Source organism: Pristis pectinata, chromosome 26 (genome assembly GCF_009764475.1).
Source record: "Pristis pectinata isolate sPriPec2 chromosome 26, sPriPec2.1.pri, whole genome shotgun sequence".
In the NCBI taxonomy this organism is placed as follows: domain Eukaryota; kingdom Metazoa; phylum Chordata; class Chondrichthyes; order Rhinopristiformes; family Pristidae; genus Pristis; species Pristis pectinata.
The window spans coordinates 5,850,189-5,922,277 of NC_067430.1; the positions used below are offsets into that span (position 1 = coordinate 5,850,189).

At 43.5% G+C, this 72,089-nt stretch overlaps 2 protein-coding genes across 4 annotated transcripts; one reads left to right on the forward strand and one right to left on the reverse strand.

Annotated features, from left to right (window-relative positions):
- Nucleotides 1–14,353: 14,353 nt before the first annotated feature.
- On the reverse strand, nucleotides 14,354–51,707 carry LOC127583448 (uncharacterized). Of its 3 annotated transcripts, none has more exons than XR_007958257.1 (5): nucleotides 51,438–51,707; nucleotides 26,553–26,698; nucleotides 23,236–23,343; nucleotides 18,129–18,232; nucleotides 14,354–14,674 (listed from the first exon to the last, which is right to left on the reverse strand). XR_007958257.1 is itself a non-coding variant. In XM_052039465.1 (5 exons), exons 1-5 carry the CDS (start codon nucleotides 31,553–31,555, stop codon nucleotides 14,502–14,504), a joined length of 678 nt encoding a protein of 225 aa, XP_051895425.1. In that variant the 5' UTR covers nucleotides 31,556–31,599; the 3' UTR covers nucleotides 14,354–14,501. The 3 variants fall into 3 exon arrangements, 1 of the variants encoding a protein (XP_051895425.1); XR_007958256.1 differs by lacking the exon at nucleotides 51,438–51,707 and adding an exon at nucleotides 33,027–33,310; XM_052039465.1 differs by lacking the exon at nucleotides 51,438–51,707 and adding an exon at nucleotides 31,409–31,599.
- LOC127583449 (somatostatin-1B-like) lies at nucleotides 44,411–50,758 on the forward strand. The gene is made up of 2 exons (XM_052039466.1): nucleotides 44,411–44,540; nucleotides 50,423–50,758. Exons 1-2 carry the CDS (start codon nucleotides 44,436–44,438, stop codon nucleotides 50,636–50,638), a joined length of 321 nt encoding a protein of 106 aa, XP_051895426.1. The 5' UTR covers nucleotides 44,411–44,435; the 3' UTR covers nucleotides 50,639–50,758.
- Nucleotides 51,708–72,089: the final 20,382 nt, after the last annotated feature.

The following is a 72,089-nucleotide window of genomic DNA, read 5'->3' on the forward strand; positions in this document are numbered from 1 at the left end:
CAACCTTCCCTTTGATCATACCACCTCACATCCTGTTTGTCCAATATGGGAACGTTTGATGTCCAACCATTTACCACAACAAAGGTGCATTAATGGAGAAGTTTTTTGAGTTTAGAACTTGATATCAAATGTTTCCCCTAATATTCTGCAAACACTCTTTGAAGGCAGATCTTGACACACCACTGTCATCCAGCTATTTATGTGAATGGCTTGCTACTTTGGCAATGTCACACAGATATGGGCCAGGATTAAAGCTTTTCCTTTAAATAAATAAATCTATCAGGGTTCTCCGTCAGAAAGGTTCAGCTCTGACACTGGCCCTCACAGCACCTTGCAATAGGAATTTCAGTCAAATTTTTGTTCAGTTTTTGGTCTACCCTGAGTTATAGAACAGTACAGGCCCTTCAGCCCACAATGTTGTGCCAACGTTTTATCCTGCTCTAAGATCTATCTAACCCTTCCCTCCCACATAGCCCTCCATTTTTCTATCATTCATGTGTCTATCTAAGAGTCTCTTAAATGTCCCTAATGTATCTGCCCCCACAACCTCTGCCGGCAGTGCGTTCCACGCACCCACCACTCTCTGTGTAAAAAACCTACCTCTGACATCCCCTTTATACCTTCCTCCAATCACCTTAAAATTATGTCCCCTTGTGTTAGCCATTGTTGCCCTGGGAAAAAGTCTCTGACTGTCCACTCGATCTATGCCTCTTATCATCTTGTATTCTTACTGCAGGGATCTGAGTACAACGTGCTGTGGGATTGCTGGTCCATCTGGTAGACAAGGGTCTGGGGTCCTTCTTGCATTTATGTTTGGGCATAGATCCAACATATTACTGAGATTTGAGAACTGCAAGTCTGAATGTAATTTCATGCAATACTGTCAAATACATAAAACCACAAATTATAATCTGTTGCATATAAAATAAGGGGACAATGATTGCCTTATTGTTGTTAGGTAGCATTCGGATACTCAGGTGTTTGTAAATTCCAGCATTATTAAAAATGTGGTGGAATATCAACAACTGATTAAATATGGTTTAAAATGTAACACCTTTTGTACAGAGGTCCTCAAAAGTAACTTGGAGTGTCAATCCAGTTCTCCTCGTCAAACATTGGGCAATATTTTTCTCGCCACTGAGCCTAGAACCAAGGGCACAGTGTCAGGACAGGGGGGTGTCCGGTTGGGACAGAGTTAAGAAGAAATTTCACTCCAGGGAATTTTTGGGAATTCTCTCCCTCAGAAGGCTGTGGATGCTCAGTCATCCTGTGTGTTATGGATATATTGAGGGAGTATGGAGGGGGTGGGAAAGTGGGCTAATGTTGGAACAAACAAGGCCTAATCTCAGCTCTGCTCCTCCCATCTTCATAACTTCCAGTTGTATCCCAGCTGCTGTTGCCTGAGGTTTGCCTGCACTTCTCCAGCCAACCTCTGGGTGACAGTGCAGTATTAAAAATCCATAGGGGGAATGGGCCAACACACAATCTGCTGGAGGAACTCAGCAGGTCAAGCAGCATCTGTGGGAAGGAATTGTCGACGCTTCAGGACAAGACCCTGCATCAGGGCTCATGGGAGGGAATCTGTAGAGGTAATGGTTGGCGGTTTCAGACTGCGACAGGGTGTTGGGCACCACTGGAGAGAAGTAACGCAGGTAACAGCCACCACATCGCAGGCACATCACGATTAAGATGGAGACAAGCGCAGACTAGGCCATCGCTTCGCCAAGCACCTGTGCTCTGTCCGCAATAGCCACCCGGCTGCAGCTATTTTAACTCCCCTCCCCATTCCCACACTGACATGTCTGTCCTCAGCCTCCATCACTGCCAGGGTGAAGCTAAACGCAAACGATTCTGGCTGTGGAGTCTACAACCCGACGGCGTGGACATTCTCCAACTTCAGGTAACCTGCTCCCACTCTGTGCCTCCCCCCCTCCATCTGATCACCCCAGGTCCTCACACACATTTGGAGTCCATTTATTCAATATTTTCATATGACATAGATCCCTTTTCAATAACCTTTGAATTTAGAGGAGCAGAGTTGACGACATAATATTGCTTTTTTATCATTGAGAAATATCAGTCCAGTTTTTTTCCCTTTTGAATTTTTTTTAGTTTGTTTTGATTTATTACTTATAATTCTTTTTGATTTGGGTTTTTTTTTAATTATACAATAAATCTTTCTCTTTCCCTTTTTGTTTTTTTTGTATTATATTCACTTACTAAGAGACCTTGAGGTCTAGATTATATTTTTTATTCTTTATGATTATATATGTCATGATTGTCCTCCTGATCTCTTTGTATCACATGTATAATCATTGATGTTATAGATATTAATCTGCATTAATTTGAAAATTAATAAAAAGATTGAAAGAGGTCCTCACACGCACCCCGTTCTGTCCACAACTGCCCCCCACCCCCAGTGCCCCATCACCCAGACTCTTTCCCCTCCCCTACCCCCCTACCCACTCCATCTGCCCGTCACCCACACACTCCTCCCACTGGGTCTCCCCCCCCCCCCCCATCTCCGATACTTGGTTCCATGCTCCACCAATCAGATTCCACCATCTGCAGCCCTCCACCTCTCACCTCCCAGCCTGGGTCGCTATCTCCTTCCCGCCCCCACATGACTCCATCCGCCAATCAACCCCTCCTCACGTGGATCCACCTATCGCTTGCCGGCTCTTGCCCACCTCGTCATACTGGCTAACTCCCCTTCAATCAGTGATTGAAGATCAAATTCCGAGCTCCCTCTTCCACCTTTCACTGTGTCCCACTGATTGACCTGCTAAACTCTCTCGTCGCCTTCAGTTTCAACACCCTCAGTCTCCACCAATCAGTCACCTCCTTTCCTTGCTCTTCTCCCAATCCCGACCTCCGGTGCTGCCTGCGTGGAGTTTTTGTGTTCTCCCTGCGACCGCGAGGGTTTCCTCCGGGTGCTCCAGTTTCCTGCCCCATCCCAAAGACATGCAGGTTGGAGGGTTAGTTAGCCACTGTAATTTGCCACTAGTGCGTAGGTGAGGGGTTGAATCCGGGGCAGCTTAGGAGAAACTGGAGAGAAGAAAATGGGAATAAGGTGGATGGATAGTTGATGGCTAGTACAGATCCTGTGGGCTGAAGGGCCTGCATCTGACTAATTTCAGATGGCCCTAACCAGCTGGAAACAAAGTGAGCACTGAGCTGAAGCTGGCTTCTGGTTGCAGTTTGTGACATTGATTATTCAGCTCCATGAGACTGCCCTTGCATTGACATCATCTCCAGAAACGGTTCCCTACCTTTGAACTGTTGCCTTAAGAATCGCCCACCATCCGGTCCTTGACCACTTTATTCCAGTTGTTCAGCCACACTCACTACCACCATCCCTCCATACCCTACCACTCTGTACCATCGTACTACAACCATCGCATGTGCTGGTGACAGGGACTCCAACTCCTACTGCTTCTCCAAACCACCTGAGCACTGGTAAATGGCATAATCAGAGACCCCACCCACCCAGGTCATTCTCTCTTCTCTCCTCTTCCATCAGGTAGAAGATACAGGAGCCTGAGGGCATGTATCACCAGGCTTTAAGGACAGCTTCTATCCCACTGTGATAAGACTATTGAATGGTTCCCTTATACGATGAGATGGACTCTTGACCTCATGATCTACCTTGTTGTGACCTTGCACCTTATTGCACTGCACTTTCTCTGTAGCTGTGACACTTTACTCTGTACTGTTATTGTTTTTACCTGTACTACCTCAATGCACTCTGTATGGACTCAATGTAACTACGCTGTGTAATGAATTGACCTGTACAATCGGTATGCAAGACAAGTTTTTCACTGTACCTTGGTACAAGTGACAATAATAAACCAATACCAATACCAAATTGGATTAGTATAGATGTGCATTCGATGGCGTGACATCAACATGGAGGGCCGAAGGGCCTGTTTCTCTGTACTTGATGACTCTGACTCATTACATACCAATTGCACAACCTCCCTTTGGACATGGCCGCGCCAGAGCTTTCTCCAACAGTGACATCATTTTTCTTTTGGCTCTGCTATGAAGTGGCATCACAGGTAGACAGGGTGGTGAAGGTGGCATTTGGCACGCTGGCCTTCAACTGTCAGGGCACTGAGTACAGGAGTTGGGAGGTCATGGTGCAGTTGTACAGGATGCTGGTGAGGCTGCACTTGGAGTAGTGTGTTCAGATTTGGTCGCCTTGCTACAGGAAAGATGTTATTAAGCTGGAAAGAGCACAGAAAAGATTTTCAAGGATGTGGCCAAGACATGAAGGACTGAGCTATAGCGAGAGGTTTGGCAGACTGGGACATTATTCACTGGCTTGTAAGAGACTGAGGGGTGACCTTATAGAGGTGTATAAAATCATGAGGGACATAGATAGGGAGAATTCACTCAGTCTGCTTCCCAGGGAAAGGGAAGCAAAAACTAGAGGGCATAGGTTTAAGGTGAGAGGGGAAAGATTTGAAAGGGACCTGAGGGAGAAGTTTTTTCATACAGAGGGTGGTCAGTATTTGGAACGAGCTGCCAGAGGAAGTGGCTAAGGCAGGTACAATAACAACATTTAAAAGACATTTGGACAGGTACATGGATAGGAAAGGTTTAGAGGGATATGGGCCAAATGTGGGCAAATGGGACTAGCTTAGATGGTCGACATGGACGAGTTGGGCCGAAGGGCCTGTTTCCGTGCTGTGCACGTAATAACAAATAGTTAAGAAGGCAAACATGGCCTTTGTGAGAAGGGGTTGGAGAGTTTAAAAATAGGGAGGTTTACAGTTGTACAGCGTGTTGGTGAAGCCACACTTGGGACACTGTGCACAGTTTTGGTCCCTTTATCTAAAAATCATTACAAGAGCATTGGAAACAGTCCAAAGGAGATTCACCCAGCTAATCCCTGGGATGAGAGGGTTGTCCTACCAAGGGAAGCCAGATAGTTTGGGACTGTATTCCTTTAAGTTTAAAAGAATGATTGGTAACCTTATTCAAACATATAAGGGAGCCTGGCAAGGCATGTTTTGAAATGTTTTTTACCAGAGGGAAAGTCACAAACAAGGGGTTACAAAGTGAGGGGCTGGTCATTTAAAACTGAGGTGCACAGAAATGTCTTCCTGCAGAGGGTGGTAAATCTGTAGAATTCTCTGTCCCCGAGGGTGGTAGAGGCCAGATCGTGAAATATATTGAAGGTGGAGATAGATAAGTTATTTGAAAGATCGAGGAAGTAAGGGTGATGGGGAACTGGCACTGAGGAGGAGTTGAATCCGACAGAGATCAGCCGTGGTCATATTGAATGGTGGGGCAGGCTTGAGGGGTGTAGCGGCCCCCCTCCTGCTCCTATGTTCTTCAATTCAAAGATATATTTGGGGATAAATTTATAGACTACTCAGTTTTGTTTCATGGAACTGTGCATTGTGGAACTATTATTGAGCCATTTTAGATTTGGCCATTATAATGAGTTAAAATAACCTATTGGTCTCGAAGTATCCTCTGGGAAAAAGTGATCATAACGTGATAGAATTTCACATTCAGTCTGAGAGTGAGAAACTTGGGTACAAAATCATTGTTGTATGACTAAGTAAGGGTAACTACAAAGGAATGAAGCCAGTGTTGGCTGAATTGGATTGGGAAAATAGATTAACAGGTGAGGTATTAGATAAACAGTGGCAGATATTTAACAGATTTCATAATTTTCAACAAAGGTATTCCAATAAGAACTAAAGACCTTATGAGAAAGTAAATCAGAATCAGATTTAACATCACTGACTTCAGTGACATGAAATGTGTTGTTTTGCAGCAGCAGTACAGTGGCTAACTAAGGAAGTTATGGATGATATCAGACTAAGACAAAATACATACAATGGTGCAAAGATCAGTGGGAGTCCAATGGGACAGAACAGTGGTGCAACTAGCAGGGCTGCTGCCTCACAGCTCCAGTGGCCTTGGTTCATTCCTGACCTCCAGTGCTGTCTCTGTGGAATTTGCCTGTTCTCCTTGTGACCACATGGAATTCCTCTTTGGTTCTCCAGTTTCCTCCCACATCCCAAAGACGGGATGATCGTCAGGTTAATGAGCCACTGTAACTTGTCCCCAGTGTAGGGTGTAGAGCTGATTGGAATGTGAGAAAAATAGGTTGCAGGGAAAATTCTAGGGGAATGGGATTGCTCTGAGAGTCAGTCTAGACTCAATGGGCCGAACGTCTTCTTGTCAAAACAATATATGGAAAAGGAGAGTAAAGTTCCAGATGGATTCAGACAGTTTAAGGGATTGGACAAAATTGCGGAAAATGAGAGTTCAGTGGTGAAGAGGCATGAAGATTGAAAAACATAGTGTTCTGCAAAGTTAAAGACTCGGTAGTGTTGTTGAGCAGGCTGATTCAGGCATCCATGAATCCTTTAGTGTATGTGCAAAGGAAAAACAATAGGGCTTACCTCAAGGTGGTCAAATAGCAAAGGGACAAAGTTATGATTCAATTGTACAGAAAAATGATTTTCATTTTAATGGACCTTTCAAGATAATGAATGCCTTGAAATTATCATTGAATTCTGGGATTGCAGTTGATCCTCAGCATTGAACCTCAAGGAAGATACACTGGTCTGTGGCACAGATAAAATCAGAAACGTCAATGCATGTAATGTTCACGTTGGCTCCTCAAAGAGCATTCCTGCCAGTCTATTCCCTTTACCTCACGGCTATCAGATACCTTTTTGAAGGTCCTGATGGATTCTGTTTCCACCACGTACAGGTTGCATAGATGATAATCACTCTGCATTAAAAGTTTTTCTTCACACCTCTCCTGTACCTTTAGCCTATCACTTTGAATTTGATTTTCACTTTGAATTTGAATTTGATTTGAATCTACATCTCTTCCAGTACAGGATTGGTTAGAACATCATTTGACGCAAGATATGGATTGCAAACTCGGTATGAAGCACCCTATCTTATTTGGTGGGGTCCAAAGGAAATTATTATACCATCTGCAAGACTCATTCACAATGTAAAAAGCAATTTTCATCAAGTGAATCAAATTGTTGCAAGGAGCTATGCACAAAAAGTGCTGGAGAAACTCAGCAGGTCAGGCAACATCCATGGAGGGAAATAAACAGTTGATGTTTCGGGCTGAGACCTTTCATCAGGACTTCCTTTCAGGTAAATGCCAATACTGCATTGGTTAGAGAACTTTATCGCAACGTGAAATTAGCAATTAAAGTTCATTGCAATTCTAGTCTGAACCACTTTGTTTTATTTGGTGCAGTCTAAAGGAATCCTATACTGGCCTCATAAATTGTTCATTGTCAATGTATGATCTAATTTGCACAAGTGAATCGCTTTGTCTACTTTGTACTAGTCTACTTCAGTTAACTGGTAATACTGCATTGGTTAGAGCACTCAGTGAAAGTTGTGGTTGAGTTTAGTTCATTGCCAGTCCAGTATGAAGTGTTCCAGCTTATCTGGTGGAATCTATAGAATCTCAATGTGTGAAGAATGTCCACAGAGTCTTATCGGAAGGCTTCTAACCAAGTTTTCTTCAAGTAAAGAGCAAGATTTCATTGTTGGTGCCACATCATTTCTATGTAGTATGTGGTTCTTATGGTTTCATTGAGAATTGAGTACGAAGCATTCTATCTTATTTGGTGTGTTCCAAGGGAGACAAAACCACCACCGGCAAAACTCGTTCTCAAAGTGTGCAGTGATTAATATGTCTGTTAGAAGATTTCCATCCTTTTTATGTAAAGAGCAAAGCTGCATTGAATATGTTAGGGAGAAGCAGCCATAATCAGAAAGTATAAAGTGGACGATCCAGTAGCCATTAACTCAAACAAGAACCAGTCTTCAAACTGTTCAAATGTAACAAGCAGTAATTGGTCTTGAAATGACGAAGACAGCTGCATCAACTAACACACATCTGAAGAGAGCAGGTTACCAGCTCACAGCAAAAGCAGGCTTAAGAGATATGGTTTGGAAACTGATGTGACCATGGGACATTCTTGTGTGCATTGGTCAAACATTCAAACAGTGGGGCTGCGTTAATTGGCCTACGCCAAACCAGGTATCAGAAATCTTGACCTAAGATATTTTTGCACCAGTCTGGAAGGTTCCAGACTGGCTATTTTGCCACTTGCATATCAGATAGAGTCATAGGCACATTTGCTTTGTCAATTAATAACTGGGGTGCTTGCATGCCCAAAAAGGCAGCCCTTACAGCATGGTGATAACACAAGGGTACTCTGAGTGTCTGGGGGCAGGGGTGGATTGACCTCAAAAACTTTCAGACCATCGATATGAACTGCTTTGTCCCAACAAAGGTATCTGAACATTCACTTCTCAGTTCAGATGTAAGTGAAGTTCTCTCGTGCCATTTGTCTCCGGCCAAAATATTGAAACAAATGATGCAATTGTAACAATTGAAATTGTACTTCATTGTCTGCTGTTATTTTTGTTGTTAGGAGTATAAAAACCTCGATGTACTTTGTGTTCAGAGAGATTCAAGCAAGAGATTCCAACACCAGGTTTCTCCCTGTGTGTCCTCTTATGTCAAATAAAGATCTGTTACATCTACAACTCCAGTCTCTGGCTCATTTCTCAACAGGCTGCAGCAGTTTAGCTCAATGAATGACTAAGTTCTATTTATTACAAATCTGGTATGAAGGTCTCTATTTTATTTGGTATTGTCCAAAGGACTTCCATCCAATTATTCTATTTTTTGATTATGGGGCAGCATAGTGGTTCACCAGGTGGAGTTCCAGCAACCCAGGTTTGATCCTGACTTCAGGTGCTGCCTGTGCAGAGTTTGCATATTCTCCCTGTGACTGCAAGGACTTCCTCTGGGTGCTCCAGTCTCCTCCACATACCAAAGACTTGAAGCTGGTAGGTTAATTGGCTGCTCTTAATTGCCCCCAGTGTGCAGGTGACTGGGTAAATCGGGGGAGGGCGTGGTGGTGGGAAGCAGATAGGAACATGGGGCAAATGAAATGGGATTAGTGTGGTGTTGTGGTTGATGGTTGGCAAGTCCTTCTGAGGTCGAAGAGCCTGTTTCTGTGCTGCATCTCGCTATGACTCTATAAGAGCAACACTGTTCATGTAAAAACATTTTATCTCTATGTAACACTTATCCATGCTTAAAGCATTGTTAAAGTAGCAAGAAGCAGTCTACCAGCTATTGGTAAAGCTGACTCTCAATATCTAAAGTAACTTCCATCAGGTGCTCAATTTTACAACGATTTCTTGTATCCTTCCTACTGCATAGGTTGCAATACTATCTCAATGATAGATGTTACTCTGTTCAATTTTGTGTCAGACTCTCCAACATCTTTGGTTGTGACTAACTGAGAAGGTAGCACTGTCATTAAATCTCACAGTCAATGCAGGAAGTTACATCAAGTGATTCAATTTGTCACATGAGGGTTTCCAAACTGCTTCTCTTCAAATGGAGGGACTCCATGAATTAGAACACCTTTTCTCCATGTAAGATGTGGCTGCTTAGCTCGCTGTGAAGCTGCTAGTGAAGTGCATTAACGTTGGTGGGAGTGCCATCAACAAACATCATTCTCAGTCTTTCAAGTAATTTCTCTCAAGGAATTGATCTGTGGCCGAGTGCAGAAAGAGGTCTGGAAAGGGATGTGGAAGATGGTGTGTCTGTCTTTCTCTCCTTTCTGCCTTTCCATCCTCACTTCAGTCTCCCCCTGTCATTCTCCATCTTTCCGTTCTTATTCCTTTCTGTTTTTTTCTGCTATTCTGTCTCTTTCTCTTCGTCTCCCTCATTGCATCTTGCTGTGTTTTGTTCTTTCTTTCCTTTGTCTTTCTGAATTTCTGTTTGGCTTTCTGCCCTTGCATCTTTCTTTCTGGTTGTTATCTTTTGTTTGTTTTGTCCTTTACTGATCTATTTATTCCCTTCATGCCTTTTTTCTTTATATCTTCCTTTCTAACTTTGCTTGTTTTTTATTCCTCTCTTTCTTTCATTCTGCCTTTTTCTATTTTTCTGCCTTTTCTTGTTCCCTACTCCATACTTCTGTGTTTATCTTTCTTTCCGTCACTTCTCTTTTCAGTTGTGTTTGTCCACTTTTTATCTTTTGCTTTTCTTTTAGTCCTTCTCAGCGAGAGAGTCACACAATATAGAACCAAGTCCTTCAGCTCACTGAGTCCACTCTGGCCAGCAAGCACCCATCTAACACTAACCTCATTTTTATTCTCCCCACATTCCCTGTCAACTTCTCCCAGATTCTACCACTCACCTGCACATTAGGGGCTGTCTACAGCGGCCAATTAATCTACCAACCCTTACGTCTTTGGGATTTGAGAGGAAGCCCACATGGTCACAGGAAGAATGTGCAATCTCCACACAGACACAAAGGCCTACAAGGTGCTTCACCTCTCCTCTCTGTCATCCTTTCCAGCTTTTACTCTGTCTTCCCTTCTGTCACTTTTTCTTTCTATCTTATCCCCTAACGTCCTTTCCTGTTGTCACTATCTCCAAGAGCTGTATAAGAGTATGGAGTTTACATGTCCACATTCTCAGATTCTGCTGCATTGTCAGGAGAACTTTGGAAAGTCTTTGCTCTTCTGTACCAGGCAATAGAAGCAGACTCTCAGTCCGCCAGAGCTCTGCTTTGCTAACCTTGAACTAGCAGCAAGCTGATTCCGAAGGACGGCAGCTTACTGCTCTGCAGTACATCAATGTACTTATTAGGAAGCAGTCAGCTTTTCTCCCAGTAACCAGCCTGGAACCAGTAATCTGCAAAAGCTTTGGAAATGTGAGGATAATCTCAATTTTGCAAAGAAACTGCAAGATTCAAACCATCTGGTGATCCATCCTGCATGTCTTGCTGTTTTGAGAAATGTTGGTAATTCAAAACTCATTACTGGGAGAAGGATCTCAGGAGGAGAGAGAAAGATCGCTGCTTGAAGCACATCATTGCAAAGCTTCAATGTTGTGCTGCATTTGTATCAGCTTTGTGGAGCAGTAGGATCTGTGAGTGGCAAACTCAGAACATCAGATCTGTAATTGTAGAGATCAATATGTCAAAGGGACTTGGCTGCAATTTCAAATGAGAACATAAGGCAAAATGTACTTTGTCCAAGTAAAACAATGCCTTTTAGCAGCTGATACCTGAGTTGAATCAGTATGAAATTAAGTGCCTTTCTGACCTTATTGACAGCCCTAATTCTTCATATTGTTTTGATCCTAAATATCCACCAGCGTACTTGACTACAAGTGTTCTTGAGTTGGCTACTTGAGGATCTGTAAGATTTGTTAATGATAAGAGCTTCTAACAATGAAGTTTCAGCCCCTGAGATTAACTCAAGGTGCAGTAGTGTGAAGCTTGAAAAGTGAAGGTAGTGTGTGTACAATGAGGAAAAACATCTTTTTCTAAGGCTTCAGGGTAATGACAACTCAACTTATTCAATAAATTTTTTTTCTGAGCATGTCTTTGTTGCAATGCCTGGGTGAAACTAGAAAATAGGAGCTTCTGCTTACTGTTTATTCAAGACAAAGTCTAGTCTTCATTGTAAGGGAAGCAGGTACCTGGAAGTCATTAGCTGCAGCATGTAGGGTGGTTTAACTGACCCTGCAAATGTCACTGAGTCTACAGAACTGATCAATGTAATGGGGTTACGTGACTCTGTCCAGGGTCGGATGCAGAAGGGAAAGTGATTATGGAGTGGACTGAGTGGCTCCCAACCTTCTTGGAGTCACAACACAGACACACACCCTTCAACCCAACTCATCCATGCTGACCATAGTGCTGGTCCCATTTGCCTGCATGTGGCCCATATCCCTCTAAACCCCTCCTATCCATGTACTTATCCAAATGTCTTTTAGATGTTGTTACTGTATCTGCCTCAACCACTTTCTCTGGCAGCTCGTTCCATAGTCATCTTGCTTCCATGTAGTTCCTTGTTGTTGTTCTGGCTTTTGTCTTCATCCTGCTGCTTCTCATTGGACCTCCGGTTGATTGGCATTGGTCAGCAGGAGCTGGGCCATCCTCACTGGGCAGCAGAACAGTACGTAGAATGAGAGCCTGGCTGCCAAATGCGGTGGTGCTGACAAAAGAAATCTCATTTTGATCAGTCCTGTTTTGATGCCAGTGGTAGCATGGTTGCGATTGTGTTTATCTGGAGTATTGAGAACTATAGAGTGAGCAGCCATTTGAGAGAGGGATAGTTCTTATCCCAAGACCCAACCTTTAAGACAGTGTGGGCCCTGTAAAGCTGTGACTGATTAAGAATGAATGCATCATGGGAGCTAAAAATGTTGGTGGAATTGACCATTGTGAGGGACCTCTGATGTTTTGATGCTGAGTGAATGTGTTTCCATTTGTATTTGTGTTGGGGATAGGGTGTTATTGGCCACATGGTGTGAGGTGTGGCAGCACTTTTGGGGAAGGCTGAGGTGGCAACAAAGGCCCAGGACCCGTCTGCCTTCCCTGAGCTGATGGAGAATCTGCTGGAGGAACTCAGCAGGTCAAGCAGCATCTGTGGGGGAAGAAGTAGATGGAGTGCAGTCTTGTGGAGTAAAGCATGTTAAGGTAATGCCATAGTCAATGGCAAAACGTAATAGAAGGCATTGATCAGCTGAATATACATGAGGGTAGGAAGTTGAGAGTGAGGGTGACCTTTCACTGCGAGGGCAGTGCAGCAATCTGTCCGACTGGTACCTGAGCTTTGATGACATCACAGATGTGGGGGCCACCTTTGCAGAAGTGTAAAGCCCAGGTGGATAAAGTGTTGAGTGCAGAGCCCTTTAGTGCCTTCTGAGACGTAGACCCCGTAGGTGCCTCCGAGGTGTCTTACACACCCATGAAGAGGGTTTACAAATGGACGAGTTGGCTTTGGTTACAGCAGGGTACTGACGCAAGGAGAGGACAGTTGATACAGTGTGATGAAACCAAAACAAAGTGGATAAGTTTACCCAAGAAAATTATTTACAAGGGGACATAAGGTTAAAGTATAGATAACCCAGAGCTGTCAGACTGGAAACCACAAAATGCAACACTAATTCTATTTAAAATAAAATCCCTTTGCCTCAGATAGACCCTATATATAAACCAATATGCAGAGAGTTGTGGACACAGCACAGTACATCACGGAAACCAGCCTCCCCTCCTTGGACTCTGTCTTTACCTCTCGCTGTCTTGGTGAAGCAGCCAGCATAATCAAAGACAGGATCATTCTCTCTTCTCTCCTCTTCCATCAGGCAGAAGATACAGGAGCCTGAGGGCACATACCATCAGGCTCAAGGACAGCTTCTATCCCACTGTGAAAAGACTATTGAATGGTTCCCTTATACAATGAGATGGACTCTGACCTCATGATCTACCTTGTTGTGACCTTGCACCTTATTGCACTGCACTTTCTCTGTAGCTGTGACACTTTACTCTGTACTGTTATTGTTTTTACCTGTACTACATCAATGCACTCTGTACTAACCCAATGTAACTGCACTGTGTAATGAATTGACCTGTACAATCAGTATGCCAGACAAGTTTTTCACTGTACCTCAGTACAAGTGACAATAATAAACCAAAACCAATACCAATACTAATAACATGAAAAAAACTACCGATCAACAGAAGAAGCAATGATTTCTAAATTAAGGATTAAAGTGCAGTATGACTGAGGTGTGCTGGAATTCACCTGAGGTGTCAATGGCTCTGCTGCAGTGGAAGGTTGGCAGAAACTCGTTTAGCCATTTATACAGTAACTGCTGAAGTTATTTCTGTGGAGCAAAAGGTGCCTCAAGGAAGTTTATCCCCATCATCTCTTTTCTGGGAGGTTTCAAGAACACCTCCCAGTAAACTGAGATTTCTGACAGTTGATTTGGCAAATAATCTGGGAATTTGAATCCAGAATGACACAAAGCAACTGCTCTGCCCAAGACCACAAGAAAATGCAGAGTTGTGGACACAGCTCAGTCCATCATAAAAACCAGCCTCCCCTCCATGGACTCTGTCTACAGTTCTTCCTGCCTTGGAAAAGCAGCCAACATAATCAAGGACCCCTCCCACCCAGACAATCTCCCTTCCCCCCCTTTCTATCAGGCAGATGATACAAAAGCTTGAAAACACACACCACCAGGCTCAAGGACAGCTTCTATCCTGCTGTCATAAGACTCTTGAACGGACCTCTTGTACGTTAAAGATGAACTCTTGTCCTCAAAATCTACATTATGGCCCTTGTACCTTATTGTCTACCTGCACTGCACTTTCTCTGTAACTGTAACCATAACACTATATTCTGTGTGGATGGCTTACAAAACTAGGTTTTTCACTGTATCTCAGTATATGTGACAATAATAAACCAATACCAAATAAAAAAGAATTATCAAATTATGTTTTAAAATGGCATCCAAAAGAAAATGGCTTAGTCAGGTCTGTCTTGATGCTTCATATTAAAAAAATACTCATACTGTGGATTCAGACTGGACCAGAAACTGAGATGTTGGTTAAATATGGTTTGGAATGAAGGTGCCGACAGATTGAAAATGTTCCGGGGAAGTTGATCAATCAGAACAAGTTTGTTTGCAGCATGAGATCAGTAAACTCTTCCATGTCCACTGTACCATCACCATTAGTGTCCACTTCTTTGATCATCTCCCGTAAATCTTCGTGTGAGAAGAAGACACCAGCAGACTTGCAAGCATCTTTGAGATTGTCAAAAGTGATCTTCCCATCACTGTCTGCAAGTAATCATATTTACATGCTTACACAAAATGCCACTTAATTTTCTAGAGACTACAGGTGCTAAAATCCAGAGCAACAAACAATCTGCTAGAGGAACTTAGCAAGTTGAGCAGTATCTGTGGGGGGGAAGGAACTACTCCAGATGCAAGGTTTCAACAATTATTTCCCCCCACCGCAGATGTTGCTCAACCTGCTGAGTTCCTCCAGCAGATTGTTCGTTACACTTACTTTTTTTTTCTCTTTTTTTGATCTTTCTCACTTGAATAAAACTAACCATGAAAAACAATGAGGGGACAAAGATCTGATTTATCAGGACATTTGTCACTTACAAAACTGTTTAGCTGCGGCAAGTTCGAAGAAAATAAAGGGTGATTCACACCACAAAATACAGTGAGGAGGCTCGAAGGATGTCACATGGCACCAAATCAGTTCACCAACTTATTGATATTCCCCCAAAGTTAGCAGGGAGCAGTCATTCAATTTGCTATCTCTCAGCCATGGCGCGATACATCAGGGACACAGGCCCTTCGGCCCACTGAGTCCATGCCGACCATCCACCACCTCAGGCAGGTAAGGTGCACTGGGCAGAATTGGCCCAGCTCCTGACTTCATTCTCTAAGATACGCACTGAGGATAGCAGCAAGGGTGAAGAACTGCAGGAAGATGCTCCACAAAAATGCCTGTACAAGCCAGCAGCTTTAAGATTGAGAGAACTCAAAAATGCTGCCCTGCGAACTACAACTCCTATTAAGTATCAAACTATCATATTTAACAGCAGCTAATAACTGTATCAACAGCTAACTATTTTTATTTTTATAAAATACTCACATAGTAACAAGAAAGTTACTGGGCAATATCTCACCCCAAGGATAAGATAATAACTGGTAATACCAGAACAACAATTCAATCCAAAGAGAGAATCCGAATCAGAATCAGACTTATTATCACTTATTTAAATGATATGAAATTTGTTGTTTTGAGGCAGCAGTACAGTGCAAAGACATAAAATTACTCTAACTCACAAAAAGAAATAAACAGCACAGAAAAAAGGAATAACGAGGTAGTGTTCATGGGTTCATGGACCATTCAGATATCTGATGGTGGAGGGGAAGAAGCTTTCCTGAATCATTGAGTGTGGGTCTTCAGGCTCCTGTACCTCCTCCTCGATGCTAGTAATGAGAAGAGGACATGTCCCGGATGGTCAGTTTCCTTAGTGATTTGGCAGGATAGAGCGATCGCCAATTACATGCTAAGTATTTGCATTCATTTGGCCGTCATTACATAAAAGACCTCCCCCAGCACTTTAGAGAATGGAGAGGTCATCAAAGAACAGACAGAAAAGGAACTACTGATATAGGCTTAGAGAAACTGGAAGGACAGAGGCATTTAGGGGAATTGGATGAGCTGAAGGAGGCAATGAAATAAAATGGGAAGTTTTCCAAAGGAGAATTGTGGCACATTGGTGCAGCTAGTAGAACCGCTACCTCACAGAGCCAGGAATCCAGGTTCAAGGGCAGGCACGGTAGTGTAGCGGTTAGCGTAACGCTATTACAGTGCCAGCGATCCCGGTTCAAATCTGGCCACTGTCTGTAAGGAACTTGTACGTTCTCCCTGTGTCTGCGTGGGTTTCCTCCAGGTGCTCCGGTTTCCTCCCACATTCCAAAGATGTATGGGTCAGGAAGTTGTGGGCGTGCTATGTTGGCGCCGGAAGCGTGGCGACACTTGCGGGTTCCCCCAGAGCACTCTATGCAAAAAGACGTATTTCACTGTGTGTTTTGATGTACATGTGATGAATAAAGGTATCTTATCCTATCAGTCTTGATCTTAAATGCTGTCTGTGTGGAGTGTGCACGTTATCCCTGTGACCATGTGTGTTTTGCCCAGGTGCTCAGACTTCCTCCCACATTCTACAGACATGTGGTCAGTAGGTTAATCGGTCACCATAAATTACCCCTAGTTGCCCCTAATGTGCAAGTGAGTGGTAGGGTCTGGTGGGGGGGGGGGGGTGATAAGAATGCGGAGAGAATAAAAGAAAATGGAATTAATGTAGATTTAGTGTAAATAGGTGATTGATGGCCAGCGCAGACGATGGAGCAAAGGCACTGTTTCCCTGCTCGTTATGACTCTATGAGAAGGTCCACGGATGGTAGAGTATATGAAATGGAGGAATCAGCAATGATCTTGAGTTCGAGTGACAGAATGATGAACAGAGATGTTCCAGGTTTTGGAGAAAATTACCCAAACAATATCTGAGAAACAAATGTTTGATTTAACTTCTTGGGATACACAGAGCTGCCTGAAGATGGGAGAGTGATTTTGACCTTAAGTAATCATTATGGGTTCTAAGGCAAAATGGCTGGAGAGGGCAGCATAAAAAAAAATCTACTCTTGAGTTGATGCATTGACAGAAGATGGGTTAATACAGAGGAGTAAAAGGGTAAAGAATTGGCTGTATAAATGTACACCCAGCATAAAGATGGACAAGCAATGCTGGTGATCTAGACTTGTTGGAAATGTCCGAGCTATCAGACGCTATTTCATCTGGAGGACTTAAAAGGCAGTGGTGATGAAGTGAGGATCAATCGCCCGTTCATAGAAGAACTTTGTTTAGAAAATCCATGTTAGAGAGGATATCTGTTCTTGCAGAGATTAGGTGGTCAAGAGTGTGCTTTTGAAGGAATAGATCAGTTTTAAAGTGTGGGAACAAAGCCTGAAGCAAGGGAAAGATTAGAAATGATTGTGATAACTGCGAAGTCCTTGGGAAATAGGACAGGCCATAACAGTGCCAGTGCATGTGTGATGTGAAACATCAGAAATTTCGTGCACTCCTTCATGAACATTTTAATTGTGCTGTGTTTAATGATGAAAATAAAGCAGAATAGAAACAGACTGTCAGGTAGGAATTCATGAGAAGACAAGAAGGGAAACAAATCTCCAACCAACAAGGGTTTTTGATGGTTGAAAGTTTGCTTCAGTTATGCACATGATCTGTTGGGTCTTACTTTTCACTTTGAGGTGATGTTAAGGTCACACAAAGAACAAAGGGATTTTTTTTAATACAGGGAATCAGAAAATGTCAGAAACAACTGTGGTAGCGGAATATTGGAAATGAAAGAGGATTGGGATTTGTAAAAGAATAAAAATGACTATGGGAAATCTGAAATTCTTTCAGAGAGCCGACACAGACAGTGGGTGAGAGGACTCATTTAGTACTGAGTTCCACAACTCTGGGTGTTAAACTCTCTTTAATACAAATGGTGCATCTGAGCAAAAGATGTCATGATTTTTGTCAAAACCCAAGCAGTGTTGAGAAAACAGCCCCTCACCACAGACAATTATTTTATTTTCATCTTGCAATTCTACCTCTACCCACATGTTCAGCACCCATGATTCAATTATCTGCTGATAAAATCTGCCTTGATTTTTGAAAGTTGGCCTAAAATTACTCACCACAATCAAAAAGATCAAATCCCTGTTTAATCTCCTCAAGGACATCTCTCGCATCTCCCTGATACTCTATCACAATCTGAAGGAATTCATGGAAGCTCACGTTCCTGTGGGAAGACAAAGAGACGGCAAATTGTTCTATGGTTCTATGCATAAGGAGGAATTTAAAATAGGGGGATATGTGGGAGGAAGGGTTTAGATAGTCTTAAGCGAGGTTTAAAGGTCAGCACAACTTGGTGGGCCGAAGGGCCTGTATTGTTCTATGGTTCTATGCAAATTGAGAAGTGTTTGCACTCACTGATCTCAGTGCTACCTTCTCAGGAAGTGTATGCCCCTGGGTGATACAGCAGTGAAACAGAAACATCCCATGATTTGCCCCATACTCTGTGCTCACATCAGGCAATAGGGACTATAGGTAGGAAGTTAGAGGGAAGGACCTTGGGATTACTCCTTGTGCCACATGCTCGTAGTGAGTGTAGAAATAGGACAGGTAAATCTGTGGCTAAAGGGTTGTTGCAGGGAGAGGGGCTTTAGGTACTTGGACACGTGAGATTGCTTCTGGGGCAGGTGGACCTGTACAAGAAGGGCAGATTGCACCTGGATAAACGTCCTTGAAGGGAGGTTTGCTCATGTTACTGGAGAGGGTTCAAACTAATTTGGTGGGGGGGGGGGGGTGCGGTGGTGGTGAGATGCAGAGTAGCAGTGCAGCAGGTGGGGAGATTGACTCAAATGTAGAGGATAAATCAAGCAAGTCCAGTGGGCAGAGCAGACAAGTTAAGAATAGCGAGCATGGGAGGGCTGGGAGGCAAAACTGTATTTACTTCAATGCAAAGACTCTCATGGGTAAGACTGATGAACTTAGAGCATGGATCAGCACATGAAATGATGAGTTTATTGCAATTATAGAAATGTGGTTCAGGAAAGGCCAGGACCTGGATCTTAATGTTCTGGGGTATAGTAGTTGCAGATGTGACAGAGGGGATGTAGAAGGGCAGGGGGAGTTGCATTATTGATCAGGAAGAGCATCACGTAGTACTCAGAGAGGATGTCTTGGAGGTATCATCCAGTGAGGACATATGGGGAGATCTTTGAAATTAAAAAGAGTTGAAAACTTTGCTAGGATTATACACTAAGCTCCTCAACTGTCAGCAGAAGATAGAGGAGCAGATAGAAGTGCGAGAATAGAAGGGTTATAATAGCCATGGATTTTAACTCTCCCAATATTGATTGGGATTGCCTTGGTGCAAGGGGGTTGCCTGGGGTGAAATTTGTTAAGTTCATCCGGAAGAGTTTTTGGAGACAATATGTAGATCGTCTTACTAGAGATGGAGCTGTATCCAAAATTATCTTAGGAAACGAAAGCTGGACCGGTGGTGGCGTGTCAATGAGCAAGCATTTTGGGAGTAGTGATCATAATTCTGTAAATTTCAAAGTAATTATGCAAATGGATAAGGCTCGTCCTCAAGTTAAAGTCCAAAATTGGAAAAAAAGCTGATTTTAATAACATTTGATGGGAACCTGGTGGAAATTGTTTGGGACCCAGCTGCTTGCAGATAAAACAATGTCCAACCAGTGGGAGTCAAGTAAAAGTGATATAGTAAGAGTTAAGGGCCAACTCATTCCTGTAAGGGTAAAAGGCAAGGCTGGCAAGATTCGGGAATCCTGGTCAATGAGGCATGCTGAGAGTTTGATCAAGAAAAGGAGGCATACGACAGGTATAGGCAACTGAAAATGAGTGAGTCCCTTGAAGAATATCAGGGGTGTAGGAGAAAACTTAAGGAAGAAATTAGGAAGGCAAAAGGGGGCTATGAAATACCTTTGGCAGGTTAGAGTAAGGAGAATCCTAAATCATTCTGTAAGTATATTAAGAGGCAAAGAGAAGGTCCCCTTAGGGACCATGGGGGTAATTTATGTGTGGAGTCAGGAGACATGAGTAAGGTCCAAAATGAATATTTCTCACCTGTATTCACTAAGGTGAAAGACATGGAGGCTAGTGAGTACAGGGTGGGGTACACTGATAATCTGGGGCATGTCAGTACTAAGAAAGAGGAAGTATTAGACGTCTTGGAGTGCAAAAGGGTGGGTAAATCCTCATGGCCTGTTGAGATGAGATAAGATATCTTTATTAGTCACATGTACTGTACATCAAAACACAGAGTGAAATGCACCTCTTGCGTAAAGTGTTCTGGGGGCAGCCCGCAAGTATCGCCACGCTTCCGGCGCCAACATAGCATGCCCACAACTTCCTAACCCGTACATCGTTGGAATGTGGGATGAAACTGGAGCACCCGGAGGAAACCCACGCAGACATGGGGAGAACATACAAACTCATTACAGACAGCGGCGGGAATTGAACCTGGGTCGCTGGCACTGTAAAGCATTTTACGCTACCTACTACACTACTATGCCTGTAGTGCCTGTAGATCCATCCCAGGCAAGGGAGTAGATTGCTGGTGCCCTGACAGAAATGTTTGCATCTTCGTTAGCCATAGATGAGGAACCGATATGCTGGAGGATAGCTGATGTCCCTCTATTCAAGAAGGGGAACAGGGATAAGCGAGGTAACCACAGGCCAGTGTGCCTTACATCAGTGGTAGGGAAATTAGTGGAAAAAAATCTAAGGGACAGGATTTAGTTACACTTGGAAAGACAAGCAGAAAAGGGAGAGTCAACGTGACTTTGTGCACGGGAATTCCTATCTCATTAACTTGATTTTTGAAGAGGTAACTGAGAAGATTTGAGGACAGGGTGGTGGACATCATCCACATGGACTTTAGTAGGGACTTTGAGAAGGTTCCACAGGTTGGTTGATCCAGAAGGTTAGAGCACATGAAATCTGAGGCAAGCCAGCAAACTGCATCCAAAATTGGCTTGGTAATAAGAGGCAGAGGGTGGTGTGGAGGGATCCTTTTCTGAATGGAGGTCTGTGACCAGCCATGTACCTCAAGGATTGGTATTAGGGTCTTAGGTGCATGTGATATATATTACCAACTTGGATATGAATGAAGGAGATATGATGAGTAAGTTTGCATGTGACATGAAAATTGGCAGTATCGTGGATAATGAAGAAGATTGTCTAAAGCTACAGAGGACAGAGATCAGCTGAAGAGTTGGGCAGAGCAGTGGCAGATGGAATTTAATTCTGACAAATGCAAAGTGATGCATTTTGCAAAATCAAGTAAAGATACGACATACACAGTAAACGGTAGGGCCCTAAGTGTTGATGAATAGAGAGACCTTGGGGTAGAAGACCATGGTTCCCTGAAAGTGGCAACACTGGTGGGTAGGGTGGTAAATACTTGCCTTCATCAGTTGAGGCTTTGAATATAAGAGTTGGGATATCATGTTACAACTTCACAGAACATTGGTTAGGCTGCACTTGAACTACTGTGTGCAATTCTGGTTGCCACACTACAGAGGAATGATTTGTTTGTGCTGCAGAGGTTGCTAAGGAGATTCACCAGGATCTTGCCTGGATAGGAGAACATCTGTTATAAGATTACATTTGATTAGTTTATTGTTATATACACCAGGGTGCAGTGAAATTCCTTGTTTGCATGAAGCTCACAGAGTAAACAGAGAAAGTGGTAATAATAAATCCAGCAATTAATACAATAGTGCAAGGATTGTAGTGCAACCTGAGGTAGTGCAAAAAAACCTAAAATGACAATAGCAGAATAACCAAGAGAGGTAGAGTTAAGGAGAACCTATATAGGCTGGGTTTGTTTTCCCTGGAATGAAAGGGGCTGAGTGACCTGATGGAAGTACATAAGATCATGAGAGGCATAGAAGGGGTAAGTAGTCAGAATTGTTTTCCCCACAGTGGAATGTCCGAAAAAAGAGGGCATAGGTTATGGCGAGAGAGAGGGGGTTTAGAGGGAATCAGAAGGGAAAGTTTTTTTTTAAACACAGAAAGTGGTTGATTTCTGGAACGCACTGCCAGAGGAGGTGGTGCAGTCAGATACAGTCACTACATTTAGATGGACACTTGAATGTACGAGGGAAAGAAGGCTACAGACTGCAAATGGGCATAGTGTCATTAGGTACAACAGTCGGCACGGACTTGCTGAGCCAAAGGGTACGTTACTGCGCTGCTCCACTCTATTACTCCATAGTTGGCCCCAGTATCTCTGGGTTATAAAGGGGAGATTAGACTTGTCAATTCAAATCCCTTTCACAAGTCACCACCTAACATCAGTCTCTGGAATCTCCCATCCTAATGGAATTCATGAGTGAGGGAACCTGATCATCGTGCCTACCTCCAGCAGACATCAACACAAGAAGAAAAAGTGTGGAGCCACAGAGAGATAGAGAGATATAGCACGGAAACGGGATCTTTGGCCCATCGAGTCCACACCAACCATCAACCATCTACACCAATCCTACAGTCAGCCCATTTTCTATTTTCTCCTCTTTCTCATCAACTCTCCCCAAATTCCACCATCCACCCACACACTGGGGGCAATTTTCAGTGGCCAATTAGCCTACCAACCCACGCGCCTTTGGATATGAGAGGAAAGCAATGCACCCGGAGGAAACCCACGTGGTCTCAGGGCCAACACACAAGATGCTGGAGGAATTCAGCAGATCAGGCAACATCTACGGAGGGAAATGGACATTCAACGTTCGTGCTGAGACCCTTCGTCTGGACTGAGAGGGGAGATAGGTGTAAAAAGGTGGAGGGAAGGGGTGGAGCAAGAGCTGGCAAGCGATAGGTGGATCCAGGTGAGGAGGGGTGATAGGCAGACGGAGGAGGGAGGAGTGGAGATAGCGACAGAGGCTGGGAGGTGGAGGCAACCAAGGGCTGAAGATGAAGGGATCTGAGAGAGGAAGGCGGAGGATGGAACCAAGTGAGGGAGGAGGGGAGGGCAAGTGGGAACAGTGGGGTCACAGGGAGAACATGCAAACTCCACACAGACAGCACCCGAGGTCAATATTTAAAGCAGGGTCTCTGGAGCTGTGAAACATCAGCTGTACCAGCTGTGTCACTATGCCACTTAGAGGATGGATTACACATCATATGACATATAGACATTGAATAAAATGAAAACTGCTGCCAAACGTGCTTGACAGTCACGGTGAACAATAGCCAATAAATCGTTACACTTACTTTTCTTTTGAATGTCCCAAATTTCTCAGCACTTTCCTCAGTTCCTCCCGGCTGACATCAAAACCAAGGGTCCGTAGAGCTGAATGAACCTCAGTTGAGTTAAGATACCTAAGGTAAAGAGGCTGATTAAAATGCAACTTTTTTTATTGTTAAATGAATGAAATCCCACAAGTTTCTAATTGTCTTTAGCCATTGATCTGAAAAATAAATTGCTGGAAATAGTTATTTCTGATGAAAGGTCATTAGCTGTTTTTCTCTCTCCACAGATGCTGACTAACCAAATATTTTCTGCTTTTATTTCAGATTTCCTGTGTTTGCAAGTTTATTTTTGCCAGAAGTTTTCAAAATGTGCTGCTTGATTGGAATTTAACTGAAAAACATTTTCTGCTGCTTTAGCAACAGATGTGAAGACTCCAGTAAATTACAGCGGAGACCATGTCTGGTGTTTAAGAGCTCTCCAGGGCTTGGGATATAGCTTATCTGCTTGGGGATGTGATCCCAACTCGTTATCCAGCTGCAATAAAACTCTGTTTTCCTCTATTGGAGTTAGCATCTGGGTCACCAAGTAATCTTTGCCGTGCTCCTTTCTGACTCTCAGGGGCCCTGGTTCCAATGTTCTCTTTAAACCTGGTTCACTGGTTTCATCTTTAAAAAAAGGGAATTGAAATTTGCAGGGACGTTAATCTGAATAACATCCAATTATCTGGAAAATTTGCCACCAAAGTCCTGAGTGTGCCAGGTGATCAGAGCTTCACTGTGTTAACTATTTGACTGACTAGTGCTGCTTGACCAAGCCCAAACCCCTGCCTACTTGCCCTACTGACATTACTTTGACTTCATGCATCAATAGGAACCCAGGAGTATGACACAAAGTACTGGAGTAATTCAGCGGGTCAGGCAGCATCTATGGAGAGAAATGGACAGTCAACGTTTCAGGTTGAGACCCTTCATCTGGATTCATGGTATGGGAGGAGGTGCTCGAGAACTGCCGTCTGAGTCCAGCATCTGCAATCTCTTGTGCAGCCAGGAATATGATGAAGGGAAAACATTTCAGATTTATGTTGCTGAATTTTCTAACTGGTGTGTTTTTCTTCACCTGAAGTGTTACTCCCTCCTTATCCACTTGGCTTTTCTCCATGACAGTACACAGCCTGGGTTCCCAACACTGGCTGTCACATGGATTACATTGTATTAGAAATCAAAACAGAAAATGCTGGCAAAACTCTGCATCCGTAGAAAGAGAAACAGTCAACGTTTCAGGTCTGGGATGCTTCATCGTTGATTGATATTGTATTAGCTTGACTAAGGTGTTGCTTGTGTGTTTGTTCGATTTTGGGACACTCCTTTCTGAGTCCAACCTCAGAGAGTCATAGAGCACAGAAACAGGCCCTTCGGCCCACTGTGTCCATACTGCCCATTATCTCTCCATCACATCCATCTGACTGCCATACCTCCCAAACAGTACTGATCAGTGCAACTGCAACCAACAAATGAAATGACCCCGGTCCATAACACTAAGTCTTCGCATGCACAATCAGAGAGTTATACAGCCCTTCTGCCCAGTTCATCCATGCCAACCAGATACCCCATCCAAGCCCGTCCCATTTTCCAGCGTTTGGCCCATAACCTTCTAAACCTTTCCAATCCATGTACCTGTCCAATTCCCTTTTGAAAGTTGCTATTGTACCTGCCTCAACCACTTCCTCTGGCAGCTCATTCCACATACATACCAGCCTCTTGCCCTTCAAGTCCCTCTTGAACCTTTCCCCTCTCACCTCTGTCCTCTAGTTCTTGATTCCCTGACCCTGGGAAAAAGACCAAGTGCATTCACCCTGTCTATGCCCCTCATGATTATTATACACACCTCTGTAACATCACCTCTCAGTCCCAAAGAATAAAGTCCTAGCCTGTCCAATTTCTCCCTATAACTAAGTCCCTCAAGTCCTGGCAATATCCTTGTAAATCTTTTCTGCACTCTTTCCAGTTTAATAACATCTTTCTCATAGCAGGGCAACCAAAACTGAACACAATACTGTAAGTGCGGCCTCACCAGCGTCCTGTACAACCACACCATGACCTCCCGACTTCTATACTCAGTTCCCTGACTGATGAAGGCCAGTGTGCCAAAAGCCTTCTTCATCACCACGTCTACCTGTGGCTCTACTTTCAGGGAACCAGGCACCTGAATTTCAAGCTCCCTATGTTCTATAACACTGAGATGATAACTCAGTGTTATCAGATCAGTGTTTCTAGATGCATTTGAAACACACGTTTCTTCTGATATATTTGTTCTTGATAATAACAAGATGCCCTGTTAATTCTGGTGTCAGGGCCTGTGATGTATTGAAAACAGAACTATGACCCAAAGGTAGGCTCTGTCCTAAGCATTAAACTTCTCTCCTCATTTTTCCCCTTTTTCTCAGATCATTGTGTTGTGTACGGCATACTTGCCTTCATCACTCAGGGCACTGAGTACAAAAGATGGCAAATCATGTTGCAGCTTGTATAAATCTTTGGCTCGGCCACATTTGGAGTTTTGTGTGCAGTTTTGGTTGACACATTACAGGAAGGATGTGGAGGCTTTGGAGAGGGTGCAGAAGAAGTTCACCAGGATGTTGCCTGGGATTAGTGTAATAGCTATAAAGAAAGATTGGTCAAACTTGGATTGTTTTCTTTGGAGAGTCAAAGGCTGCGGAGGGACCTGATAGAAGTATACAAAATTATGAGAGGCATAGATGGGGTAGATAGAGTCTTTTTTCCTCAATAATATATATAAGGTGATGGGAGTGAAAGTTAAATAGAAATTTGTGTATAATTTTTATACTGTGTGTTGTCTGTAGCTACGTGCCTGTAATGCTGCTACAAGCAAGTTTTTCATTGTAGCTGTACCTCACTGTACTCATGCACAAGGCAATAAACTCAACTTGTCTTGACTTGAGCTAGTTGTTGACACTGAGAGTTTTAGGTGCCTGGAATGTACTGCCAGAGGAGGTGGTGGCAGCAGATCTGAAAGCAATGGTTAAGAGGCATTTAGACAGATGTGTGAACAGGCAGGAAATAGAGAGATAAAGACCATGAGGAGGCAGAAGGGTTTAGGTTAAATTGGCATCATGGTCGGCACAGACATCATGGGCCGAAGGGCCTGTTCCTGTGCTGTACTGTTAAATGTTCTATATTCTATGTTCTATGCCCAGCCTACCATTCAGGACATTTTGAAGTGGGGCAATGTCAAGACATCCATGGACTACACCAGCGCCTCTTGGGATGATGTAGCCATGTTCCACGCTCTGTTATCAGAAGTCTGTTATCATACTCACCCCAATCTATTTGTATCGGTGTTGTTGAACACTACCCTGAGATCTCTGATGTCCTGGGGTGTTAATTCCTGCTGGATTTTGCCAGGTAACTCTCCACAAACGATCTCTTGACTCTCTTCCTTCCACTCTTGAAGAAAAGCCAGCAACTGCAGAAGGAATTGAAGAAGTTGGACTCCCAATACATAGGCCTTCGTGACATGACCAACCCACTTGAAAGCTCGTATTTACAGTGTCTCCACTCTGGTGGACTCTGCCAAGATGCTTCAGAGTTGTAAGTCACCAGGTGTGGGATTCCTCGGCAGATGAAAGCCGCATTGAACACTTGCAATGAGACCCTATGTGCGTGGGCTTTCCGTGACATAATGGGATTACATTAGGGGGGTGGGAGTGGGGAGACAGAGGGGTGAGGGGGCAGAACAATCCCCACCCACGGTAAAAACCAAAAACGACTTTGACAGCCAGCAAAGCCACGACCCCAGGCTTAGCCAATCAAGCACAAAATGCTTCTAGTACCCAATATTCTGTTTAACTTATTTATTGGGCTAACATACACAAGCAGTGGGCTATTCAGGCCCTTTATACCTGCTCTGTCTTCAATATCGCGGCTGATCTTGTACCTCGGTGGCACTCTCTGGTGCTAATCTCATTTCCCTTGTTTTGCTTACCATCTAAATATCTATTGATTGGAAATACCCAGTGACTGAGTTTCCACAGGCCTCTTGGGCAGAGAAATCCAAAGATTCCTTATCCCCTCGGGGAAGAAATTTCTTCCTATCTCAGTCCTGAGTGACTGGCCGCTTATTATGAGACTGACGCAAGTTGTGAACGCAGCCCAGTCCATCACGCAAACCAGCCTCCCCTCCATTGACTCCATCTACGCTTCCCACTGTCTCGGATAAGCAGCCGACATAATCAAGGACCCCTCCTAATCCAGTCATTCTCTCTTCTCCCCCCTTCCATTGGGCAGAAGATACAAAAGCTTGAGAGCACAAACCACCAGGCTCATGAACAGCTTCTATCCCACTGTTATCAGACTCTTGAATGGACCTCTTCTATGATAAAGATGAATCCTTGATCTCTCAACCTGCCTCATCATGCCTTTGCACCTTATTGTCTACCTGCACTGAACTTTCTCTATAACTGTAACACTATATTCTGTATTCTGTTATTGCTTTTCTTTTATACTACTTTGATGTACTTATGTATGAAATGATCTGTCTAGATGGCATGTAAACAAAAGCTATTCACTGTGACAATAATAAACCAATTACCAATTACAAAGGGAAACAGCACACCTCCATTGATCCCAATAAGCCCTTGAAGACATCATGGTTTCCATGACCAGAGCCAATGGTCTGAAGAGTTCAATGTCATCAACCCAGTTTGGTTTTAACTTGGAAACCAAGGACAACATGAGGAAAGATACTATTAAGCAGCCAATGGTTCAGGTGCAGAACGCACTGCTGGGTTCAAGGTTGGGTTGCCATCTGCAGTAGATGAGGCTGCAGATGGACAACGACTTGATGCTCAGCCAAAGACCTGGCTTCAGACTGCACCTTCTCGCAACCAGCAGAGGTAGAACAAATGTTAACATCATGAAGTCAGAGTTATGCAACACAGGCCCTTTCTCCCACCAGGTACCTACCTACACTAATCCCACTTAGCAGCGCCTGGTCTGTAGCCTTTTATGCCTTGGAGGTTCAAGTGCGTATCTAGATACTTGTTAAATATTGTGAGAATACCTACCTCCGTCATCACACAGTTAGTTCCAGATTCCAACCACCATTTAGGTGAATACGTTCCTCCTCAGATCTCCTCTAAACCTCAGACCCTTTACCCTAAATCTATATCTTCTGCTTTTGACATCTCTGCTATGGGGACATTAACTACCCTATTTATGTTCCTCATAATTTCTTTTACCTCAGTCAGATCACCCCTCAGCCTCCTCCACTCCAAGGAAAACAAACCCAGCCTATCCAGTCTCTCCTCATAACTGAAATGCTCCATCCCAGGCAACATCCCGGTGAATCTCAGAGGGAACTTCACAGGGGCATTGCCATTCCATTCAGATGGTGCTCTGCAAACTCAGCAACCTGTTTGGGGGCAGATTTTGACATTCTTACACTTTATTCCATATTTCCTTACAATAAAGGAGGCTATTCAGCCCATTGAGTCTATGCCAGCTCACAAAACAATCACATTCTCCCACTAGTTTTCCCTATGCCCTATTCTCCCCCCATTCCCAGCAACTTCTCCCGGATTCTACCACTCACCTGCACACTAGGGGCAGTTTACAGTGACCAATTAACCTATCAATCCGCATGCATTTTGGATGTGGGAGGAAGGCACAGAGTCACAGGGAGAAAGTGCAAACTCCAAACAGGCAACACCCGAGGTCAGGATCAAACTGGGGTCGCTGGAGCTGTGAGGCAGGATGTCTACTAACTGTGCCACTGTGTCATCCAAATGACTGGACTGATGAGTCACACTGCCAGGCTTGTGGTCACTGGTATCCACAGGTGCCCAGGCAGTAGTCGGAGTTTGTGGGATAAGAAGCTGAGCCAACAGGACAGATGTTTGAGCTGACACTGCTGCATGCAGATGTTGGACAGCTTCTGCCTTCATTGGAGCCCTGGCCATCATCTACTCGGTGATAACTGGGTCTGCAAGCATAGATGTGAAGCTGGACTCTGCCACTGTACAAAGTCTGGTCGAAGGCAGGTGTTCCGACAAGCCCGAAAGTGCCCCCAACATTTCACTGAGCACATCCATCTGCTGTAGACTGTCGCATCCAACTCCTATCCAGGGGGACAATCCAAGACCCTGCAGATGCTGCAAATCTAAAATAAAAACAGAAAATGCTGGAAATACTCAGCAGGTCAGGCAGGCTCTGTGGGAAGAGAAACAGAGTTAATGTTTCAGGTCAGAGACCCTCTGTCAGAACAGAGAAGGAGATAAAAGAAAGCATAATGCTATTACAGCACCAGCGACCCGAGTTCAATTCCAGCTGCTGTCTGTAAGGAGTTTGTACGTTCTCCCCGTGTCTGCGTGGGTTTCCTCCGGCTACTCCAGTTTCCTCCCACATTCCAAAGACGTACGGGTTGGGAAGCTGTGGGCATGCTATGTTGGCACCGGAAGTGTGGCAACACTTGCAGGCTGCCCCCAGAACACACTACGCAAAAGATGCATTTCACTGTGTGCTTCAATGTACGTGTGACCATTAAAGACCTTCTTTAAGAAGACTTGCAGTTTAACAAGTTGTCTCCTTCCCAGTTCTGTTGAAGAGTCTTCAACCTCAAACATTAACTCTTGATTCTCTTCCCACTGATGCAGCCTGACCCGCTGAGTGCTTGGGCAAAAGACGTATTTCATTGTGCATTTCGCTGGATGCATGACTAATAAAGGTATCTCATCTTATCTTATTTTCTGTTTTTATTCTCTCTGGGGGGGTGGGGAGCTGGTGCCTATTTTGGCTGCAAAATTTATGCACAGTGGCTCAGCACATCAGCCAGGTCTTGAACTCGAAACCAAAACTACATTGAGATCTGCAGATGAGAACTTTGATCCCAACAGGTCGAGACATGGAAACTGCCATTAACCAATCCTTTCTCCCCCTGCTACAATCTCACTCGACTTTTCAATTGGCAGCCTCTAGATTTGTTTTCCAGGGTATTAGAAAAAAACTCTCATCCCTTGTTGCAGGCTAGAAAGCGATTGGCTCCTTGATGAACACAGAGAAAATGAAGACCCTGACATGGCAACCCTCTCCTCGATCTCCTCAACAGTACTTTATTGTCAATGTAACCAGAACCCAACAAGGGAGTGTTGCTTCAGGAGAGGAAGCAAAGGGAGAAACTTGGAGAAGGAAAGAAAGTTGGGAACCAAATAAATAAGCAAGAAGCCACTGAGGTAACAAAGTAAGTGGGCAACAGAGAGGAGGCATTCTCCTGTGCTTTACGATTAAAATGGTAAATTGGTAATTGGTTTATTATTGTCACATGTACCGAGGTGCAGTGAAAAACTTGTCGTGCATACCGCCCATACAGATCATTTCATTACTCAGTGCATTGAGGTAGTACAAGGAAAAAAAAATAACAGAATGCAGAATAAGGTGTTACAGTTACAGAAAAATTGCAGTGCAGGCAGACAATAAGGTGCAAGGTAGATTGTGAGGTTAAGAGTCCACCTTATTGTACTAGGGTACTGTTCAGTAGTCTTATAACAGTGGAGTAGAAGCTGTCCTTGAGCCTGGTGGTACATGCTTTCAGGCTTTTGTATCTTCTGCCCAATGGGGAGAAGAGAGACTGTCCGGGGTGGGTAGATCTTTGATTATGTTGGCTGCTTTACCAAAGCAATGATTACATTTCAGTATTAGTGCAATACTTCTAACAAAAGAGATGGAAAGCAATAGACAGGTTAGGGAAACAATAGTGCACAGGTCAGCTCTGCCAACAAGAGGGGCATACAGTTGGCACATTTCCCTAACCTGAATGCACACAGTCTTTTCCCCAAGGACAGGGAATCAAAATCGAGAGGGCATAGGTATAAGGTGAGAGGGGAAAGATTTAAAAGAGGGGCAACCTCTTCAGGTAGAAGGTGGTGGGTATATGGAAAGAGCTGCCAGAGGAAGTGGTTGAGGCAGGTACAATAACAGTATTTAAAAGGCATTTGTACAGGTACATGGAGAGGGTAGGTTTATAAGGATTTGGGCCAAAATGAGGGCAAATGGGACTCGCTTAGCTGGGCATCTTGGTCAGCATGAACGAGTTGGGCTGAAGGGCCTGCTCCTCTGCTGTATGCCTCTATGATCTAACAAGTCTCAACTTTAGCACAATGAGGATCATGGACAACCTTACCTTCTCCCCCATAGGAACAGGACGGGGCACATCTTCTGGTTTAATTGAGTCAAGAGGACTCTTGTAACTTCCTGGAGTTGTTTGAGACTCTTTTCCAGTAACTGTTTTTTTCTTTTTCTTCACAACCTTTTTTTTCTTTGAAGGCATTTCCCAGATTTACACCAAACCATAAGAAGCCTACTCAGGGCCAGCGTCCGATGCTGGGAGGAAACACTTTAAAACTTGGTTTCTATTAGCAACCAAAGTCAACAAACTCGACTGCTTTTGTAGACAGTGAGGTTTGTCACCAGAGGGTGCTGTTTGAATTGGAACCAGCTCTCTGCAAGTTAGTGTTTGAGGAAATCCGAGCAGGAGTCTCTTTGTTCACTGAATTAAATTGACATATTTTGTTCTCTTAAACGTGGCTTGATTAATTTTGTGTCACTGAAAGATTTGAACCTCGTTGATAAAGATCCCTATTACCTGTTGTGGCTTTTGTTTGATGTCAAAACCAGTTAAGTGAGAAGACAGAAGAGACAGCATATGCTGGAATCTGGAAACAAAAAATAAAACACTGGAAGGACTCAATGGGTGAAACAGCATCTGTGGAGACAGGAGTGTAAGTCAATGTTGCAGGTCGATACCCTTCCAAGGCCAGGTCTTGATCCAAAACGTTGACTTACTCTTTTTGCCTCCATAGATGCTGCTTGACCCACTGAGTTCTTACTGTTGACTGCTCCAGTTAAGTGAGAGTTGGGGTTACCCCTTTCCGGACTGACTTTTGAGGGAGGTGCCCGAAAATACTTTAAGATATAACCAGGATATAAACACTTTGATTTTAAAGGCTGTTTTTTTGACTCATGGTGTGGAGATTAAAGTCTTCAATGATTTTTTTTATCAGCACAAAGTAAAGCTCAGAAATTGAAGGTCAATGCTGTGGAAATGTTATGAGTGTGAATTATAGCCAATGAGGACCAAATCAGTCCACCAATACATGCAAAGGTACAAAAATACCTTTAAGGGAATGCATTTTTTATAAAGTTGACATACCTTTCACAACCGTTTCACATGCTAGAAGTTGTCATTAAGTTGTCATACAGCACAGAAACAGGTCCGTCTGCCCACTGAGTCTGCACCAACCATCAACAACCCATTTACACAAACCCTACATTAATCCTGTTTATTATTCTCCCCACATTCTCTTCAATAGCCCCAAAGATTCGCCTACACACTCGGGGCAACTTACTCTGACCAATTAACCAACCAACCCGCGTATCTTTGGGGTGAGGGAGGAAACCGGAGCACCTGAAGGAAATGCTGAGGTATTGTGTGCTGCAGTTCCCACAAGTAGAACAATCTCCAAAACTTCAAAGAAATAATTGATTTAAGAATCTATTCATTTACAGGATGCGAGCATCACTGGCAACACCAGCAGTTATGACTTGAGTTCCTCCCTAAACCGAGGAAGAAATTAAAGTTAAGCACATCAGTGGGTCAGGAGTCAAGAATGGAAGATTTTCTTCCCTGAAGGACGTTAATGAACCATATATTTTCTTATCCAACAATGCAATAGCTTCAAGGTCATTTTTAATTTCTTAAATAACTCATGGTTATTTAAATCCCTGATTTATCTAATTACCTGAATGCAAGTTCCGCAGTTACAAATGTGGGATTTGAACTCATGTCTCAGCTATTGTCCAGTAACTTAACACTTCTCCTTGTGATGTGCATCAACTGAGTAGGAATATTTGCCACAACATCGATAGAACTTGCGTTTCTTCAGGCACTGCTGAGAGAACTTTAAAGGGACCCGAACTCCAAGCACAGCCTAACCCTAACCCTAACCTCCCATCAGGAGGGTGATGGTGACGCACGCCTTCTGTTGACACTCTAGACTGAGCATAGATTGTGCATTCAGTTCCTCATGTGTGGCCTGAACTGCCTCAGCTCAGGAGAGAGATCTGCCATTCAAAAAAGAAAAACAATGATTGAGTTCGGTTGATACAACAATGCAAATTTATTTTCATGTTAATGTAAATACTGTAGAACATTAACTTTGGCCAAACAAAAAAGTTAATGACAGTGTGATTGGTCCAGAGAGTCATAGAGTAACAGAGTTTTTCAGCAAAGGAAACAGGCCCTTCAGCCCAACTTGTCCATGCCGACCAAAGCTAGTCCCATTTGCCCGCATTTGGCCCATATCCCTCTAAACCTTTCCAATCCATGTAATGTCTTTTAAATGTTGTTGTTGTACCCGCCTCAACCATTTCTTCTGGCAGAGAGATGTAAAGCTGATGATCAGTTTTAACTGGATCCTATTATAAATGAAGTCAGGTGGCAAAATATTTCAAGTAACGTCTATCCTAAAGGAAGTAGAGACTCTGTAGCAGTTCAAATGCTTCCCTGGAAGGTTTGTTGGACAATTAAATGGGACACTTTTCAGCTTCCAAGCCCTCAAAAACAATCTAAGCTGACACAAAACAATATAATTCAGAATGAGAAAATGTAATCAATATTTTGAATGCCCAAATGCATGGATTGAGTATAAAAGTCATCATCAAGGATTTATCATGGGTAAAAACCATTTAATAGAGTAGATAAAGAGAAATATTTCCCCTCCCAAGGGAACGAAGGATAAAGAGACTATTCAAAGCCAAGGCAGGAGAATCCTGGTGTAGATTCCAAGGGCTGGTAGTCATACAGGCTGATAATGCTGGAAGAGACTTCACAGAATTATGCAGTGAAGCCCCAGATCAACGAGAATCCCAGCGGTGAGATGGTATTGGGTGTTCCCTCACTGGATCAGTGCATCAGACGCAAAGAGAACAACAGGAAAATCACAGACATTGAGTGGCTCACGGGAAGCCCCTGATTCTCCTTCACATTTTACTTTTAATTCAATACTTTTAATTCAAACTGCGTACAGCGTACTAAAATATGTTGCTTTGTGACGCAATTTCTGGACAAGCAACTTTTTAGTTTCAGAGCTGAGGCCAGGCAACTTTTGACAGAATTAAACATTGGATTTAGAACAGTACAGCACAGGAACAGGCCCTTCGGCCCAACATGTCTGTGCCGACCATGATGCCAAATGAAATTAATCCCTTCTGCCTGCACATGATCCATATCCCTCCGTTCACTTCATGTTCATGCCTCTTGAATGCCACTATTGTACCACTACTATCCCTGGCAGCATGTTCCAGGCACCTACCACCCTCTGTGTAAAAAAAGTTGCCCTGCACATCTCCCTTAAACTAAAGAGAAAACTATCATCACGTCACCCGCACAGATACCTGGGCCAAGTGATGCAGCTTGAATACTCTCAGCCATTCCTGGGACAGTATGGAATGCCCAAGACTGCAGTGCAAAGGGGAAGGGAAAAGAACAGTCTCTCAAATTCCCTGAAACAAAAGAATGATAAGCCTATTGCAAACTATTGGCCAAAGCATCTAAACTCCTGCCTGCAACTCTTTCCATGAACTCATTGATGGACCTTTTACACTTGCCTAAAAGCCCCAGAAACTCCTGATGCAGGTAGGACAAAGGAAATCGAGACCAGGAGCTTTGCAACTCAACAAAGTGTACGTGAGCACAGGAACATGTCAGACCCCTTCACTAGATGCTGAAGTCTTTGTGCTGTGAACATCCACTCAGTTTCTTTAAGCCACTTTATGACCAAGAAAGCAGCTTCATTACAATGAGAAGATTGACATATTCCAGTTAGGTTTTACAAATGGTGGTATGGTGTGACACTGGATTAATTTCACACCACTGGGGTGCTACCTATTTCATTTCACTTTGTCTTCTTGAACAATCTGTTCCCACTGACGGCCTTCTTCCCCACTATCTTTGATCTGTTCCCAAACAGACATAAATGTATTCACAATCTCTCTTAAAATGGTCAATTCATTTTAATGTGTGAGTTAATTCTGCACTAACATCACCATCTTCATTTTATTTTGAATTGAAAATTAAAAACAAAATGAAGTTGCTGAAGGGTGAATTGAAACAGAAAATACTGGAAAAACTCAGCAGGTCAGGCAGCATCTGTGGAGAGAGAAACAGAGTTAACGTCTCGTCACTTCATTACCTCTGTTTCCCTTTTGACTGATGCTGCCTGACCTCAGAGCTTTTCCAGCATTATCTGTTTTACTTTTACTTTACTCCCTTCAATTTCAAAGGCAAATAAAAGTATTTTGATATCAAACTCTCACTGAAGCCCAGAGGAATTGATTGAAGAGATTTCTGAGCTGATGCAGTTTGGTATTTCCACGGTTTTCACCGCTGAAGTCTTCCCACACTATAATTCTTCCTGTTGACGAGATAGGCTGAGGGAGGACCTGTTCCTAATTACAGTAAAACTCTGATAATCCACTATTCGACTATTCAGAAATGCCAACTGTTATGTTTGTTCTTCATCAAGAGACAAACTTAGCATGGGTTTAACATCTGAACATTTTTATTAACCAACACCACAGACTGGCTTGCTCTCCCTCTCTTTTTTTACAGCCACTTTCTGTTCCCCCATGTGACCCCTTGCATTGCCTACTGGGAACTGTAGTTCTTTATTATAACTACATAAATAACACACAATAACACACCAATGGTTTGGCCCTTGACTCATTGGGTGCTGATTGCTGTGGTCCTTGTAACACTCAAAGGCCCCTGATCCCAAGCTCCCTTTAAACTCACTGGGGCTCTGGTGACCGCAAACCATTGAAACTCTCCTGGTTCTGGTTCCCATCGCCCCTTTAAACTTCACTGGAAAATGTATGATACTGCAGTGTTATATCTTTAACAAAATTAAAACTGCATTGGAATATTCGAAGGAATAACATCTTACAGTCTGGAAAATCCACCAGCCCAGCGTCATCAAAGTCCCGAGTATGTTGGATTAACACACCCTGCCTCCACTGCCTTTGACCCTCGTGATTTTATAAACTTCTATAGGGTCACCCCTCAGCCTCCTTTGCTCCAGAGAAAACAGTCTCTTTCTAACTCAAGCCCTCCAGTCCTGGCAACATCCTTGTGAATCTTTTCTGCACAGTCCTGAGCTTAACCACATCCTTCCTATAGCGTGGCAACCAGAACTGTACACAATATTCCCAGTGCGGTCTTGCCAACATCTGGTAAATTTGTAACGTGACATCTCAACTCTTGTTCTCAACGCCCTGACTGTCGAAGGCAAACATGCCATACGCCTTCTTCACCACCCTGTCTACCTGTGTCTCCACTTTCAGGGAACTATGTACTTGTACCCCTGGGCCTCTCTGTTCTACAACATTTCCCAAGGCCCTGCCATTCACCGTGTATGTCCTGCCCTGGTTTAACTTTGCAAAAATGCATCACTTCACAGTTCTCTGAGTTAAATGCCATCTGCCATTCCTTGGCCCACTTTCCCAGTTGATCTAGATCCTGTTGTAATTTTAGACAACCTTCTTCACTGTCCACTATACCACCAATTTTGGTGTCAACCGCAGACTTACTAATCAGGCCACCTACATTCTCATTCTAATCTTATTCTTGGAGATTTCTTTCAGGTTTTTCACATGTTCATTCTCATATTTCCTTGTAACACAAAAGAAGGCCATTCAGCCCATTGAGCAATCCCACCAACCCTATTTGCCAAGGTTATTTCCTTGTAACCTGTCTCTCCAACATACTCCGAAAATCTTATTCTCCTGCTGCCCACCTACACCGGGGACAATTTATAGCAGCCAATCACACCTTTGGGATACGGAGGGAAACTGGAGCACCTGGGGGAAACCCATGTAGTCACAGAGAGAATGTGCAAACTCCAGACACACACAGCAGCAGAGGTCCAGATTGATCCTGGGCCACTGGACTGTGAGGCAGCAACATCATCTGCAGCATCATTGTGAATTTATAGCAATCTTAATCTTCAGGATTGATTAAGGTTACAGGGGCAGACACCTTATCAACGGCAGCATTCCCTGCACACTCCACGTGGAGCTGACCCAAGTTCCAATCATCAAGGGGCAGAACTCCAAGGAGAGGGAGATCACCCTTTGCCACGTTGAACTAAGATTCAACAGAGTACTGCCCTCCACTGTAACAGGTTTGTCTGCCCGTTGACTTGCCCCGTTTGCCTCCCCAGATTAATGACTCATGCACCGCCAAGCCAAACATTAATGAGTTATTAACTTTATAAACATGTTTTTGTTGCTCTGTATTCAGTGAACTTGACACTTAGTACAGGTGAAGGGTCTCAACCCGAAATGTCATCTGTCCTTTTCTCTCCACAGATGGTGCTTGACCCACTGAGTTCCTCCAGCAGACTGATTTTGGCTCCAGATTCCAGCACCTGGAGTCTTTTGTGTCTCAACACTTGTCAACGCTTGCCAACAAAAGTTAAATCCTGCCAATCTGATACGGACCTCCTCTCTTGTTATGACCTCGGGACACTTTAGTGCCAATGGAAAGCTTTCGAACTGTACTGTGGGAAGAGTGCCACTCAACTGGCTCACCTGGAGAAATAAGAAACAAGATGACAACTGTGTTTGTTTTTGTTGGCTGAGAGAATCAGCCTTTGAGGATTAACACCACCCACCTAAGCTTTGCCCAGGTATGCACCTGGATGTTGTTGACAGACTATTCGACTACGGACCATCATATATTTGTCCATTTCCATTCTTCCCCCAAGCATCCCCACAATATGAAGATGCTGAGAAGGAAAGGAGGGTCCAAAATCTTGCTGTTCATTTCCCTCCCTATCCTGATGTAGACAGTGGAATTGTTCATTGCCTGCTGGGATCATGTTAACTCATTACAGATCAGGGAACAAGCTTAGACCATCTGGTACAGATGGCTCGGTCCTACCCTGCAGTAAAGGAAGGGTGGAGCTTGAACCATACTGGATGACTGTGGTTGCATTATTCCACTGCAGAGAAAACAGATGTGGGCACTTGCTCAAAATACAGCTTCTTCGGCTTCGAGTACATCATACAAAATGTCAAAATGAAATCCAATCCAGCAGCTCCCTTTCCTGGACCCCTTGAGGCAGCATTACTGCATTTTAACTGCCGTTTACTTAGGGTTGTAGACCCACAGAGTGTGTCTGCAATCAATTCTCGAAAAGTCTGTTTTCGGGATGTGCTTTTATATTTGTAAAAGGCTAGTTAAAGGTTACAGAGCTTTTAAATGTCACACTTTCAGTTACCTCATGATCTTTTCCTCACCTGTCCAAAGACATTTTTTTTGCTGGGTTGGAGTGGGTTATAGAGTCATAGAGTCATACAGCACGGAAACAGGCCTTTCGGCCCAAACGGTCCATGCTGAACAAGATTCCCATCTAAGCGAGTTCCATTTGCCTGCATTTGGCCCATATCCCTCTAAACCTTTTGTATACATGTACCTGTCCAAGTACCTTTTGTCATATTTATTTCCTTTTAAATCTTTGCCCCCTTCACTGAATTTTTTGAGACAAACTCCAATTAGGGAATAGAGTTATAAAAGCAAAGTGTGAATGCTGGATATCTGAGATAAAATCCTATAAAAATAGATTTTTTGGCAGTTAAGGTTACAAAACTGCGTAGAGTACCAAGGAACGATCATCAATCTGAAGCACTGGGGGCGATAATAACCCCTCCATGGGTAGCAAAGAGTCCAAGAGGAGTGGAGAAAGTGGGATAGAGGGGGATTGGATTAGTTTATTATTGTCACATGTACCGGGATGCGGCGAAAAGCTTTTGTTTTGCATCCCATCCAGACAGATCGTGCTAAATATAATTACATCGAGGTAGTAAAAAGAAAACAGAATGCAGAATATGGTGTTGCAGTTACAGAGAAAGTGCAGTGCAGGTAGACAAATAAAGTGCAAGGGCCATAGTGAGGTAGAATGGGAGATCAGGAGTCCATCTTTCAGTGTATGAGAGGTTCGTTCAAGAGTCTGATAACAGGGGGATGAGGACTCTAAATACAAAATAATGTCAATGAATGACTTTCTTTCCCTTCAATACAACTGTTGCCATTTTTATGGTGACTTGCAGGTGCATATGGAGAGGTGGAACAATGTTTTGTAAAACATAACACATAGTGCAGTTGGGAGCCTGTTTAAGTTTAACCGTGTTGTGACTGCATGAGCCACACAGAGACTGGAGCTGTAGATGTAAAGGCATAACAAGCCGGCATTTGGGCAGAATCTCTCAGAAGGAAACGAAGGGCCGCAGACGATGGAATCGGATAGGAAGGAAGGTGAAGCATGGAAACATATGAGGTGGAGAGGGCAGGTGGGAACAGTGGGGGTGGGGACCCATTGGGAGGAATGTGTGGGTGATGGGCAGGTGGGATAATGAGGAAGGGGAAAGAAAGCAGGAGATAGGGAGCTTTGGAGGTGGTGGCTGGGTGTGTGTATAGGAGGACCTGGGTAGATCAGGAGAGAGAAAGGGACAGAGGGGGAGCAGGGTTCCTGAAAATGGAGAATTCAATGTTCATGCCGTGGGGTTGCAGACTACCCAGGTGGAATACAAGGTGCTGGAGACACAAGAGACTGCAGATGCTGGCATCTGAAGCAACAAACAAGATGCTGAAGGAACTCAGTGGGTCAGGCAGCATCTGTGGACGGATATAGACAGTCGATGTTTTGGTAATATGAGGTGCTGTTTGTCGGAAAGAAATTGTCTACTTTCTGCTGTTTGTCAGGAGTTCCTCATACAGACAGCCAGCTGCAGTTGTTTACATTACACTTCCTGCTCTCCAGCAAGTGACTAATTGCAACTAAACAGTAGTTCAAATCCAAATCACTCCTTTATAATCAGTTGCTCAACTCAAATTATCTGCTTGTTCATATTTTGTATGCAATAATAATGTAATGCTGTTTCAATTAAGCCCTTTGCTTTGACTGATTACAACATGAATTTTTTTTGCATTATTTGTAGTATATCTTTAAGACAGTCTGAATTATACGGCGTAACAAGCTATATAAATGCAGCTTTCTCTGAAATCTTGTGTTAAAATCTGTAGGAATAACAGACTTATTAACAACCCCAACTTATAATGCAATAGCTTTCAACCCCTTGAGAAATTGGTTATGAATCAAAAAAGAGATTTTGAAATATAACCATAAAACAAAATCATAGCATAAAAAATACAAAGGAATTCATGCAGAACTTTAACCAATTGATTAACTGATAGCTGCAGAGGAAGTTTCATGACTTGCTCTGTTCATTAACGTTTTTGATATGTTACAACGTAATCTAAGAAACTCATCCACCCTCCCCTCTCACTGATATCACCGTCACCGCTGGCACCCCTCTCCCCCTTCTCCCTCTTCCACCAAGAACCCATTTCTTCTCCTCCCTCTCGTATACCTCCCTCCCTTTCCCTCCGGCTCTCTGCCTCTCCCACCCCTCCTCCTCAACATTCTCCTACCCACCCTCTCAATGCTCTTCTCTCTCACCTAACTAATCTTTTCTTCCTTTGCTCTCTGTCCCCCCCCCCTCACCCCTTTCTCTCTCCCTCCCATCCCATCTTTTCCCTCTCCCATCCCCCTCCTTCCCCTCTGGTCTTCACCCACTGTCTATGACCTCTTCCTCCCTCCTGCACTGCCATCCCTTGCCCACACCTGTACTCTCAGTCCTCATCCCTTCTCTTTCCCTCCCAAAACACCCCTCTCCCTCCCAGCTCCATCGCTCTCTCTCCCTCTCTCTCTCACTATCACTCTCTCCCCTATCCACTTTCTCTCATTCTCTCAATCCCCTCTCTCTTCTGTACTTCTCATCTCTTTCTCTTTCACACACACACATGTACACTCACACACTCACACTCATACACACACATGCACACACACACAAATGCACACACATGCATGCACACACAAATGCACACACACTCATACACACACACACAAATGCACACAAAAACATGCACTCATACATGTGCATACACATATGCACATGCATGCACATACACAAACACACATACACACAAACATGCATACACATACACAAATGCACACACACAAACACCTTCCTTTCCCAACTTTCTTGCTCTTTCTCACTCCTCCCTCTTACCCCCAATAATTCTTGCTCCCATCCTCTCCTCTCACTCTCTCTCAACCCCTACTCTTTCTCCGCTCCCTTTCCCAAAACCCTGTTCCCTCTCATCCCTTGTCACATTCTCTCTCCTACCTCGCCCCCTCTTACTCCCAACCCCAATTCTCTGCCAAACCCCTTTGCTCTAAAACTTCTTGATCTCTTTTTTTACCTTCTCTCTCTCACAAACACCTCTATCTCTTCTACCCCTTTCTCTTTCGCTCACCTTCATTCTCTCAACCAGCCCCCATTCTCCCCCCTTCTCTCTCTCTTCCACTCACTCTCTCTCTTTCTGCTACTTCCCTCTCCCCACCTGATTCTCCAGAGGGTGTGTCCATAGGTGAGGAGAGGGTGAGTAGGCTGAGCCTCACTATTTTCTCCAATTCTCCAGCATTTTCGAGAATGAACTGACCTCACATAAACACAACATTTTTCGAGGGCTCGACTGGGTAGGTGTGGAGAAGAGGGTTGGGGTGAGTGGGAGCATGTTTCCCTTGGCTGAGGAGTCTAGAACTGGGGATCTCAGTCTCTCAATGATGAACGAAGGGGTGTGGGCCAGAGCAGGAAAATGGTGCTGGAGGTAAAAGACCAGCCATGATGTAGTTGAATGGTGGAGCAGGGTCAAGGGCAGAATGGCCTCTTCCTGTTCCTAATTCTAATGTTCTGACGTTTTCTCTCTGTCTCTCACGCACACCTCCCTCACACCCTCCCACCCCTACACACACACACACTCAGTAATGAATCCAACAACTTTAGATAACCAGGTGACAGAGCTTGCGTAAGAAACTCTGTCACAAAACCGTCTCTCATTCCCAAACCCCTCCTTTATCCCCACACTTTCTCCTACCCTTCTTTCACTCTCTCACAAACTTCTTCTCCTCAAACTCTTACACACCCATCTCTCTCTTTTTCATGTGCAATGAAAGACATTCTGTTTTCTCTCTCTGCAAGCGCTGCCTGACCTGCTGAGGTATTCCAGCATTGTATTTTGTTGCAGATCTCCAGCTTCTGTGACGTTTTGTATCTCAGAATTTTTGTATTGTATTTTCTCTCTGTTTTCACTCATCTCTCATTTTTTACTCTTCAGCTGCTGAGTTCACTCTGTTTCTCTTCTCACATATTATTTCCAGCATTTCCTTCATTTCAGATTAGCAGCATCCACAGTACTTTGTATCTCAGAGTTATGCAGTATCTCTGTGTAATCTCGTGCAGCCTGTAATTGGTGCTGCATTGGATTACACAGCCCAGCCACACTTCAGGCTTGATCTCCAGTCGGTTGGTGTCTGAAGTGATCTCAGATGATAATGAGACAAAATTGTTTTCCATAATCCTGGACAAGGGAGGGGAAAAAAATTCAAGTTGCCTAAGGCAAGAGGGCATGGGTTTAAAGTTACAGGTAGGACATTCAGAAGGAACTTGAGGGGGAGTTTGGTTGGAATCTGCACTGCGCTGCCTGAGAGGTCGAACATAGAACATAGAACAGTACAGCACAGGAACAGGCCCTTCGGCCCATAATGTTGTGCTGTACTAATTAAACTAGTAATGAAGCACCTAACTAAACTAATCCCTTTTGCCTACCCTATGTCCATATCCCTCCATTCTCTGCACACTCATGTACCTATCTAAGAGCCTCTTCAATGCCCTAATCGTTTTTGCCTCCACCACCACTGGCAGCACATTCCAGGCACCCACCACTCTCTGTGTAAAAAACTTGCTCCGCACATCTCCTTTGAACTTACCCACTCTCACTTTAAATTCATACCCTCTAGTATGTGGCATTTCAACTCTGGGAAAAAGATACCACCTGTCTACTTATTCTACGCCTCTCATATAAACTTCTTTCAGGTCTCCCCTCAGCCTTCGCCGCTGCAGAGAAAACAACCCAAGTTCGTCCAACTTCTCCTTATAGCACAAACCCTCTAATCCAGGCAGCATCCTGATAAACTTCTTCTGCACCCTCTCCAAAGCCTCCACATTCATCCTATACTGGGGCGACCAGAAGTGAACACAATACTCCATATGCAGTCTAACCAGAGTTTTATAAAGCTGCAGCATTTATTAGGCGGTGGAAGCAGATACTCTTGTAACATTTGAGAAGCATCTGGACAAGCACTTGAATTGCCAATGCGTAGAAGGCTACAGATTCCCGATACGGTGACATCGATAAGCAACAAGATCAGATGTGATGCTGCCACAGTTGAATTGTCTGCCAGCACCCATGGTCTAGGCTTGTCTATGAAGACAGGCACTTGAGGAAGATTATAATCTGAAGATTATAAGGAACGTCTGTACTCAGTGGGGAAAAAACACCTCAGGAAGGCTTCAGAGGGCATTAAGTGAAAAGGGAAAATAAAGTCTTGAAAAACGATCATCCAATTAACTTGAAATCTTACTTCGGGGCATCAAATACAATAGGAGGTTTATTATTTCACTGCCGAAGAGTGTTCCACAAGCATAATCAGGAAATCATATTTTAAATTTAATTACATATTTAGAGGCCAAAGGGCCTGAATTTTGCTGTAGGTTTTCTATGTTCTAAATGGTGAAAATAGTTCAGATTTACTGTGTGCTCCTCTCCAACAGCACAAAGAAAATTCTCACTATGAAATGTTTACTGTTAGATCTTGCTTGAACATATTGAAATTGTTTCTAGAATGAATACTCCAAATACATCTGGAGACAAAAATTCTACATTTAATTTCATTCAGAATTTAAATCCTCTTATCCAAAGGCGGAAAGTTGCAGCGATTCTATACCACCGGGTTCTTCTACTCAGTTAAACTGGTTGAGCATTGTCAGTGAATGGTTAATCTCAGATGGAATGTAATTGTTGGCTTTGATGGGTTCTGATGTTTAATGACGCTTTGATCTGTGCGTCAGTGGCTGGGGGTGTGCTGGGTTATAAAAGGGTTGGAGATCAGCAAAGCCAAACAGAGACTCCTAGGTTGAGGTGCATTGAGAAGATCTCGACCAAGCACCACTTCCAAGAGTCAGCAATGCAGCTGCTGGGGATGGCAAGCCTCCTGTCCGTACTGCTCATGTTGTCAAGTGTAAAGGCAGCAGCACCTCTGGAAGACAGGCCGGGTCTTCGGTCAAGTCAGGTGAGTGAGAACTTAAAAAGTATTCGAGGAGCGTTACTGAAAGAGAATAAAAAATGGTGAGGTGACAGGGAGGGAACGAACAGGGGAAGTAAGGAGCGAGAGATGGGCGAGGTGAGAGAGAGGTAGATGAACAAGAGAGACAGCTGTTAGAAGGGGAGAAAGAAATTAAATAAATGAGAATGGAGAGCAGACAAAGGAAGAAAGAAATAAAGTGGAACATTTGATGTTATCACAGCTTTTGTGAAATCATTTTACTTTAAGCAAAGACGAAAATGTATGCTGAAACAAAGAGCTTGAAGATAGAGGGGCAAGTGAATGAGAGTGGATTGAGAGTTATATACATTGTAAATTACAGAGAGCATGGGTCCGAAGTGAACAAGAGAGAGTTACAGGCAGATAGAGGAAGGTAGAAGTGAGTGGGAAGAAAAGCTGTGCAAGGAAAGAGAGGATGAACAGAAACAGCAGAGCAACAGAAAATGATAATGAAAAGGGGAAAAGCAGAGTTGGGGGGGGGGGTTCATAGTGTTGAACAAAAAGTGACAAATGAAGTAGAAAGGAAAGGAAATTAAGATGATCCGTGTGCACCAGCAAATGTGAATTTCAGAAGGGGCATCCTGAGAGAAAGAAAGAGAGACAGAGAAAGAGAGGGAGAGAGGGAGAAAGAGAGGGAGAGAGGGAGAAAGAGAGGGAGAGAGGGAGAAAGAGAGGGAGAGAGGGAGAAAGAGAGGGAGAGAGGGAGAAAGAGAGGGAGAGAGGGAGAAAGAGAGGGAGAGAGGGAGAAAGAGAGGGAGAGAGGGAGAAAGAGAGGGAGAGAGGGAGAAAGAGAGGGAGAGAGGGAGAAAGAGAGGGAGAGAGGGAGAAAGAGAGGGAGAGAGGGAGAAAGAGAGGGAGAGAGGGAGAGAGAGGGAGAGAGGGAGAGAGAGGGAGAGAGGGAGAAAGAGAGGGAGAGAGGGAGAGAGGGAGAGAGGGAGAGAGGGAGAGAGGGAGAGAGGGAGAGAGGGAGAGAGGGAGAGAGGGAGAGAGGGAGAGAGGGAGAAATATTCACCAATTCAGAATGGCTAAAAAAAACAATGAGAGAATGGTCAACAAATGAAAAAACAGGGAACAGAAGACAGATACAAAATGAGAAGCTTAAAGTTCTTGAAGAGAACCTTCCTTGCTTATGTTGAATACGGGGAGTGCAATTTGAAAAGATGTGAATCTCCATGGTAAATAGACGAGTAAGAGACATCTACAAGAAAGACAGGTGAGGAATAAATAAATAGAAATACGTAGCTGCGATCAGCAAGAACTTGGAAATATTGTGTTCCCACCTCCCCAGGGAACAATGTTCAACAAAGGCTGTCGCTTCTTAGATTAATGGGTCACCTCAGTCAGTGTTAATGTCAGCAGCATTATTCCCATTACTACATACTCGTGTCAGTAACATCCTTTCATTGTTCAGTTCTCAGTGCCATGCAGTTAGAAATGATTTCCAGATTATCAATTACTGCTGGGGTAGTAATTGTGCCAACACTTCATCCACTTGTAACTAATTCTCCTCTCCTCTGCCTTCGAGCTGTTAATATTGTGGCAGTATGAATGCAAGCATGTACTTTTAATTACAGACTCTTGATTTTACTGTAAAGTTTCATTCTTAATTTTTCCTTTGGTCTCATCTTATTTCCAGCAGGTGCCCATGTGCTGTTAAATGGGACTCTGTTTAATTAAAAGTGATTGAGAAAAAGAAAGGCGGGAAATCTCACTGCTGCTGAGTGGAATGCTTTGTACTGGGCAAGGATAAATTTAGAGGCAAGGTTAACGAGACAGATTAGCTAATACAGTTCAACCACTTTAAATACAACACACCAACAGCTACTGAATGTGGAATTAGGAAATACTGTAACTGTGTAACCCAGGTCGGAGATGAGTCCAAGACCCTCTCCTCTCCACCAGTGCAACCCTCACTCCCAGATTTGGCAACTGACTGTCAACATATGAAGCCTTTGGATCAGATCAGGCTAATTTTAGTGAGACTTTGCAGTCCCCAAAACAATAAACAGAACTAGAAGACTTTGAGTGATCATGTCTCTTATAGTCCGTAACTGCCAGAATCACTTTAGGTCCCCTCTCTTACCGGTCAAAATGATCGCCTGTACCTGTGTGAACATTCCCATTCTCGACACTGACCCTCCTGCAGACTTGCTATTTAAGTAGCCAGTAAGTGTTGAATTGGAAGCAATTCCATGCACTAACCTTACCGAGATTTTGATTTTATAGAAATTTTGAAAGATATACCCAGATACGCTGTCCATTTAAAACATGCTCACCCAGACAGCCATTATCTCTGTACAATTTAGTGTATTTGATAAAGATACCCAGATACATAAGCAGAAGATCCTACTGTGTCATTTTTTTCAGCTTAGAAAGGCAACAACTGTTCAACAAGTAAAGACCACAACTTGATCCTAACTTTGGAAATAAGTGTCTGTAAATTCCATATTTTATCCAGAATCCTGAGGAGGCAGCAACGGTGGAGCAAGTGGGAGAGCAGGGATGGTGAAGGGAGGGTCGGGGGGGGGGGGGGTCTGGTGGGGCGAGATAGGTTCTGTTGAAAGAACCACCTCACCCTCTCTGTGCCTGAGAATCAAATCCTTTGCCAATAGGAAACAGTGTTTCCTGAAAATAAAATAAAAGCAGCAATAAAGTGATTTTACAGAGTTGAGGAAAGGAAGGAGGCATAAATTTTGGAAGATTATGAGTGCATTTAGTATTTAAAAGATTAATTCCTTGTTTACCAGCTATAGCTATTTTATATCCAGGTACAGAAAGGATAAAACAAGTAACTGGCTTTATATTCCACTGGACGGAGAACTGGATGCTTTTGAAAACCCTTTGATAATTCCCCTCCGTAGATTAAATCTCATTTGTTCCTCACTCTGCAGCAATACACAGATTGGTAAAGCTTAAATGTCCAAATTTCTTCCAGCTTCTTTCCAAGTCATTGGTCTTCATTCCCTTCCACTGTCGAGGGCGATAATTCACACCAAAGTGTGGGTGCCTCCTGCCAGCTCAGCAAGTATTATCTAGACTGTGAATATTCTGTGAGTGTGGATGGGAGAGAAGGATAATCATTACTGAATGATACTATTTTAGGATCAAGAGTGTGTGGGGGGGGGGGGGTGGTGCATACTCTAATAGAGCAGCACAACAGTTAGTGCTGCTACTCCACACCTCCCGGGACCTGGGCTCGATCCCGACCTCAGCTCCTATCTGTGAGGAGTTTGCACATCCTCTCTGTAACCTCGTGGGTTTTCCCTGGTGCTTCAGTTTCCTCCCATGTCCCAGAGGTGTGATGGTAGGTTAGTTAGCCACTGTTAACAACCACTTAGTGTTGGTTAACACCATCAAGAATCAAATGGGAATTGATCCGGATAAATGAGAGGGACTTACCTGCAGGGGTACAGGGAAAGTAAGGGGGTGGGGTGGGGATAGAATTAATGGGATTGCTCTCCAGAAAGCTAGCATGGAACCAATGGACTGAATGGCTTCTTTCTGTGTGTTAAGAGCAGCAATGTGAGGAAATATCTATACACACAGGGTGCTAGAAATCTGGGGCTCCTTTCCAGCAATGACAATTGGTGCTGGACCATTGGCTAAGCTTAGATCTGAGACCGTAGATTTTTGAGAACTGAATGTACTTAAGGATATGGTTATATTGTTATATGGAATAAAGTCACAGCCCAAGAGATTTTTCTTGGGTGGGGGTATTAAGAGAATCAAGAAACAGGGGACTGGAGCTGGAATGTGATACTGATGTTACTGAGAGGATCAGGCACAAGGAGCCAAATGGCCTACTCCTGGTCCTACTTCTTATGTTTTTGGATCAGCCATAAGGTTAATGAACAGAGACCAGGGAGGCTCAACAGTTCGCTCCTGTTTCTAAGTTCCCATTTCCAGCAGACATTCATTTTTCAGTAGAGAGATGCCTTCATCTATTCGTGTGAAGGATCTCAGCTGAATTGCAACATGATCAACAAAATCCAGAAATTATATCTGGAATCTTCCTGGTCTATTTGGATCAGAGTTACACCTGGGTTGGACTCTAGTAAGCCACTGGTGAGCTACATGACTTCATTTACTAGTGGTCTCCTTGGAAGGAATGTACTGCCCCATGTTATGACCCTGTTGGTTTAAAATAAACTGCAATTGTTAATTCCACTGAATAGTTAATGTTGCTAATGTAGGTGCCTTGCTCAAGTAAGTAACCAAAGAGAACCGGTCAAGTTATTAGTCGAAGGAAAAAATATCAGAGAGGGACAAAGGACAATACACTGTGTTGTACATTAATCTCAAAAGTACCAGAGAGTGAAATCTCTACCACACACTGTGCACGCTATAAAACGCCATCACACATGGACAAGAGAGGGCTGATGTTTGGGCTCACCGTGAGTGATTTTCCTTGAAAGATAGTGCTTGTTCATCCATAGTACACTTAGAGCAGCATCACAGAGCTATCTTTGCTGTGTGTGTTAAAATCCCTTCACTATTTCCTTGATGCACAATCGATCATCACAGGTCCTGTGGTGAAATGTTTACTTGCATCTCTTCATGGTTACAAAAGCACACCAGGTATTTTATGCCCTGTGAAAACTTTAGGGGAAGTCTCCTATTTACAAAAATGAACAGCTTTTTTATATAAATTCTAGAATTTAGACCATGGGATAGGATCATTCAGCCTTTGTACCACTCCTTCAAAGGGTGAGCCAATTCATCCCATTTCCTCGCTCTCCGAAGAGCAATCCTCAGGTTGGGCTGTAATGATAATCCGAGCTGGAGAACTGGTAAAGGTGGGATTGAAAGCTGGTTGCCACTCTGAAGCAGCTCAGGGTAAAGTAGAAGGATGTAAAGCAAGTCCAGGTCAGATCCCCAGGGCAAAACATCCCACTCACTCTCACTGATTGTGTTCCGCTATGAAGAATAGCCGGTTGGCAGATGGGGCAGATTAACAGTACTGATGCTTAAACATTCTCCGGTAAGTTTAAGTCACATAGAAATGAAGAAGGGAGAAAATAAAGAGAGAGAAGAGAGGGGATCAGAACTAAAAAGTAATTCTTTTTATTTCTGATCCACTAATTTTGTTCCTACTTGTCTTCAAGTCAGTATGCTGTGGGTTCAGGTCCAGAGTGTGTAATCACAGCTCCATCGCAGTGTAGTGCTGAGAAAGTGCTAAATGGTGCTGAGTGTAATGAGATGTTAAACCCGGACTGACTGCTCAGCCAGGAGTTCACAACAGATCCCATCCTACTGCTCACAGAAAGGTGGTGTTTTCCCTGAATCCCAGCCGAATGAAGGCCACTGCTGTTGTGGGGAGCTTGCACGGTGCAAAGTGGATGCTGCATTTCTACAACAGCATTTGTCCTTCAAATGCACTTAGAGTCAGCGTAAAGCAGCACAGAAGCTGGCCTTTGGCCCAACTCATCCACGCCAACCAAGGTACCCAGTTAAGCTAGCCCCATTTGCCCGCATTTGGCTGATATCCCTCTAAATCTTTCCTATCATGTACTTGTCCAAATGCCTTTTAAGTGTCTTCACTGATTGCGAAGCACTCTGAGACATTCTGGGACTGTACAAGTGCCTGAATCGCCAAGGCTATGGACCCAAATGGGATTAGTGTAGATAGGTACAAAGGGCAGCATAGATGTAGTGGGCCAAAGGGCCTGCTTCTGTGCTTATAACACTCTACAACTCGATGAGATCATGAATACAAACACATAACTTTCTTAAGATGAGGCATTAGATTGGCAAAAAATATTTTTAGCACCTTATTTGGACAAAATCATATAACACATAGAAAGCTGAATGCTGTTCCCAGCAAATTAATGTCTAGCCTTTTTCCTCAGGAGCTGAACAAAGAAAGGAAAGAGATTATTTTGAAGCTCTTATCTGGGCTGCTAGATTCCGGCAACAATCAGGTGGGAATCGAGAGCACCTTCCCAAATCCCGAGGATATGGAAGAGGTGAAACTGGAGGAGAGGTCCCGCTTCAGTCAGTTGCCCCAGCGAGATCGCAAAGCTCCCTGCAAAAATTTCTTCTGGAAGACCTTCACCTCTTGCTGACGTCGTACACAGCACCGCTGACAGTATAACTCTCCTCAAAGGAACTGACTTAGCACTGTACATACGATGTTGCTTTCTATTTTGTTCGCCTGTGGGGTAAAATTTCCTTATTTTGCACAAAAAAAGATAAAAAGCATGATTGTGCAATATTGCTGTATCTTATTTTTTCAAGTAATGCCTTATAGTACTCATCTTGTTGGAGAAATAAAGTGAATCCAAGCTAATCAAATTACTCCAGTGGTTTAATGACTCAGCCTTTCAAAGGAGTCTGAAGTTTGGGGGAAGAAGTGTCCGGGTGGGGTGGGGAGGTGGGGAGTGAAGATAAGGGGAAAGCGCTAAGGACAAAAAGGTGGGGGGGGGAGGCGGGGGATGTCGAGGGCGGGGTGAGGAAGAGACAAGAGAAAGCCAGAGTGGTTAATAACGGGAAAGAGGCCATGAGTGAGAAAACACTGGGAGAACAGAAATGTACCTCGCTGACTGCCAAATAAATCCTGCGTTAACCCCAGGTGATCCAGGACAATACCTTGCGGAGGTGATCCAGTCGGATTCTTTCTGATAAAGGTATCCCTGATCCAACGGGCCAGGGAGTCTGACAATGTGGGGGCAACCGACTCTCCTGTAACAGAGGTGTAAACGTCGCCTCTGTTCCTTCACGGAGACCTGCCACTGGATGTTTTAGAACAATTTGGGCATTCAGATAAAAACATTCCTAGACCAAGACCACTAAAAGCTGGAAAAAAAATCCAAGAACATTTAAAATATTTAACAAACAATTTGAAAACAAAACATGAGCTCTCACTGAGGTCTCTTCCAGTCCTTCCCGTCTCAGCACCGAAGGTGAAGTTGGATCCAACACAGATTTACGCAGCTTTTGACCCGCCAGTTGTTAGGGAATCACAGCAACTTCCATCCCTTCAGAGGACTTCGAGGAATTCTGCGTTCACGAGGAGAAGCCTTAGGTTGTTGCTGAAATTTCGTCAGTACTGCTTCACAAAGTCCCGGGGCGGGGTTCAAGGGAAGGAACGGGAGTGCGTTGAAAGGGTGCGACTTGAAACAGCAAGCCAGCAAAATCACAACGGGAGTGAGAGAGCAAAGTCAAGAACAGGAGGTGAAGCAGAGTGAGGGGGAAGTAACATGAGCGAGAGAGTTTGAAGAGAAATGCAAAGACTATTCATGATTCACCGAACCAGAACTGAAACCTCAACCGAAAGGTCAAACACACAAGTGGCGTTTGATCCCCTTATTAAAGAAGTCTTTCTCAACTGTTTTGTTTTGGTTCTGTTTGGCAATAAAATATGACTCACAAAACTTTTAACAACAGTAAACAAACCAGTTCTATTCTTCCAGCTGAGTCTCATTTAGGGTGACTTTTTAAAGGCGATGAAACCTCCAGAAATAAGGACCGTGGCGCTAATTCAGAAATCATAAAATAGACATCAATTTTGTCCCATTGTAGTTCCGAGACACTTTAAAAGAAAACATCATTTTTTAAATGTTTTTCACTCTGTTGGACGCCCAGCTTGCTGCAGAACCCTTACTGTATAAATTTAATTTTCATCATGACATTAACCTTCTCTACTGCTTTTCATCCAGTCCATGATTTATAAATGTACTCCAGAAAATGTTAATATTTTGAAACAAGCAAGAATTAAAATGTAGAGAATATTTGAAAAAGAAGCAAAAGAAAAAGTTTAGTGCCAAAAAAGTGAGTGAAACAGAAAATCCACAGAATTTGGAGACTTGGGCTAATGATCTGGAGCTGAATTCAAATCCCACCATGGTAGATAGGAAATCAACCCAATTGACTAAGTTTGGGATTTATAAGAAACGGTGACTGTGAAACTAGCACTCTTGTGAAACTGCTTCTGGTTTACTCATGGCCTTCTGGGAAGGAAAACTGCCTCAGCCTCAGTTAGATTCCAGGGTGACAACAATCTGATTGAGCCCTTAATGCAGTGGTTCAAGATGCTCACCAGCATCTTCTGAAGGTCATTCAGGGATGGGAAATGTCTATTGGCCAAGCGAGTGATACCTTCATCTTGTTTAAAAAAAACGAATTATAAAATGTGCAATTTTTCAGATAAGTCATTAAAACAAGCGTCTATTTAACCTCACAGGTGGACTTAAGTGATGTGCCATTCCATGAAAGGAGCTGTCCTGACCAACATTTACTCTCCAATCAACGTACCCAATTGAAGATCAGAACATAGAACAGTACAGCACAGGAACAGGCCCTTCGGCCCACAATGTTGTGTCGAGCTGATTAAACTAGTAATTAAATGCCTAACTAAACTAATCCCTTCTGCCTACACAAGGTCTATGTCCCTCTAAGTCCATAGCTTCCTGAAAGTGGCCGCACGAGTTGATAGGGTGGTAAAGAAGGCATATGGCATGCTTGCCTTTGTTCGTCGAGGCACTGAGTTCAAGAGTCAGGAAGTTATGTTGCAGATTTATAAAACTCTGGTTAGACCACATCTGAAGTATCACATTCAGTTCTGGTTGTTCCATTATAGGAAGGATGTGGAGGCTTTGGAGAGGGTGCAGAAGAGGTTTACCAGGATGCTGCCTGGATTAGAGGGCATGTGCTATAAGGAGAGGATGGACAGAATTGGATTGTTTTCTCTGGAGCAGCAGAGGCTGAGTGGAGACCTGAAAAAAATTTATAAGATCATGAGAGGCATAGATAGAGTAGACAGCCGGTATCTTTATCCCAGGGTCGAAACATCTAATACTAAAGGGCATGCATTTAAGGTGAGAGGGGGTAAGTTCAAAGGAGATGTGTGGGGCAAGTTTTTTTTTACACAGAGAGTGGTGGGTACCTGGAATGTGCTGCCAGGGGTGGTGGTGGAGGCAGATACGATAGAGGCATTTAAGAGGTTTTTAGATCTGCACATGAATATGCAGAGAATGGAGGGATATGGACCTTGTGTAGACAGAAGTGACTAGTTTAGTTAGGCACTTAATTACTAGTTTAATTAGTTTCGCACAACATCATGGGCCGAAGGGCCTGTTCCTGTGCTGTACTGTTCTACGTTCTAAGGAATTACTCCACATTTCAAGGCTAACCAGTTAACCTTAGACAGTGACTCTTCATCCTGGACTCCCCCACCATTATAAACAGCCTTCCTGCATCTAATCTGTCCAGTCCTGTTACAATCTTGTAGATTTCAAGAGATTGCCTCTCATACTGCCAAACTCCGGCAAATATAAGGCTAATAGATCCAATCTCTGATCATCTCTCAGTCTCACCATCCCTGGAATCAGTCTGGTGAACCTTTGATGAACTCCTTCCATAGCAAGAGCTTCCATTCTCAGATATGGAGACCAAAACGGCACTCAGGTCTCAAGGTGTGGTATATAACATATATTCCTTATAGGCGTCCCTGCTCCTGTACTCAAATCCTCTACCTGTGAAGACCAACATACCACTTCTCTTATTAACCATTCTGCTGCACTTCAATGTTTGCTTTCAGATGCTGATGCACGAGTCTTGTTGCATTCCCATTTTCCCAATCGGTCACCTTCCAGATACTAATCTGCCTTCCTATTTTCATCACCAAAATGAATAACCTCGCATCTATCCACACTATGCTGATGTGCCATGCATTTGCCCACTCCCTCAACCTGCCCAAGTCACACTGGAGCCTCTCTGCATCCTCCTCAAAGCTAACATTCCCATCCAGCTTTGTGTCATCTGCAAACTTGGAGATATTACAATTAATTCCCTTATCTAATTCATTAATATATATCCTGACCAGCAGGGTTCCCAGCCCTGATCTCTGCTGTACCCCACCAGCCACTGCCTGCCACTTGGAAAAAGCCCCATTTATTGCTGCACTTTGTTACCTGTTGGCCATCCAGTTCTCTATCCAGGGCGGAACCTTACCCCAATCCCATGTGCTTTACATTTGCACACTAATCCCTTATGTGAAACTTTATCAAAAGCCTTCTGGAGGTCTAAATATACCTCATCCACTGGTTCTCTTTCCTCTGTTCTCAAAACATTCCAGTAGATTTGCCCAGAGTGACTTTGTTCTATCCTATCAATGTTTGCCAAGTGCTCTGCCATTGCATCTTTTATAATTATTCTTTTAATAGCACTTTCCCCACTGCCAATGTTAACTGGTTTGCAGTTCCCTCTTTATTTTGTCCACCTCCTCTTTTTAAGAAGTGGTGTTACATTAGCTCTCCTCCAATCCATTAGAGCTGTTCCGGAGTCCAATAGTATTTCAAAAAATGAGCACTAATGCATCTATTATTTCTAGGGCCACTTCCATAAGTATTCTGGGATGTAGATTAGCCCTGGGAATTTATCAGCCTTCATTTTCCCGAACACTATTTCCTTATTAGTGGGAGAATTTTGAACGAAGGAATGTAGTTACAAGATTAGGGGGTGGTTATTTAAAACTGAGGTGTGGGAACTTCTCGCAGGGGATGGTGAATCTCTGTAACTATGTACTCCAGATGCTGTGAAGACTAGATCAGTAGCTGTTTTTAAAAAGGAAATAGATAAATTTTAAAGTATCAGGGAATTGAGAAGAGGAGATGAAGTCTCAGCAGGTAAAGCATAAACATATTGAATGGAGGGGCAGGTTTGAGGAGCCTGGTGGCCTTCTCCTGTTCTTATTTTCTTCTGTTTTTCTGTTCATATGTTCGCACTAAGCTTGATTTCATTTAGTTCCTCCCTCTCACTGAACTCTGTGCTTCACAACCTTTCTGGGAGATTATTTGTATACTCCTTTATGAAGACAGAACCAAAGTATGAATTTAATTGGTCTCCCTTTCTTTGATTCCCATTATAAATTCCCTGCATCTGTTTGTGTCAACCGTTTTCTTTTCAAATATCTATAGAAGCTTTTACAGTCAATTTTTATATTCTCCGTAAGCTTATTCTTATTTATTTTTCCCTTTTCAATCAAACCCTTGCCCTCCTTTGCTGAATTCTAAACTGCTCCCAATCCTTAGGTTTTTGCATTTCCTATTTCTCATCCTTGATCTAATACTCTCTCTAATTTCTTTTTTCAAGAACGTTTGAGGTACCTTTCCCTTTTTGTTTTTACACCAGACAGGAGTGAACAATTGTTGTAATCCATCCATGCTCTCTTGAAATACTTGCTACTTCCTACCCACTGTCAATTCGTTAAGTACCATTCCCCAAACTTTCACAGCCTCACACCTTTAGATATTCCTTTATTTAGGTTCAGGACTGTAGTTAGTTCTCTCACTCTCCATGTTAATGAAGAATTCTATCACGTTACGGTGACTTTTCCCCAAGAGATTCCAAACAAGATTCCTTACTAATTCTTTCTCAATACACAACATCCAGTCTGGGATCACTCTCTAAATGGCTCCTCAGCATATTAGTCCAAAAAGTCATTGTGAGTCTATTCCAGAAATTTCTTCTCTACAATATTATTGCAAATTTGGTTTTCCAAATCTATATGTAGATTAGAGTCACCCATAATTACACTTGCATCTCTAATTTCTTGTTTATTGCCATCTATTGGGTCTAAATACAACCCACATGAATGTTTTCTGCCCTTTAGTGCTTCTTACTTTGACCCTTACAGATTCCACATCAGGGTTCTCTGAGCTAATATCCTTCTTTACTATGTATTCATCTCCTCTTCTATTAACACAGCTCCGTCTCCTCTTTCTTTTTGCCTGTCCCTCCTAAATATTGAATACCATTGGATTTCCAGTCACCATCCTTGGTCACCTTTCAGCCTTGTGCCCATAATCACAACCTTATCATATCATTTACATCTATTTGCACAGTCATTTATTCTACCTCATTTTGCATGTCCCATGAGACACAATGCCTTTAGGCAAATATGCCCTTCTCTTTGAAGTTAGACCAAGCAAACTCCTGATGAGACAAAACCCAAGGTAAAATGATTTATTGTTGGTGAATGTAAAGAACAGAGAAAAAAAAATCACTAGAAATTTAGAAGTAATGGGTGCTTGTAAGAAAGGTACTGCAACAATTCTTGGAGGTTGGACAAATCAACTTGGCAAAGGTAGCTTTGAGGATGACTTCATAGAATTCATTCTTAGAATAATATGTGACAGACTCAACCAGGGTTCAGGCTAACTTAGATCTAGCCACCTCTAATGAGATGGGTTTAATTAATGATCTCATAATAGAAGATCCTCTGGGGAAGAATGATCACGTGTTACAATTTCACATTTGTAAGTGAGACTGTGAGTGAGATACTTAAGTCTGAAACTAGTTTCCCAAACTTAAGTAAAAGCAATTAGAAAGTACGAAAGCAGTGCTTGCTGAAATGGATTAGAATACATTAAGTTACATAGAATACATTAAACAATACATTAAAAGGAAAGATAGCGGACAAGCAGTAGCATACCTTGAGGGAATGTACTTCATTACACTTAGCGATAGTCTATCGAAGAATAAAGACTCAAGACGAATGGTTGTCCTTCTAAAGAAGTTATGAAGATTTATGATGTTGCCAGAACTGGAAAGCTTTAATTCTGAGGAAAGATTAAAAATACTAGAGTTATTTCCTTTAGAACAGATGAAGTTGAGAAGAGACTTCATTGAGGAGAATAGTATGATGAGGGCCTAGATGGACTTCAAAAAAAACCCTGTCCCTCTTCTTTGTCTGGTTGAGTTCACTCTTACTACTTCTCATTCAACACCACTCACTTTCTCCAAGTCAAAGGGGAGTAGCTATAGGAACTCATAGAGTCCCAAACCATGGCTGTCTCTTTGTTAGCTACCTAGCACTGGCCTTGTTTCTGTCCTGTTCAGGCCTTCTCCCTCAACACTTTTTCAGTAACATTGTTTGGTGCAGCTTCCTGCACTCATTTACAATTAAATATTCCACCATCTTTGCTGTCAACATCCACCCTGTTCTCATCTGCACGTGGTCCATACCTGACTCTTCCTTCCCTTTCCTTGACATCTCCATCTCCATCTCAGGAGATACTTTAGCAACCAATGTCCATTATAACACACTGACTCCCACAGTTAGCTCCATTCCCTTGTCTCAGTTTCTCCATCTCCATCACATCAGCTTCGGTGACTTGGATTCAATACTGGCCTCTGGTGTTGTCTGTGTGGAGTTTGTACATTCTCCCAGTGACCATGTGTGTCTCCCCCGGGTACTCCAGCTCCCTCCCACATCCCAAAGACGTGGGGGGTGATAGGTTAGTTGGCCACAGTAAGGTCCCCAAAGGAACTGGAGAATCAATGGGGAGCTGTTGACAGGTGAGAGAGAATTGGTTTCAGGGGGAATGGAACAGATGGATTGCTCTGGGAACCAGCATGAACTCAATGGGTCAAATAGCTTCCAGCTCTGAAATATGAGAAACATAATATGAAACACTTGGGATTGAAATCCTTAGCTTTACTTTGTCATGGCTGGCATTCAAGCAACAAGCCCAGTCGAGTGAAAGGCAGTGCTGACCTTCATTCAAACATTATGCTCAGCTGTTGGCTTACTTTTATTTATTTCACTTCATATTTAAGTTTTATTTAAGTTAAAACAATGCAATATAAATTTCTTATTTTTAAGGATTTTGTTCTATTTAGACTTTTTAAATAAGTAAAAATACCTTTGACGGCAGCTTGGGGAATCACATGAGCTATGTTCAGTATGGTCGCATAGCAGTGAAGAAGGTCAACCTAAAATAAGGGTAAAAATGTACCCTGGTTCATTAAAAAACAGGTTACCTGACTTATTGCAAACAGGATCATTTCTGACCATTCCTGCTTCTCCACGACCACACAATGCCTGTTGTTTTGCAGTCCCAAAAGCTCCCTATTTCATTGTCTGTTTGGCTGTATTTTCTCTCTCACTGCTCACAGCTAGAGAAAGAAGTCCTCTCAGACTGCTCACCAAGGCCCCAGGATCAGCCACTCCCCAATACAAAGTCTTTATCACTTACGCACACAAACTAATAAATTGCTTGTCATACACATTCTATCTCAGAAACCATTTGTTTTAATTTGTCTGAATAGATTGTCCTATAAAATCCATTATTTGACCTCTGGAGACACAAGAGACTGCAGATGCTGGAATCTGGAGCGAACTAACAAGATGCTGGAGGTATTCAGTGGACCAGTCCAGATGAAAGGTCTTGACCCAAAACATTGACTGTCCATTTCCCTCCAAAGATGCTGCCTGACCCGCTGAGTTCCTTCAGCATCTTACTGGTTACATTTGACCTCTGGGGTTGTGTGATTCCAGGACCTGTGAGCTCAGACATGTGGGCAAGGAGTCACACCTGACAGAAGGGGAAACTGAAATCAAAAATACATCTTGAGCTTCCTATGTGCCTTCAGTTGCTCAGTAACACAGGAACCAACAATGGAACAAGCCAAGGAATGTGCACTTTGGGACAGAAATACCACAAAATGAAAAGAACTAGAAAATAACTAAAACATTTCTTGTAAACCTTTTGGGATCCGAGCACATTTATTCATCAGCTGTAGAGTTGTTTCTTTGCTCTCAAGATATGTAACACTGACTTTATTGGCCAGTTACGGAAAACATCACCCTGGTGGACCCTTACCTTGAGTTGTGGAAGATCTATGCCTCCATTATGCCATAATGTAAGAAATTAAAGTGATCACAAAGGTACAGTGAGTTCAATTCAGAATGGTGAACAAGCTGAACTATTATTCTCAGACTTATTGATGTCAGGTTCCCTGAAAATGGCTTCGCAGGTAGATAGGGTGGTGTAGAAGGCTTTTGGCACATTGGCTTTCATTAGCCAGGGCATTGAGTTTAGAAGCTGGTATGTTATTTTGCAGTTGTACAACACCTTGGGAAGGCTGCATTTGGATTATTGTGTCCAGTTTTGGTCAAATTGAGATAGGAAAGATGCCACTAAGCTTGAAAGAGTGGAGGGGAGATTTGCAAAGATATTGCTGGGATTCAAGGGACTGGGTTATAGGGAGAGGTTGAGCAGGTTGGGACTTTATTCATTAGAGTGTAGGAGAATGAGGTGTGATCTAATAGAGGTGTATGAAATCATGAGCGTCATAGATAGGGTGAATGCGCACAATCTTTTCCTCAGGGTTGGGGAATCGAGAACAAGAGGGTCTAAGGTCTAAGATAGGTCTAAGGTGAGAGGGGAGAGCCACTTTTTCACCCAGAGGGTGGACAACATATGGAATGAGCTGCCAGAGCAAGTGGTTGAGGCAGGTATATTAACAAGATTTAAAAGGCACTTGGGCAGGTACATGGATAGGAAAGGTTCAGAGGGATAGGAGACAAATGCGGGCAAATGGGACTAGTTTAGTTGGGAATCTTGGTCAGCAGAGACCAGTTGGGCTGAAGGGCCTGTTTCCATGCTCTACGACTCAATGACTCTATTATCCTGTGACTCTACATCAGAGAGTTCAGAGAGGGAGGGGGAAGTTGAAGAAGGTTATCAGTCCTGATGAAAGGTCAGCAACTTGAAACATTAACTCTGTTTCTCTCTCCGTAGATGCTGCCTAATCTTCTGGGTACATGTTCTGTTTGTAGTTCAGATTTTCAGTATCTGCTGTTTATTTTACCTTTTGAAGTCAGTTACTGCATGCAACCTGCAGATCATAGGTTATACCTTCTCATAACTTGCTAGGAATTACACTCATAAAACTCCACAGTCTTTTCTTATTGGGACACCGATAAACGGACAAGTTGCATATCTTCCGATCAGCCTCCCCTCTATCTAGCAGGGGCTGCTATTGTGACACTGAACTCTCCTTAAAGCACAGGATCCAAGCACAATCTCCCTGTCCTTGCACTGGCAAATGGCCACCACTGCAGGCCATCCATAGAGCAACAAAGTCAGACTGCTGGAATAGTGGAAGAACTTTCACTCAGAGACACCCTAGGAATGAATGGAGATGTGGTGGTGAGGAGTGAGACACCAGGAGTTGATAGGGAGGCTGTGGACACTGGGGTTGGCCTCTGTCTCTGTGAGATCCAGGGGTGGAGGAGGTGGCCTCCACCTCAGAGAGGTCTAGACACGTAGGAGTGGTTCTCTGTATGTGAGACCCTGGGAATGGGGATAGGGCCCCATCCTTAGCTGGATCCCAGGAATGGAAGGTGAGGGGCCCTTGCATTCCTCAAGAAGGCTTTAAGCACATCCTTGAATCTTTTCCTCTGTACATCTCATAATTTGTTCCCATGAGAGAGCTTGGAACAGACCATCTCTTCCAGGAGTTCAGTGTCAGGGCTGTGAACACTGAGGCCTGCCCTATGGAGCCAACTGATTGTATCAGGCCTCAGTTCTGGGCACATTGGGATGTGATTCATTCACCCTTCCAATGAATTTTGAGGACCTTGCAGCGAAGCATTAGTCTCCTCCTTAAGTTGGAAGTTCAGATCTCAGAAGCATATAGGAAGGCAGGGATCACTACTGACCAGTGGACCATGAATATTTTTGCCAGGTCTTGATCTTCAAAAACCCATCCACCTCCATCAGGCACCTCCTGCCCTATCTGTGGAAGAACCCGTGACTTCCTTATTTGCCTCCTTAACAACCCAAGCAGAAGCAAGTCATCCTTAATCACAAGGGACTTCCTAAGACTGCCCAAGAAGGTTAATCAACCAAAATTTGAGTTTACTAATCCTCCTCAATTGATTAAATCTGCATATTGAAGGCAACGGTGAATTTCATTATTGATGTCTCCCTTCACCCAGATCATGAGATATAGTCCATACTTTCCAGGGCAGGTTGGTAGAGGACCATTGTCTTGTGCATGTTGAGTCTGAGGACCACCCACTTATTGGCCTCAGTGAATGAATCAACAATGGCTTGGAACTCAGCCCCAGAACTCAAGTGCCAGCAATGCTTGCGTACTGCAGCTTGACTATTGAGGCTTGGGTGGCCATGGTTCTGAAAGATGGGCTACAGAGGCTGAACAATTTCCCTTTGGACCTGCAGATTAATTCAGCTCCATTGGGAAGGTTGTTGGAGGTGAGGCAGAGTCTTGAGGTGAGGTCAGGGCAATAACCATGAGGAGGTGTAGGATTAATAAACTAGAACTATATTGATATCTTAAGACGGATGAGAATTATGGCTGCTCGAAATACTGATTTAAAAAGTGTCCTTCAGGCCAGAACAGCCACACCACTGCTTACCTGGGCTGGGTGCTGTGTGGTAATTGCTGTGTCTGGAACTTAATTGGATTCCCATTATGCTTGACTATGGAGATGATGGTCAATCTTAACGGGAAATGGGAAGGCTGTCTCAAACAAGGAAGGTGATACCTGCCTTTGTCTCACCCGATTGCAAAATGATTAGCTGAACCTGTGGTGTGAGGCTGCTCTTTGTCCATCTGCAGTAGCCCTTTGTCCGTTTCCTGCTCAACCAAGAACTCCGGCACCTGACTCATTAAAGTGTGCGTGACAATACCTGTATAAATCTCTGTCTACCCCTTTGTACTGAGAGAACTCGGGAAGAGACTCTTAGTGAGTGCTGAAGAGAATTCTCCTAGCGGTGCACTGCTAATAAAGGTATTTGTTCGAATCGACCTCGTGGCACTGTGTTATTTACAGCGGACGGATAGGGAAATTGATTTCGGGATGACAACCAAACCTTGCTTGATGCCAACCTTCACTGAGATCGCCCCTGTATAGACCCATTGACAGGCATCATGGCTAGCATGCCATCATGAGGAAAACATAAGGTGGAGACGAATTTCTCTGGGCAACTAAATTTGAGGAGGGTGTCCCACAGTCCGTCTTGGCTGGTCGAGGCTGCTTCCTGCATCTGTTGAAGTTGTTGTATTCCCTCTGTGCTCAAGCACAGACTGAATCTACACAGCAACTCAAACAGCAGCTCTTCAACAAGTAGGAGGAGGTGGCCGAGGAGGACCCTGGCAATGGCATTCTCTGTAGCAGAAAGCAGGGAGACCCCTCTGCAGTTACCACAATCGGATGTCTCCTTTCTTGAAGATGACCCTGACTATGCTTTATCTGAGCTTCCCCAGCAAGTGCTCTTCTTCCCAGATGTAGACAATGAGGTTGTGGATTTGTGACTAAAGTTCATCCCGTCAAGGGCAGAGTAATGGTAAAGGGGTCTTCAAAATGTTCCTTCCAGTGAGCAATGACAGCCTCTCAGTCCTTGATAGTTTCACCTCTTCTCTTGGCTTTCATTAGGATGGGGTCTTGTCTTCTGGCCTTGCCAGCGCTGAGGAACCTGTGCATGTCATTGTGGTCAATATGTTGCTCAGCTTCTTTCACCCTTTCTACTCACCATCATATCCTTAGTTCAGGGGTTTTCTGCTGGACCTCGGACTTCAGGTGCCTGAAGAGGTGTTTCTTTTCCCTTGAGGAATAATGGAACTTCGAATCCATGTAATTGTGGTTAATTACTTCTTGGATCTCCTGATCATCCTGATCAAACCTATCTTGGCCTTTCTTGACAGAGAAGCCACAAGTCTCTTTGCAGGTTCTAATTATGATGATCTTCAGGGTAACCCATTAGCTGTGGGCACTCTATACTCCTGGGGTCTGGGAGCAAATAGATTATCCATGAGGTTTTGGCTGAGGAGAGCTGCCTTTGTGGGGTCTTTGACGTTGGTCTTCATGAGCCAACCTTTCTGTTGATGATGTTGTTTTGGGGCTAGGTTAATGGAGATAACAGAGAGGATCAGCTGATGGACAGCCCAGCAGTCTTCCACACCTGTTGCGGTGAGATGGGCATCCTTGCAGTCTCCTGCTTAGAGATGATATAATCCATGGACCAGGTTTTCTCAAGGTCAAAGCAGAAGTCTTCCTTGGCCCCATCCAAAGCATCCACAGATAATGGGTATGCATCAATGACCATAGTGTACTGGTTCCCCAACCCAGCACTGCCCATTTCTATCTCCTCCCCAAGATTCACAAACAAGACTGCCCATTATTTCTGCCTGCTCATACCTTGACTCCATCTTGTCTCCACCTCCCCCCCCCCCCCCACCTTGTCTAATCCCTTCCCATCTACATCTGGGACACCTTGCATGCTCTCCACCATTTTAACAACTTTCAGTTTCCTGGCCCCCACCTTTCATCAAGCAGTCCTAATGAAGGGTCTCAAATCGAAACATCGACTATTCATTTCCTTCCACAGATGCTGCCTGACCCACTGAGCCCCTCCACAAGCTCGGTTTTTATTCCAGATTCCAGCATCTGCAGTCTATTGTACCTTGCTGTGTATTGGTTCCTGGTTCTGTGTCAGAGTGAGCCACTCATTTTGCAGGAGGAGTCACTGAGGTATTGGACCATCTCATTCTCGAAGGTGAAGTTCATTTCATGAGGATGGTCCCCATCCTCCACTGCATTCCGTCCACACGCCTGGCCCTCTCCCCGACCACTCCCCGCTCCCAGCTGCCGTCATGTCCCCCACTGCTGGACATCCCATTGTGCAGTTCCCAGCCATTTGACAGGGGGCAGTTGGTGAAGGCAGGAGCAGGAGCTGGTGGGAGAGCATGTAGAGGTAAAGTGTGTGCCTGGGGTGTTGTTACTGGTCAAGCAAACTGCTCTGCAGTGGGTAATATCAGGTGTTGTTTACAGAATGGTTTGCACTTCATGAGTTTTATGTGATAAGTTCAGTAAATGGTGCTGAGGCTTTGAGGACTCAGGAGATGAACTACGTATTCCACTGTGCTCAGGCTGTACCCTTACCTAGTTGATAAGGTCAGTCCATTTCAAAGAACATAGAATAGAACAGGAATAACACATTACAGTACAGGAACAGGCCCTTCGGCCCACAATGTTGTGCTGAACTAATTAAACTGGTAATTAAAAGCTTACTTCAATTAATCCCTTCTGCCAACACAATGCCCATATCTCTCCATTCTCTGCACACTCATGTGCCTATCTAAGAGCCTCTTTAACGCCTCTAATCATGTTTGCCTCCACTATCACCCCTGGCAGCGCATTCCAGGCACCCACCACTCTCTGTGTTAAAAACTTGCTCCGCACATCTCCTTTGAACTTACCCCCTCTCACTTTACATTCATGCCCTCTAGTATTAGGCATTTCAACTCTGGGAAAAAGATACCGGCTGTCTACTTATTCTATGCCCTCTCATAATCTTATAAATTTCTAACAGGTCTCCCCTCAGCCTCCACTGCTCCAGGGAAGACAACCCACGTTTGTCCAACCTCTCCTTATAGCACATGCCCTCTAATCCAGGCAGCATCCCGGTAAACCTCTTCTGCACCCTCTCCAAAGCCTCCACATCCTTCCTGTAATGGGGTGACCAGAATTGAATGCAATACTCCAGATGCAGCCTAACCAGAGTTTTATAAATCTGCAACATAACTTCCTGACTCTTGAACTCAGTGCCTTGACTAATAAAGGCAAGCATGCCATATGCCTTCTTTACCACCTTATCAGCTGTGTGGCCACTTTCAGCGAGCTTGGCCTGGCCTCTGCACATCAACACTGTTAAGGATCTTGTCATTAACAGTGCACTAGCCCTTTACGTTTGATCTCCCAAAGTGCAACACCTCACAGTTGACAGGGTTAAACTCCATCTGCCATTTCTCCACCCATATCTGTAACTGATCTCTATCCCATTGCATCCTTTGGCAATCTTCTACACTATCCACAACACCACCAATCTTTGGTGTTTCAAAACCATGTAGGTAATCCTCTGGTGTTGGCAGGTTCCAGCCAATAAATCTTCTTCACATGAAGATGGTAAATCCCATTTGAGCGGCTCGTTATAAAATTTGGCTCTGCAGTCTCCTGCCATTTGAGAACGCTGAAAGAAGAAGCTCTTGACAAGAATACCATTAATCTATTGGGATTGCATGATGCAGGTCTGGCTTCAGTCCGGTGAGTTTAGACTACAGGCGTCAAGTGTTGCATGTCAGTGCTCAGGTATGAGCAATTGTGGCAGGGATGGTGGTATACAGAAACAGAAACTTCGGGAAAATGGAAGGAACAGGAACATTCCTGAAGGAAGAACGATGTCTGTGGTGGAATCTTCACTGCTGGACTCAAGAAACCTAGATGGGTTTGGAGCCTTTAATTGACTCTGGGCAAGTGTTGCTCCCACAGTAAATATTGTGCTGTATGTATACACCATGCTTACAATGCAAGAGTGACATCAACAACGTTTTACATGCTGATTAACTTAAGCTAAATCCTCCCAGTTCCCTCGGTGTCAGAAATAAGCTCAATTGACATAAGACTAATCCGCTCAATTGCATAATATTGATTTTTCTCATTGCTGCGTGACAAAGAATTGAGTTTATCAGGAACGAAATGTGCTAAGATGTTATTTTGTCATCAGTCCACAGTGGTGCAATGGTTAGCACTGCTGCTTCACAGCTCCGGTGACCTGGGTTCAATCCCGACCTCAGGAGCGGTCTGTGTGGAACGTTAAAAAGTAGTATTGTTGTTTGAAGCAAAGCTTATGTCGAAATATAAGTTTACACATTCTCCCTGTGTCAGGATGAGCTTCCTCCAGCTCTTCCCGTTTCCTCCCATATCCCAAAGAAGTGCGGCTTGGTGGCCAGTGGCTACTATAAATTACCCCTTATGTAGTTGGGTGGCTGGTGAATCAGGGTGGGGGTGGATGTGGGTGGGGAAGTGTTGAACAGAATGCAAGAGAAAATTGAGATTACTGCAGATGGCTGCTTGATGGTCAGTGAGGACACAGTTGACCTAAGGGCCTACTTCCATGCAGTAGAACTCTATAACACTTCTGGATGCAAGCTTATAATGGATCATTGTGGTAGATCTTTGACCAAGTTGTCCTGGGAGAGACAGTTGTTGGGCATTTAATAATGCAATACTGAATTGGGATCCTTGTAAGATAACCCATTTTTACCTACCTTTGGGACCCTAACACTTGAACCTTCTATCCTTCTCACTGACCAGGTCCATGTTCTCATGCATGTCCAGTTCTCCAATCCCCCATATGCCCTGACCCTCCACTGTCCTCAGTCTCCCAGGGCCCAGATCACCAGAGACTCATGTCTCTGATCCTTGGCCTCCTCCCTGACTCCAGTCCTGACCTCCACCAGACTTCCTTGTTACAGCCCCAAAGTGGCACACTTACAACTATCAAAATGTTCAGCATCTTTCAGTAGCTTCCAAGTGCTTGGACCTTTCTCACCGCAAACACAAATCCACAAATGAAGTGGATATCAGTGCATTGCTACAGTAAACCAGTTGATGGGCCACTTAGATGCATTTGAACTTCTGCCCATTGGATTTTCAGGACCACTCTATGGAATCCCTTCTCATAGCACAACAAGACAATTGGAATGTAGTGGAATATTTTTGGTTTCTCTCTATTAATATTAAGGGATGAAAAATTGTAATCAGCCTACTCATGGGTTTCTAGTTTATGAACTTCAGGTGCATGGCAACACCACCACCTGCAGGTTCCCCTCCAAGTTACACACCTTCTTCACTCATCATCGCTGGGTCTAACTCCCGGAATTCCCTCCCCAACAACACTGTGGGTGCACCTTCACCAGAAGGACTGTGGTTGTTCAGAAAGGGAGCCCACCACTAACTTCTCAAGGGCAGTTTGGGATGGGCAATACATGCTGGCCTTGCTAGTGGCATCCATCACCTGAAAAATGAATAAATAAAATAAAAACTGCCATGATTTCTATTTAATTCTGAGCAATAATAAAAATCCAGTATAATATTACAGTTGCCGTGTCTGAGCTCGGTGGTACAGTGCATTCTATCAGTGGGAGGCACTTCATGCATTTAATTCACATCTTTATAAATGTCCTTAACTGCCATATATGGTTAGATTCCCTCTCCCTTCATGTCCATACAGTTCTGTTTCTCAGATAATGGAGAGATTTACACACCAGAACTAAAAGGCTGTTGATGAGAAGCTTTAAGTATCAGCTTGCTAATGGTATGAATGAAGTACTCCCACTCTCCAAAGAATGAACTGCTCCATTCATACTTTAATCACTTTGCAGCTTTTTTTATATATTAACAAGTCCAACGTTTGCAACTTGATTGTACTTTGAAAATATTTCCTACAATTTTTGTTTCTGTCTGTTTGCAGGCTGAGTGTTCCGTTCTACAGAGGTTCTGCACCCTCCCACACCCTCTGGTGACAGTCCTTCATGTGGGAGGCTGCCCACTCAGTACAGGATAGAGAGATCATAGAACATAGCACAGGAACAGGCCCTTCAGCCCACGATGACTGTGCCAACCATAATGCAAAATTGACCTAGTCCCTTCTGCTCGCAAATGATCCCTATCCCTTCATTCCCAGTAAGGAATTGCACATTGGTGAATAAATTGGTAAATTGATTTATTATTGTCACATGTGAAAAACTTTGTTTTGCATGCCGTCCATACAGATCATTTCATCACATCAGTGCATTGAGGTAGTAAAAGGGAAAAGCAATAACAGAATGCAGAATAATGTGTTACAGTTACAGAGAAAGTGCAGTGCAGGCAGACAGTAAGGTGCAAGGGCCACGATGAGGTAGATTGTGAGATCAAGAGTCTATGGGACTGGTACTGGATATGGGATCAGAGCCAAATCTGCTCCCTTCCTCACCTAACACCCTATATTTCCCAGCAACAGACACTCAATATTGATAGGGATGGCAGTCCCTTTTGCTATTAAAGTATCTGATTTTGCTGTTGTCTCAGTTAACTCACCACTGATACTCATTAACTCGATTCGCATTGGACGTCCCCATAGCCGAAAATCCAATGAAAGAAGAAAGACTTCTAACACTTTTCATTATCGTTGTCTATCCCGGGGCAACGTCTTGGCAATGAAAATACTTGTAAAGTGTAGTCACAGTTGTCAGGTTGGAAACAATGCAGCCAATTTGCACACAACAAGCTCCCTCAACAGTAATGAGATGTACAAGGGAAAGGGGAGAGGTGTTATTTCAGGACGCTTCGAGGACCATGAACTGTGAAATCTTATTTTTGCTCGAGATGCTTGGTTGAATGGCACAGCTCATAAGTTATAAACACAGAGGGAAAGTGGATCATCATATCAATGGGGCCACACTACACTACAGAGCACAGCAGAACAACAGGGAACCCTCAGTCCAATTGGACATTCTAAATATACAACCGGCAAACAAAGAAATCATATTTATAAAACGCCAAAGACCACAGGGAAGCAGACAGCAATAAATGGATTGCGTTCGTATGCTGTAGACATAAGCCTTCAACTAGCAGTTAATCAGCTCCACAGATCTGCCTGATGTAACATAATTATCATCCACTCAGATTTAAAAATTGTAAATGTACAGAATAATGGATGGTTGGGAGTGAACAACAAGGTTATAATCTAATTGAGGGGTTTGGATGACATCATAAGTCATCAAAGCCAGGCCAAAAGGTTCACACACGTCACCTGAATCTCTCGATTAAATTACAGTCTAATCACTCACTTTGCCACATCTATAATTTTTTATGATACTTATACTGTGGGCTCTTTACAATGAACACAATGCTGGTGATAGTTAAAAACAGAGCTGAATTCACACTAACTGTGAGAGGCCATTGTGATGCCAGCACAGAGAGAGAATAATGTCACATGATTCACGGGAGGGCGATAGGAAAGAATTATCCCATGTTACAGGAGGAATAAAAGGAAACTGTGTACTTTGAAATCTTATTCAGACGTTCTGCTGAAGAACCAAGGCCAACAATCCAACACTATTATTAAAAAGAGTCAGTGACAATAAAGGTGGAGAATGTATAACAGTAATAAACAAAGCACTCACATTCATGAAACATCTTCAAGATCCACTTCTTGAAGAACGAAGATGGATAATGAATACAAATTTAGATAGTTAAGTAAAGGTCGACTGAGACCTGGCCAATAGGTAATGTTTGAGAAGGTGTTTAAAAGTGAAGTGAGAGAAAAGCATTTACAAAACGGAGTTAAGACCATCAAAAGCTCTACCACCAGGGTAAAATAGAGATTGGGAAGATTAATAGGTGGAACAAAGAACTTATGTCAGACAACTGAGTGGAAGAAAATCTTGCATTTATATAAGGATTCTTATGGTCGCAGATCATTATAAATCACGTTACATCCAGTAAAGTACTTCTGAAAGGTTGACACTGTTATAAATCAGGAAATCTGGCCAATTTACACACAGCAAGCTCCCACAAATAGCAATGTGGTAAGGATCGGGAGATGTTTGTTGAGGGATCAGTGGGAGGGGGTTTGATGCTGTTTTCACTGTTAAGTAGCAGTTTTGATGCAGGGTTTAGAAAGGAGAGCAGGACAGACCTGAAGTTACACTTAAACTTGTCTGATGACACATGGGCTTAAGATCCTACTTGGTAAAATGTTCCTCCCTTTTAAGAATATGCAGCACCATCCAATTAGGAAATGAACAGTTCTGAGATACAACAGACCAGGAAGACTTCAGGGTCTTGCAGAATTAACTAATCTCAGACCAACAACAGACTTCACATACAGAATGAAATAAAACAGCCAAGATCCACACACTCAAACACTGTTTGATACTGCTTACAGAGAATGCACATGTTAGGAACTACCTTGTGCGTTTTGTTTCTGTGAAGATAGTATTAGAGAATGGGGAGTTTGAAACTTCTTGTCAGGCCCATGAAGGTTTGACTTGGAATAGATTATTTTTGTCAAGCCAGCTTGGACTATGAAATGGTACACCTTTATACATGGGAACTTATGATTAAAAACTCTGGAGAAAATATGTAATGAGCTAATTGATCAGTCTGCCACGACACAGAGACAGATTGTGGCAGATATCCACCTATATAGGGGAAGTATGGAGACAAATGAAAAGACCTCATAAATTCCCAGATAGCAAAGGATGACAACTGTCATAAGTAAAAGAAAACCAGAAAATGCTGCAAGTACTCAGCAGGTCAGACAGCATCTGCGGAGAGACAAACGGTTAATGAGTCAATAATTTTTCATCAGGGCTGACAACTATAACTTAACTGCTCTGGTAAACTTCATCAACTAGATAATTACTGGCTCACCAAAGGGTATACCATAATTTTGTTGATGAGTTCCTTTGAATATATGCAGTTGGAAAAGACTTCACCAATTGGTAATCTGGAATATAAATCCCAGTGTTGCCAACGTTGCCAATTATTGATTTTGTATGGAGACACCAGAGACTGCGGATGCTGGAATCTGAAGCAACAAACAATCTGCTGGAGGAACTCAGCGAGTCGGGCAGCATCTGTGAGAGGAAAGGAACTGTTGAAGTTCTGGGTTGAAACAGATGCTGCTCGACCCGCTGAGTTCCTCCAGCAGATTGCTTGTTGCATTGATTTCTTTTCATTGTTTTAACGCATTTCATTTACCAGAAGAGAAAACTGGCCTCTCTCATTCCTCCTCTCCTGTGAATGGTCATATTTAGATAGCAATAAAAAATTCATAAATTAACAATGTAATTAGAAGATTGGTCATAGAGTCACTCACACGCAAGCAGCTCACTATGTCCACTCAGAGCATTGGGCATCCATCTACACTAATCCTGTGTTTCCTCTCACATTTCTGTTAACTCCCCTGCACCCCATCATCAACCTTATTTTCCTGCCACCCACGTACACCAGGGGCAATTTACAGAGGCCAGGTAATCTATCAACCCACACATCTTTGTTCTGGAGGAAACCCAGACAGGCACAGGAAGAACATGCAAATTCCACGCAGACAGCACCCAGTGTCGCTGGAGCTGTAAAGCAGCAGTACTAACTGCTGCACCACTGCGTTGCCCCACTGTACTGCACAGCATACACTTTCTAGGCTTTTGATCACTGCCCTACTCAATCTGGTAAGTTTTCTGTGATCATCTTGACCTTCTCTCATTTGACAGTGGGTCCGAAATTTGTTTATTGATCCCTTGTGCTTAAGGCAGGCACGGTAGTGTAGCGGTTAGCATAACGCTATGATGGCGCCAGCGACCCGGATTCAATTCCACCACTGTCTGTAAGGAGTTTGTACATTCTTCCCATGTCTGCGCGGGTTTTTTCCAGGTGCTCCAGTTTCTTCCCACATTCCAAAGACGTAATGGTTAGGAAGTTGTGGGCATGCTGTGTTGGCGCCGGAAACGTGGCGACACTTGTGGGCTGTCCCAGAACACTCCACGCAAAAGATGTATTTCACTGTGTTTTGATGTACATGTGACTAATAAAGATATCTTATCTTATTTTAATATGTGACTTATCGATGGCAGCATGTTGTACATATGGATACTACCTGTGTGGAGTCTGCATGTCTTCTTGAATCGGAATAGGATTTAATTCCAAAAACAATGCATAAGGTATTAACCTTGCAATATAGTGCATTTAATATACATGACTGAGGATAAATTCTCATGTCGCAGTATGTTTCTTTAATTTAATTATTACTATTAGGTTGACCATTGGAAAACCATGGTCCAAATACAACGTGCCCTAAAATACGTACCTTCATATTTTACAAAGGTCTGTACATGAATATTGATTTTAAACTGAGGTGACAAAGTTACAAGTGT

Bases quoted from the DNA above. Each gene is read 5' to 3' on its own strand.
- LOC127583448 (XM_052039465.1), bottom strand. From the start codon at position 31,555: ATGCCTTCAAAGAAAAAAAAGGTTGTGAAGAAAAAGAAAAAAACAGTT. The intron at 26,699-31,408 runs GTAAGGTTGTCC...TTCCTTCTGCAG, and splicing joins CTGTTCCTATGGGGGAGAAG to TTGCTGGCTTTTCTTCAAGA. The intron at 18,233-23,235 runs GTAAGTGTAACG...GTCTTCCCACAG, and splicing joins TTGGGACATTCAAAAGAAAA to GAACGTGAGCTTCCATGAAT.
- LOC127583449 (XM_052039466.1), top strand. From the start codon at position 44,436: ATGCAGCTGCTGGGGATGGCAAGCCTCCTGTCCGTACTGCTCATGTTG. The intron at 44,541-50,422 runs GTGAGTGAGAAC...CTTTTTCCTCAG, and splicing joins CGGGTCTTCGGTCAAGTCAG to GAGCTGAACAAAGAAAGGAA.